Here is a 67,625-nt window from a genome sequence, read left to right on the forward strand (position 1 = left end):
GGCTCTTTGGGTGTGGGACCCATCTCCAGGCATATGGCCATTTTTGTGCCTGGCGAGGTGCCAAGTGGGAAAGGGTGGTTTTGAGGCTGAAGGCAGCAGGAAAGCCTGCAGCCCCCAGGTCTGTGGGGCTACGCAAGCGGTTCCCAAAGAGCTTTAGAACAAGGTATAGTTTTCCCTGCTGGCTCCTTGGGCGTGGGACCCATCTCCAGCCATATGGCCATTTTTGTGCCTGGCGCGGCGCCAAGTGGGAAAGGGTGGTTTTGAGGCTGAAGGCAGCAGGAAAACCTGCAGCCCCCAGGTCTGTCGGGCTACGCAAGCGGTTCCCAAAGAGCTTTAGAACAAGGCATAGTTTTCCCAACTGCCTCTTTTGGCGTGGGACCCATCTCCAGCCATATGGCCATTTTTGTGCCTGGTGCGGCGCCAAGTGGGAAAGGGTGGTTTTGAGGGTGAAGGCAGCAGGAAAGCCTGCAGCCCCCAGGTGTGTGGGGCTACGCAAGCGGTTCCCAAAGAGCTTTAGAACAAGGCATAGTTTTCCCTGCTGGCTCTTTGGGCGTGGAACCCATCACCAGACATATGGCCATTTTTGTGCCTGGCGCGGCGCCAAGTGCGAAAGGGTGGTTTTGAGTGTGAAGGCAGCAGGAAAGCCTGCAGCCCCCAGGTCTGTGGGGCTACGCAAGCAGTTCCCAAAGAGCTTTAGAACAAGGCATAATTTTTCCCTGCTGGCTCTTTGGGCGGGGCACCCGTCTCCAGCCTTATGGCCATTTTTGTTCCTGGCGCGGCACCTAATGGTAAAGGGTGGTGTCGAGGCGGAAGGCAGCAGGAAAGCCTGCAGCCCCCAGGTCTGTGGGGCTACGCAAGCGGTTCCCAAAGAGCTTTAGAGAACAAGGCATAGTTTTCCCTGCTGGCTCTTCGGGCGTGGGACCCATCTCCAGCCATATGGCCATTTTTGTGCCTGGCGCGGCGCCAAGTGGGCAAGGGTGGTGTCGAGGCTGAAGGAAGCAGGAAAGCCTGCAGCCCCCAGGTCTGTGGGGCTACGCAAGCGGTTCCCAAAGAGCTTTAGAACAAGGAACAAGGCATCATTTTCCCTGCTGGCTCCTTGGGCGGGGGACCCATCTCCAGCCGTATGGCCATTTTTGTGCCTGGCGCGGCGCCAAGTGGGAAAGGGTGGTGTCAAGGCAGAAGGCAGCAGGAAAGCCTGCAGCCCCCAGGTCTGTGGGGCTACGCAAGCGGTTCCCAAAGAGCTTTAGAACAAGGCATAGTTTTCCCTGCTGGCTCTTCTGCCGTGGGACCCATCTCCAGCCATATGGCCATTTTTGTGCCTGGCGCGGCGCCAAGTGGGAAAGGGTGGTTTTGAGGCTGAAGGCAGCGGGAAAGCCTGCAGCCCCCTGGTGTTTGGGGCTACACAAGCGGTTCCCAAAGAGCTTTAGAACAAGGCCTAGTTTTCCCTGCTTGCTCTTTGGGCGTGGGACCCATTTCCAGACGTATGGCCATTATTGTGCCTGGCGCGGCGCCAAGTGGGAAAGGGTAGTTTTGAGGCTGAAGGCAGCAGGAAAGCCTGCAGCCCCCAGGTCTGTGGGGCTATGGAAGCAGTTGCCAAAGAGTTTCAGAAGAACAAGGCATAGTTTTCCCTGCTGGCTCTTTGGGCGTGAAACCCCTCTCCAGCCATATGGCCATTTTTGTGCCTGGCGAGGTGCCAAGTGGGAAAGGGTGGTTTTGAGGCTGAAGGCAGCAGGAAAGCCTGCAGCCCCCAGGTCTGTGGGGCTACGCAAGCGGTTCCCAAAGAGCTTTAGAACAAGGCATAGTTTTCCCTGCTGGCTCCTTGGGCGTGGGACCCATCTCCAGCCATATGGCCATTTTTGTGACTGGCGCGGCGCCAAGTGGGAAAGGGTGGTGTCGAGGCTGAAGGCAGCAGGAAAGCCTGCAGCCCCCAGGTCTGTGGGGCTACGCAAGCGGTTCCCAAAGAGCTTTAGAACAAGGTAGAGTTTACCCTGCTGGCTCCTTGGTCGGGGCACCCATCTCCAGCCATATGGCCATTTTTGTGCCTGGCGCGGCGCCAAGTGCGAAAGGGTGGTTTTGAGTGTGAAGGCAGCAGGAAAGCCTGCAGCCCCCAGGTCTGTGGGGCTACGCAAGCGGTTCCCAAAGAGCTTTAGAACAAGGCATAATTTTTCCCTGCTGGCTCTTTGGGCGGGGCACCCGTCTCCAGCCTTATGGCCATTTTTGTTCCTGGCGCGGCACCTAATGGTAAAGGGTGGTGTCGAGGCGGAAGGCAGCAGGAAAGCCTGCAGCCCCCAGGTCTGTGGGGCTACGCAAGCGGTTCCCAAAGAGCTTTAGAGAACAAGGCATAGTTTTCCCTGCTGGCTCTTCGGGCGTGGGACCCATCTCCAGCCATATGGCCATTTTTGTGCCTGGCGCGGCGCCAAGTGGGAAAGGGTGATGTCGAGGCTGAAGGAAGCAGGAAAGCCTGCAGCCCCCAGGTCTGTGGGGCTACGCAAGCGGTTCCCAAAGAGCTTTAGAACAAGGCATAGTTTTCCCTGCTGGCTCTTTGGGCGGGGGACCCATCTCCAGCGATATGGGCATTTTTGTGAGTGGCGCAGCGCCAAGTGGGAAAGGGTGGTTTTGAGGCTGAAGGCAGCAGGAAAGCCTGCAGCCCCCGGGTCTGTGGGGCTATGCAAGCACTTCCCAAAGAGCTTTAGAACAAGGCATAGTTTTCCCTGCTGGCTCCTTGGGCGTGGGACCCATCTCCAGCCGTATGGCCATTTTTGTGCCTGGCGCGGCGCCAAGTGGGAAAGGGTGGTTTTGAGGCTGAAGGCAGCAGGAAAGCCTGCAGCCCCCAGGTGTGTGGGGCTACACAAGCAGTTCCCAAAGAGCTTTAGAACAAGGCATAGTTTTCCCTGCTGGCTCCTTGGGCGGGGGACCCATTTCCAGACTTATGGCCATTTTTGTGCCTGGCGCGGCGCCAAGTGGGAAAGGGTGGTTTTGAGGCTGAAGGCAGCAGGAAAGCCTGCAGCCCCCAGGTGTGTGGGGCTGCACAAGAGGTTCCCAAAGAGCTTTAGAACAAGGCATAGTTTTCCCTGCTGGCTCTTTGGCCGTGGGACCCCTGTCCAGCCGTATGGCCATTTTTGTGCCTGGCGCGGCGCCATGTGGGAAAGGGTGGTTTTGAGGCTGAAGGCAGCAGGAAAGCCTGCAGCCCCCAGGTCTGTGGGGCTACGCAAGCGGTTCCCAAAGAGCTTTAGAACAAGGAACAAGGCATCATTTTCCCTGCAGGCTCCTTGGGCGGGGGACCCATCTCCAGCCGTATGGCCATTTTTGTGCCTTGCCCGGCGCCAAGTGGGAAAGGGTGGTGTCAAGGCAGAAGGCAGCAGGAAAGCCTGCAGCCCCCAGGTCTGTGGGGCTACGCAAGCTGTTCCCAAAGAGCTTTAGAACAAGGCATAGTTTTCCCTGCTGGCTCTTCGGGCGTGGGACCCATCTCCAGCCATATGGCCATTTTTGTGCCTGGCGCGGCGCCAAGTGGGAAAGGGTGGTTTTGAGGCTGAAGGCAGCAGGAAAGCCTGCAGCCCCCAGGTCTGTGGGGCTACGCAAGCGGTTCCCAAAGAGCTTTAGAACAAGGCATAGTTTTCCCTGCTAGCTCCTTGGGCGTGAAACCCCTCTCCAGCCATATGGCCATTTTTGTGCCTGGCGCGGCACCTAATGGGAAAGGGTGGTGTCGAGGCGGAATGCAGCAGGAAAGCCTGCAGCCCCCAGGTCTGTGGGGCTATGCAAGCGGTTCCCAAAGAGCTTTAGAACAAGGTAGAGTTTACCCTGCTGGCTCCTTGGGCGGGGGACCCATCTCCAGCCATATGGCCATTTTTGTGCCTGGCGCGGCGCCAAGTGCGAAAGGGTGGTTTTGAGGCTGAAGGCAGCAGGAAAGCCTGCAGCCCCCAGGTCTGTGGGGCTACGCAAGCGGTTCCCAAAGAGCTTTAGAGAACAAGGCATAGTTTTCCCTGCTTGCTCTTTGGGCGTGGGACCCATTTCCAGACGTATGGCCATTATTGTGCCTGGCGCGGCGCCAAGTGGGAAAGGGTAGTTTTGAGGCTGAAGGCAGCAGGAAAGCCTGCAGCCCCCAGGTCTGTGGGGCTATGGAAGCAGTTGCCAAAGAGTTTCAGAAGAACAAGGCATAGTTTTCCCTGCTGGCTCTTTGGGCGTGAAACCCCTCTCCAGCCATATGGCCATTTTTGTGCCTGGCGAGGTGCCAAGTGGGAAAGGGTGGTTTTGAGGCTGAAGGCAGCAGGAAAGCCTGCAGCCCCCAGGTCTGTGGGGCTACGCAAGCGGTTCCCAAAGAGCTTTAGAACAAGGCATAGTTTTCCCTGCTGGCTCCTTGGGCGTGGGACCCATCTCCAGCCATATGGCCATTTTTGTGACTGGCGCGGCGCCAAGTGGGAAAGGGTGGTGTCGAGGCTGAAGGCAGCAGGAAAGCCTGCAGCCCCCAGGTCTGTGGGGCTACGCAAGCGGTTCCCAAAGAGCTTTAGAACAAGGCATAGTTTTCCCTGCTGGCTCTTTGGGCGGGGGACCCATCTCCAGCGATATGGGCATTTTTGTGAGTGGCGCAGCGCCAAGTGGGAAAGGGTGGTTTTGAGGCTGAAGGCAGCAGGAAAGCCTGCAGCCCCCGGGTCTGTGGGGCTATGCAAGCACTTCCCAAAGAGCTTTAGAACAAGGCATAGTTTTCCCTGCTGGCTCCTTGGGCGTGGGACCCATCTCCAGCCGTATGGCCATTTTTGTGCCTGGCGCGGCGCCAAGTGGGAAAGGGTGGTTTTGAGGCTGAAGGCAGCAGGAAAGCCTGCAGCCCCCAGGTGTGTGGGGCTACACAAGCAGTTCCCAAAGAGCTTTAGAACAAGGCATAGTTTTCCCTGCTGGCTCCTTGGGCGGGGGACCCATTTCCAGACTTATGGCCATTTTTGTGCCTGGCGCGGCGCCAAGTGGGAAAGGGTGGTTTTGAGGCTGAAGGCAGCAGGAAAGCCTGCAGCCCCCAGGTGTGTGGGGCTGCACAAGAGGTTCCCAAAGAGCTTTAGAACAAGGCATAGTTTTCCCTGCTGGCTCTTTGGCCGTGGGACCCCTGTCCAGCCGTATGGCCATTTTTGTGCCTGGCGCGGCGCCATGTGGGAAAGGGTGGTTTTGAGGCTGAAGGCAGCAGGAAAGCCTGCAGCCCCCAGGTCTGTGGGGCTACGCAAGCGGTTCCCAAAGAGCTTTAGAACAAGGAACAAGGCATCATTTTCCCTGCAGGCTCCTTGGGCGGGGGACCCATCTCCAGCCGTATGGCCATTTTTGTGCCTTGCCCGGCGCCAAGTGGGAAAGGGTGGTGTCAAGGCAGAAGGCAGCAGGAAAGCCTGCAGCCCCCAGGTCTGTGGGGCTACGCAAGCTGTTCCCAAAGAGCTTTAGAACAAGGCATAGTTTTCCCTGCTGGCTCTTCGGGCGTGGGACCCATCTCCAGCCATATGGCCATTTTTGTGCCTGGCGCGGCGCCAAGTGGGAAAGGGTGGTTTTGAGGCTGAAGGCAGCAGGAAAGCCTGCAGCCCCCAGGTCTGTGGGGCTACGCAAGCGGTTCCCAAAGAGCTTTAGAACAAGGCATAGTTTTCCCTGCTAGCTCCTTGGGCGTGAAACCCCTCTCCAGCCATATGGCCATTTTTGTGCCTGGCGCGGCACCTAATGGGAAAGGGTGGTGTCGAGGCGGAATGCAGCAGGAAAGCCTGCAGCCCCCAGGTCTGTGGGGCTATGCAAGCGGTTCCCAAAGAGCTTTAGAACAAGGTAGAGTTTACCCTGCTGGCTCCTTGGGCGGGGGACCCATCTCCAGCCATATGGCCATTTTTGTGCCTGGCGCGGCGCCAAGTGCGAAAGGGTGGTTTTGAGGCTGAAGGCAGCAGGAAAGCCTGCAGCCCCCAGGTCTGTGGGGCTACGCAAGCGGTTCCCAAAGAGCTTTAGAGAACAAGGCATAGTTTTCCCTGCTTGCTCTTTGGGCGTGGGACCCATTTCCAGACGTATGGCCATTATTGTGCCTGGCGCGGCGCCAAGTGGGAAAGGGTAGTTTTGAGGCTGAAGGCAGCAGGAAAGCCTGCAGCCCCCAGGTCTGTGGGGCTATGGAAGCAGTTGCCAAAGAGTTTCAGAAGAACAAGGCATAGTTTTCCCTGCTGGCTCTTTGGGCGTGAAACCCCTCTCCAGCCATATGGCCATTTTTGTGCCTGGCGAGGTGCCAAGTGGGAAAGGGTGGTTTTGAGGCTGAAGGCAGCAGGAAAGCCTGCAGCCCCCAGGTCTGTGGGGCTACGCAAGCGGTTCCCAAAGAGCTTTAGAACAAGGCATAGTTTTCCCTGCTGGCTCCTTGGGCGTGGGACCCATCTCCAGCCATATGGCCATTTTTGTGACTGGCGCGGCGCCAAGTGGGAAAGGGTGGTGTCGAGGCTGAAGGCAGCAGGAAAGCCTGCAGCCCCCAGGTCTGTGGGGCTACGCAAGCGGTTCCCAAAGAGCTTTAGAACAAGGCATAATTTTTCCCTGCTGGCTCTTTGGGCGGGGCACCCGTCTCCAGCCTTATGGCCATTTTTGTTCCTGGCGCGGCACCTAATGGTAAAGGGTGGTGTCGAGGCGGAAGGCAGCAGGAAAGCCTGCAGCCCCCAGGTCTGTGGGGCTACGCAAGCGGTTCCCAAAGAGCTTTAGAGAACAAGGCATAGTTTTCCCTGCTGGCTCTTCGGGCGTGGGACCCATCTCCAGCCATATGGCCATTTTTGTGCCTGGCGCGGCGCCAAGTGGGAAAGGGTGATGTCGAGGCTGAAGGAAGCAGGAAAGCCTGCAGCCCCCAGGTCTGTGGGGCTACGCAAGCGGTTCCCAAAGAGCTTTAGAACAAGGCATAGTTTTCCCTGCTGGCTCTTTGGGCGGGGGACCCATCTCCAGCGATATGGGCATTTTTGTGAGTGGCGCAGCGCCAAGTGGGAAAGGGTGGTTTTGAGGCTGAAGGCAGCAGGAAAGCCTGCAGCCCCCGGGTCTGTGGGGCTATGCAAGCACTTCCCAAAGAGCTTTAGAACAAGGCATAGTTTTCCCTGCTGGCTCCTTGGGCGTGGGACCCATCTCCAGCCGTATGGCCATTTTTGTGCCTGGCGCGGCGCCAAGTGGGAAAGGGTGGTTTTGAGGCTGAAGGCAGCAGGAAAGCCTGCAGCCCCCAGGTGTGTGGGGCTACACAAGCAGTTCCCAAAGAGCTTTAGAACAAGGCATAGTTTTCCCTGCTGGCTCCTTGGGCGGGGGACCCATTTCCAGACTTATGGCCATTTTTGTGCCTGGCGCGGCGCCAAGTGGGAAAGGGTGGTTTTGAGGCTGAAGGCAGCAGGAAAGCCTGCAGCCCCCAGGTGTGTGGGGCTGCACAAGAGGTTCCCAAAGAGCTTTAGAACAAGGCATAGTTTTCCCTGCTGGCTCTTTGGCCGTGGGACCCCTGTCCAGCCGTATGGCCATTTTTGTGCCTGGCGCGGCGCCATGTGGGAAAGGGTGGTTTTGAGGCTGAAGGCAGCAGGAAAGCCTGCAGCCCCCAGGTCTGTGGGGCTACGCAAGCGGTTCCCAAAGAGCTTTAGAACAAGGAACAAGGCATCATTTTCCCTGCTGGCTCCTTGGGCGGGGGACCCATCTCCAGCCGTATGGCCATTTTTGTGCCTTGCCCGGCGCCAAGTGGGAAAGGGTGGTGTCAAGGCAGAAGGCAGCAGGAAAGCCTGCAGCCCCCAGGTCTGTGGGGCTACGCAAGCTGTTCCCAAAGAGCTTTAGAACAAGGCATAGTTTTCCCTGCTGGCTCTTCGGGCGTGGGACCCATCTCCAGCCATATGGCCATTTTTGTGCCTGGCGCGGCGCCAAGTGGGAAAGGGTGGTTTTGAGGCTGAAGGCAGCAGGAAAGCCTGCAGCCCCCAGGTCTGTGGGGCTACGCAAGCGGTTCCCAAAGAGCTTTAGAACAAGGCATAGTTTTCCCTGCTAGCTCCTTGGGCGTGAAACCCCTCTCCAGCCATATGGCCATTTTTGTGCCTGGCGCGGCACCAAGTGGGAAAGGGTGGTGTCGAGGCGGAATGCAGCAGGAAAGCCTGCAGCCCCCAGGTCTGTGGGGCTATGCAAGCGGTTCCCAAAGAGCTTTAGAACAAGGTAGAGTTTTCCCTGCTGGCTCCTTGGGCGGGGGACCCATCTCCAGCCATATGGCCATTTTTGTGCCTGGCGCGGCGCCAAGTGCGAAAGGGTGGTTTTGAGTGTGAAGGCAGCAGGAAAGCCTGCAGCCCCCAGGTCTGTGGGGCTACGCAAGCGGTTCCCAAAGAGCTTTAGAGAACAAGGCATAGTTTTCCCTGCTGGCTCTTCGGGCGTGGGACCCATCTCCAGCCATATGGCCATTTTTGTGCCTGGCGCGGCGCCAATTGGGAAAGGGTGGTTTTGAGGCTGAAGGAAGCAGGAAAGCCTGCAGCCCCCAGGTGTGTGGGGCTACACAAGCAGTTCCCAAAGAGCTTTAGAACAAGGCATAGTTTTCCCTGCTGGCTCCTTGGGCGGGGGACCCATTTCCAGACGTATGGCCATTTTTGTGCCTGGCGCGGCGCCAAGTGGGAAATGGTGGTTTTGAGGCTGAAGGCAGCGGGAAAGCCTGCAGCCCCCAGGTGTGTGGGGCTACACAAGAGGTTCCCAAAGAGCTTTAGAACAAGGCATAGTTTTCCCTGCTGGCTCTTTGGCCGTGGGACCCCTGTCCAGCCGTATGGCCATTTTTGTGCCTGGCGCGGCGCCAAGTGGGAAAGGGTGGTTTTGAGGCTGAAGGCAGCAGGAAAGCCTGCAGCCCCCAGGTCTGTGGGGCTACGCAAGCGGTTCCCAAAGAGCTTTAGAAGAAGGCATATTTTTCCCTGCAGGCTCCTTGGGCGTGGGACCCATCTCCAGCCATATGGCCATTTTTGTGCCTGGCACGGCGCCAAGTGGGAAAGGGTGGTTTTGAGGCTGAAGCCAGCAGGAAAGCCTGCAGCCCCCAGGTGTGTGGGGCTACCCAAGCAGTTCCCAAAGAGCTTTAGAACAAGGCATAGTTTTCCCTTCTGGCTCTTTGGGCGTGGGACCCATTTCCAGACGTATGGCCATTTTTGTGCCTGGCGCGGCGCCAAGTGGGAAAGGGTGGTTTTGAGGCTGAAGGCAGCAGGAAAGCCTGCAGCCCCCAGGTCTGTGGGGCTACACAAGAGGTTCCCAAAGAGCTTTAGAACAAGGCATAGTTTTCCCTGCTGGCTCTTTGGCCGTGGGACCCATCTCCAGCTATATGGCCATTTTTGTGCCTGCCGTGGCGCCAAGTGGGAAAGGGTGGTGTCAAGGCAGAAGGCAGCAGGAAAGACTGCAGCCCCCGGGTCTGTGGGGCTATGCAAGCGGTTCCCAAAGAGCTTTAGAACAAGGCATAGTTTTCCCTGCTGGCTCTTTGGGCGTGGGACCCATCTCCAGCCATATGGCCATTTTTGTGCCTGGCGTGGCGCCAAGTGGGAAAGGGTGGTTTTGAGGCTGAAGGCAGCGGGAAAGCCTGCAGCCCCCAGGTGTTTGGGGCTACACAAGCGGTTCCCAAAGAGCTTTAGAACAAGGCCTAGTTTTCCCTGCTGGCTCTTTGGGCGTGGGACCCATTTCCAGACGTATGGCCATTATTGTGCCTGGCGCGGTGCCAAGTGGGAAAGTGTAGTTTTGAGGCTGAAGGCAGCAGGAAAGCCTGCAGCCCACAGGTCTGTGGGGCTATGGAAGCAGTTCCCAAAGAGTTTCAGCAGAACAAGGCATAGTTTTCCCTGCCAGCTCCTTGGGCGTGAAACCCCTCTCCAGCCATATGGCCATTTTTGTGCCTAGCGCGGCGCCAAGTGGGAAAGGGTGGTTTTGAGTGTGAAGGCAGCATGAAAGCCTGCAGCCCCCAGGTCTGTGGGGCTACGCAAGCGGTTCCCAAAGAGCTTTAGAAGAAGGCATAGTTTTCCCTGCTGGCTCCTTGGGCGTGGGACCCATCTCCAACCATATGGCCATTTTTGTGCCTGGCGAGGTGCCAAGTGGGAAAGGGTGGTTTTGAGGCTGAAGGCAGCATGAAAGCCTGCAGCCCCCAGGTCTGTGGGGCTACGCAAGCGGTTCCCAAAGAGCTTTAGAACAAGGCATAATTTTCCCTGCTGGCTCCTTGGGCGTGAAAACCCTATCTAGCCATATGGCCATTTTTGTGCCTGGCGCGGCGCCAAGTGGAAAAGGGTAGTTTTGAGGGTGAAGGTAGCAGGAAAGCCTGCAGCCCCCCGGTCTGTGGGGCTACGCAAGCAGTTCCAAAAGAGCTTTAGAACAAGGCAGAATTTTCCCTGCTGGCTCGTTGCCGTGGGACCTGTCTCCAGCCATATGGCCATTTTTGTGCCTGGCGCGGCGCCAAGTGGGAAAGGCTGGTTTTGACGCTGAAGGCAGAAGGGCAGCCTGCAGCCCCCAGGTGTGTGGGGCTACGCAAGCGGTTCCCAAAGAGCTTTAGAACAAGGCATAGTTTTCCCTGCTGGCTCTTTGGCCGTGGGACCCATCTCCAGCAATATGGCCATTTTTGTGCCTGGCACGGCGCCTACTGGGGAAGGGTGGTTTTGAGGCTGAAGGCAGCAGGAAAGCCTGCAGCCCCCAGGTCTGTGGGGCTATGCAAGCGGTTCCCAAAGAGCTTTAGAACAAGGCATAGTTTTCCCTGCTGGCTCTTTGGCCGTGGACCCATCTCCAGCCATATGGCCATTTTTGTGCCTGGCGCGGCGCCAAGTGGGAAAGGGTGGTTTTGAGGCTGAAGGCAGCAGGAAAGCCTGCAGCCCCCAGGTCTGTGGGGCTATGCAAGCGGTTCCCAAAGAGCTTTAGAACAAGGCATAGTTTTCCCTGCAGGCTCCTTGGGCGTGGGACCCATCTCCAGCCATATGGCCATTTTTGTGCCTGGCGCGGCGCCAAGTGGGAAAGGGTGGTTTTGAGGCTGAAGGCAGCAGGAAAGCCTGCAGCCCCCAGGTCTGTGGGGCTACGCAAGAGGTTCCCAAAGAGCTTTAGAACAAGGCATAGTTTTCCCTGCAGGCTCCTTGGGCGTGGGACCCATCTCCAGCAATATGGCCATTTTTGTGCCTGGCACGGCGCCTACTGGGGAAGGGTGGTTTTGAGGCTGAAGGCAGCAGGAAAGCCTGCAGCCCCCAGGTCTGTGGGGCTACGCAAGCGGTTCCCAAAGAGCTTCAGAACAAGGCATAATTTTCCCTGCTGGCTCTTTGGGCGTGGGACCCATCTCCAGCCATATGGCCATTTTTGTGCCTGGCGCGGCGCCAAGTGGGAAAGGGTGGTTTTGAGGCTGAAGGCAGCAGGAAAGCCTGCAGCCCCCGGGTCTGTGGGGCTATGCAAGCGGTTCCCAAAGAGCTTTAGAACAAGGCATATTTTTCCGTACTTGCTCTTTGGCCGTGGACCCATCTCCAACCATATGGCCATTTTTGTGCCTGGCGCGGCGCCAAGTGGGAAAGGGTGGTTTTGAGGCTGAAGGCAGCAGGAAAGCCTGCAGCCCCCAGGTCTGTGGGGCTACGCAAGCGGTTCCCAAAGAGCTTTAGAACAAGGCATAGTTTTCCCTGCTGGCTCTTTGGCCGTGGGACCCATCTCCAGCTATATGGCCATTTTTGTGCCTGGCGCGGCGCCAAGTTGGAAAGGGTGGTTTTGAGGCTGAAGGCAGCAGGAAAGCCTGCAGCCCCCGGGTCTGTGGGGCTATGCAAGCGGTTCCCAAAGAGCTGTAGAACAAGGCATAGTTTTCCCTGCTGGCTCTTTGGGCGTGGGACCCATCTCCAGCCATATGGCCATTTTTGTGCCTGGCGTGGCGCCAAGTGGGAAAGGGTGGTTTTGAGGCTGAAGGCAGCGGGAAAGCCTGCAGCCCCCAGGTGTTTGGGGCTACACAAGCGGTTCCCAAAGAGCTTTAGAACAAGGCCTAGTTTTCCGTGCTGGCTCTTTGGGCGTGGGACCCATTTCCAGACGTATGGCCATTATTGTGCCTGGCGCGGTGCCAAGTGGGAAAGTGTAGTTTTGAGGCTGAAGGCAGCAGGAAAGCCTGCAGCCCACAGGTCTGTGGGGCTATGGAAGCAGTTCCCAAAGAGTTTCAGCAGAACAAGGCATAGTTTTCCCTGCTAGCTCCTTGGGCGTGAAACCCCTCTCCAGCCATATGGCCATTTTTGTGCCTAGCGCGGCGCCAAGTGGGAAAGGGTGGTTTTGAGTGTGAAGGCAGCATGAAAGCCTGCAGCCCCCAGGTCTGTGGGGCTACGCAAGCGGTTCCCAAAGAGCTTTAGAACAAGGCATAGTTTTCCCTGCTGGCTCTTTGGGTGTGGGACCCATCTCCAACCATATGGCCATTTTTGTGCCTGGCGAGGTGCCAAGTGGGAAAGGGTGGTTTTGAGGCTGAAGGCAGCAGGAAAGCCTGCAGCCCCCAGGTCTGTGGGGCTACGCAAGCGGTTCCCAAAGAGCTTTAGAACAAGGCATAATTTTCCCTGCTGGCTCCTTGGGCGTGAAAACCCTATCTAGCCATATGGCCATTTTTGTGCCTGGCGCGGCGCCAAGTGGGAAAGGGTGGTGTCGAGGCTGAAGGCAGCAGGAAAGCCTGCAGCCCCCAGGTCTGTGGGGCTACGCAAGAGGTTCCCAAAGAGCTTTAGAACAAGGCATAGTTTTCCCTGCTGGCTCTTTGGCCGTGGGACCCATCTCCAGCAATATGGCCATTTTTGTGCCTGGCACGGCGCCTACTGGGGAAGGGTGGTTTTGAGGCTGAAGGCAGCAGGAAAGCCTGCAGCCCCCAGGTCTGTGGGGCTATGCAAGCGGTTCCCAAAGAGCTTTAGAACAAGGCATAATTTTCCCTGCTGGCTCTTTGGCCGTGGACCCATCTCCAACCATATGGCCATTTTTGTGCCTGGCGCGGCGCCAAGTGGGAAAGGGTGGTTTTGAGGCTGAAGGCAGCAGGAAAGCCTGCAGCCCCCAAGTGTGTGGGGCTACGCAAGCGGTTCTCAAAGAGCTTTAGAACAAGGCATAGTTTTCCCTGCTGGCTCTTTGGGCGTGGGACCCATTTCCAGACATATGGCCATGTTTGTGCCTGGCGCGGCGCCAAGTGGGAAAGGGTGGTTTTGAGGCTGAAGGCAGCAGGAAAGCCTGCAGCCCCCAGGTGTGTGGGGCTACCCAAGCAGTTCCCAAAGAGCTTTAGAACAAGGCATAGTTTTCCCTGCTGGCTCTTTGGCCGTGGGACCCCTCTCCAGCCGTATGGCCATTTTTGTGCCTGGCGCGGCGCCAAGTGGGAAAGGGTGGTTTTGAGGCTGAAGGCAGCAGGAAAGCCTGCAGCCCCCAGGTCTGTGGGGCTACGCAAGCGGTTCCCAAAGAGCTTTAGAACAAGGCATAGTTTTCCCTGCAGGCTCCTTGGGCGTGGGACCCATCTCCAGCCATATGGCCATTTTTGTGCCTGGCGTGGCGCCAAGTGGGAAAGGGTGGTGTCGAGGCTGAAGGCAGCAGGAAAGCCTGCAGCCCCCAGGTCTGTGGGGCTACGCAAGAGGTTCCCAAAGAGCTTTAAAACAAGGCATATTTTTCCCAACTGCCTCTTTGGGCGTGGGACCCATCTCCAGCCATATGGCCATTTTTGTGCCTGGCGCGGCGCCAAGTGGGAAAGGGTGGTTTTGAGGCTGAAGGCAGCAGGAAAGCCTGCAGCCCCCAGGTCTGTCGGGCTACGCAAGCGGTTCCCAAAGAGCTTTAGAACAAGGCATAGTTTTCCCTGCTGGCTCTTTGGGTGTGGGACCCATCTCCAACCATATGGCCATTTTTGTGCCTGGCGAGGTGCCAAGTGGGAAAGGGTGGTTTTGAGGCTGAAGGCAGCAGGAAAGCCTGCAGCCCCCAGGTCTGTGGGGCTACGCAAGCGGTTCCCAAAGAGCTTTAGAACAAGGCATAGTTTTCCCTGCTGGCTCTTTGGCCGTGGGACCCATCTCCAGCAATATGGCCATTTTTGTGCCTGGCACGGCGCCTACTGGGGAAGGGTGGTTTTGAGGCTGAAGGCAGCAGGAAAGCCTGCAGCCCCCAGGTCTGTGGGGCTACCCAAGCGGTTCCCAAAGAGCTTTAGAACAAGGCATAGTTTTCCCTGCTGGCTCTTTGGGCGTGGGACCCATTTCCAGACGTATGGCCATGTTTGTGCCTGGCGCGGCGCCAAGTGGGAAAGGGTAGTTTTGAGGCTGAAGGCAGCAGGAAAGCCTGCAGCCCCCAGGTCTGTGGGGCTATGCAAGCGGTTCCCAAAGAGCTTTAGAACAAGGCATAGTTTTCCCTGCTGGCTCTTTGGCCGTGGGACCCCTCTCCAGCCGTATAGCCATTTTTGTGCCTGGCGCGGCGCCAAGTGGGAAAGGGTGGTTTTGAGGCTGAAGGCAGCAGGAAAGCCTGCAGCCCCCAGGTCTGTCGGGCTACGCAAGCGGTTCCCAAAGAGCTTTAGAACAAGGCATAGTTTTCCCTGCTGGCTCCTTGGGCGTGGGACCCATCTCCAGCCATATGGCCATTTTTGTGCCTGGCGCGGCGCCAAGTGGGAAAGGGTGGTGTCGAGGCTGAAGGCAGCAGGAAAGCCTGCAGCCCCCAGGTCTGTGGGGCTACGCAAGAGGTTCCCAAAGAGCTTTAGAACAAGGCATAGTTTTCCCTGCTGGCTCTTTGGCCGTGGGACCCATCTCCAGCAATATGGCCATTTTTGTGCCTGGCGCGGCGCCAAGTGGGAAAGGGTGGTTTTGAGGCTGAAGGCAGCAGGAAAGCCTGCAGCCCCCAGGTCTGTGGGGCTACGCAAGCGGTTCCCAAAGAGCTTTAGAACAAGGCATAGTTTTCCCTGCAGGCTCCTTGGGCGTGGGACCCATTTCCAGCCGTATGGCCATTTTTGTGCCTGGCGCGGCGCCAAGTGGGAAAGGGTGGTTTTGAGGCTGAAGGCAGCAGGAAAACCTGCAGCCCCCAGGTCTGTCGGGCTACGCAAGCGGTTCCCAAAGAGCTTTAGAACAAGGCATAGTTTTCCCTGCTGGCTCTTTGGGTGTGGGACCCATCTCCAACCATATGGCCATTTTTGTGCCTGGCGAGGTGCCAAGTGGGAAAGGGTGGTTTTGAGGCTGAAGGCAGCAGGAAAGCCTGCAGCCCCCAGGTCTGTGGGGCTACGCAAGCGGTTCCCAAAGAGCTTTAGAACAAGGCATAATTTTCCCTGCTGGCTCCTTGGGCGTGAAAACCCTATCTAGCCATATGGCCATTTTTGTGCCTGGCGCGGCACCAAGTGGAAAAGGGTAGTTTTGAGGGTGAAGGTAGCAGGAAAGCCTGCAGCCCCCAGGTCTGTGGGGCTACGCAAGCAGTTCCAAAAGAGCTTTAGAACAAGGCATAATTTTCCCTGCTGGCTCGTTGGGCGTGGGACCTGTCTCCAGCCATATGGCCATTTTTGTGCCTGGCGCGGCGCCAAGTGGGAAAGGCTGGTTTTGACGCTGAAGGCAGAAGGGCAGCCTACAGCCCCCAGGTCTGTGGGGCTACGCAAGCGGTTCCCAAAGAGCTTTAGAACAAGGCATAGTTTTCCCTGCTGGCTCTTTGGCCGTGGGACCCATCTCCAGCAATATGGCCATTTTTGTGCCTGGCACGGCGCCTACTGGGGAAGGGTGGTTTTGAGGCTGAAGGCAGCGGGAAAGCCTGCAGCCCCCAGGTCTGTGGGGCTATGGAAGCGGTTCCCAAAGAGCTTTAGAACAAGGCATAGTTTTCCCTGCTGGCTCTTTGGCCGTGGACCCATCTCCAGCCATATGGCCATTTTTGTGTCTGGCGCGGCGCCAAGTGGTAAAGGGTGGTTTTGAGGCTGAAGGCAGCAGGAAAGCCTGCAGCCCCCAAGTGTGTGGGGCTACCCAAGCGGTTCCCAAAGAGCTTTAGAACAAGGCATAGTTTTCCCTGCTGGCTCTTTGGGCGTGGGACCCATTTCCAGACGTATGGCCATGTTTGTGCCTTGCGCGGCGCCAAGTGGGAAAGGGTAGTTTTGAGGCTGAAGGCAGCAGGAAAGCCTGCAGCCCCCAGGTCTGTGGGGCTATGCAAGCGGTTCCCAAAGAGCTTTAGAACAAGGCATAGTTTTCCCTGCTGGCTCCTTGGCCGTGGGACCCCTCTCCAGCCGTATGGCCATTTTTGTGCCTGGCGCGGCGCCAAGTGGGAAAGGGTGGTTTTGAGGCTGAAGGCAGCAGGAAAGCCTGCAGCCCCCAGGTCTGTGGGGCTACGCAAGCGGTTCCCAAAGAGCTTTAGAACAAGGCATAGTTTTCCCTGCAGGCTCCTTGGGCGTGGGACCCATCTCCAGCCATATGGCCATTTTTGTGCCTGGCGCGGCGCCAAGTGGGAAAGGGTGGTGTCGAGGCTGAAGGCAGCAGGAAAGCCTGCAGCCCCCAGGTCTGTGGGGCTACGCAAGAGGTTCCCAAAGAGCTTTAGAACAAGGCATAGTTTTCCCTGCTGGCTCTTTGGCCGTGGGACCCATCTCCAGCAATATGGCCATTTTTGTGCCTGGCACGGCGCCTACTGGGGAAGGGTGGTTTTGAGGCTGAAGGCAGCAGGAAAGCCTGCAGCCCCCAGGTCTGTGGGGCTATGCAAGCGGTTCCCAAAGAGCTTTAGAACAAGGCATAGTTTTCCCTGCTGGCTCTTTGGCCGTGGACCCATCTCCAACCATATGGCCATTTTTGTGCCTGGCGCGGCGCCAAGTGGGAAAGGGTGGTTTTGAGGCTGAAGGCAGCAGGAAAGCCTGCAGCCCCCAAGTGTGTGGGGCTACGCAAGCGGTTCCCAAAGAGCTTTAGAACAAGGCATAGTTTTCCCTGCTGGCTCTTTGGGCGTGGGACCCATTTCCAGACATATGGCCATTTTTGTGCCTGGCGCGGCGCCAAGTGGGAAAGGGTGGTTTTGAGGCTGAAGGCAGCAGGAAAGCCTGCAGCCCCCAGGTGTGTGGGGCTACCCAAGCAGTTCCCAAAGAGCTTTAGAACAAGGCATAGTTTTCCCTGCTGGCTCTTTGGCCGTGGGACCCCTCTCCAGCCGTATGGCCATTTTTGTGCCTGGCGCGGCGCCAAGTGGGAAAGGGTGGTTTTGAGGCTGAAGGCAGCAGGAAAGCCTGCAGCCCCCAGGTCTGTGGGGCTACGCAAGCGGTTCCCAAAGAGCTTTAGAACAAGGCATAGTTTTCCCTGCAGGCTCCTTGGGCGTGGGACCCATCTCCAGCCATATGGCCATTTTTGTGCCTGGCGTGGCGCCAAGTGGGAAAGGGTGGTTTTGAGGCTGAAGGCAGCAGGAAAGCCTGCAGCCCCCAGGTCTGTGGGGCTACGCAAGTGGTTCCCAAAGAGCTTTAGAACAAGGCATATTTTTCCCAACTGCCTCTTTGGGCGTGGGACCCATCTCCAGCCATATGGCCATTTTTGTGCCTGGCGCGGCGCCAAGTGGGAAAGGGTGGTGTCGAGGCTGAAGGCAGCAGGAAAGCCTGCAGCCCCCAGGTCTGTGGGGCTACGCAAGAGGTTCCCAAAGAGCTTTAGAACAAGGCATAATTTTCCCTGCTGGCTCTTTGGGTGTGGGACCCATTTCCAGCCGTATGGCCATTTTTGTGCCTGGCGCGGCGCCAAGTGGTAAAGGGTGGTTTTGAGGGTGAAGGCAGCAGGAAAGCCTGCAGCCCCCAGGTCTGTCGGGCTACGCAAGCGGTTCCCAAAGAGCTTTAGAACAAGGCCTAGTTTTCCCTGCTGGCTCCTTGGGCGGGGGACCCATCTCCAGCCATATGGCCATTTTTGTGCCTGGCGCGGCGCCAAGTGGGAAAGGGTGGTGTCGAGGCTGAAGGCAGCAGGAAAGCCTGCAGCCCCCAGGTCTGTGGGGCTACGCAAGAGGTTCCCAAAGAGCTTTAGAACAAGGCATAGTTTTCCCTGCTGGCTCTTTGGGCGGGGGACCCATCTCCAGCCGTATGGCCATTTTTGTGCCTGGCGCGGCGCCAAGTGGGAAAGGGTGGTGTCGAGGCTGAAGGCAGCAGGAAAGCCTGCAGCCCCCAGGTCTGTCGGGCTACGCAAGCGGTTCCCAAAGAGCTTTAGAACAAGGCATAGTTTTCCCTGCTGGCTCCTTGGTGGTGGGACCCATCTCCAGCCATATGGCCATTTTTGTGCCTGGCGCGGCGCCAAGTGGGAAAGGGTGGTTTTGAGGCTGAAGGCAGCAGGAAAGCCTGCAGCCGCCAAGTCTGTGGGGCTATGCAAGCGGTTCCCAAAGAGCTTTAGAAGAAGGAACAAGGCATCATTTTCCCTGCTGGCTCCTTGGGTGGGGGACCCATCTCCAGCCATATGGCCATTTTTGTGTCTGGCGCGGCGCCAAGTGGGAAAGGGTGGTTTTGAGGCTGAAGGCAGCAGGAAAGCCTGCAGCCCCCGGGTCTGTGGGGCTATGCAAGCACTTCCCAAAGAGCTTTAGAACAAGGCATAGTTTTCCCTGCAGGCTCCTTGGGCGTGGGACCCATCTCCAGCCATATGGCCATTTTTGTGCCTGGCGTGGCGCCAAGTGGGAAAGGGTGGTGTCGAGGCTGAAGGCAGCAGGAAAGCCTGCAGCCCCCAGGTCTGTGGGGCTACGCAAGCGGTTCCAAAGAGCTTTAGAACAAGGCATATTTTTCCCAACTGCCTCTTTGGGCGTGGGACCCATCTCCAGCCATATGGCCATTTTTGTGCCTGGCGCGGTGCCAAGTGGGAAAGGGTGGTGTCGAGGCTGAAGGCAGCAGGAAAGCCTGCAGCCCCCAGGTCTGTGGGGCTACGCAAGAGGTTCCCAAAGAGCTTTAGAACAAGGCATAATTTTCCCTGCTGGCTCTTTGGCCGTGGGACCCCTCTCCAGCCGTATGGCCATTTTTGTGCCTGGCGCGGCGCCAACTGGGAAAGGGTGGTTTTGAGGCTGAAGGCAGCAGGAAAGCCTGCAGCCCCCAGGTCTGTCGGGCTACGCAAGCGGTTCCCAAAGAGCTTTAGAACAAGGCATAGTTTTCCCTGCAGGCTCCTTGGGCGTGGGACCCATCTCCAGCCATATGGCCATTTTTGTGCCTGGCGCGGCGCCAAGTGGGAAAGGGTGGTGTCGAGGCTGAAGGCAGCAGGAAAGCCTGCAGCCCCCAGGTCTGTGGGGCTACGCAAGAGGTTCCCAAAGAGCTTTAGAACAAGGCATAGTTTTCCCTGCTGGCTCTTTGGCCGTGGGACCCATCTCCAGCTATATGGCCATTTTTGTGCCTGGCACGGCGCCTACTGGGGAAGGGTGGTTTTGAGGCTGAAGGCAGCAGGAAAGCCTGCAGCCCCCAGGTCTGTGGGGCTATGCAAGCGGTTCCCAAAGAGCTTTAGAACAAGGCATAGTTTTCCCTGCTGGCTCTTTGGCCGTGGACCCATCTCCAACCATATGGCCATTTTTGTGCCTGGCGCGGCGCCAAGTGGGAAAGGGTGGTTTTGAGGCTGAAGGCAGCAGGAAAGCCTGCAGCCCCCAAGTGTGTGGGGCTACGCAAGCGGTTCCCAAAGAGCTTTAGAACAAGGCATAGTTTTCCCTGCTGGCTCTTTGGGCGTGGGACCCATTTCCAGACATATGGCCATGTTTGTGCCTGGCGCGGCGCCAAGTGGGAAAGGGTGGTTTTGAGGCTGAAGGCAGCAGGAAAGCCTGCAGCCCCCAGGTCTGTGGGGCTACCCAAGCAGTTCCCAAAGAGCTTTAGAACAAGGCATAGTTTTCCCTGCTGGCTCTTTGGCCGTGGGACCCCTCTCCAGCCGTATGGCCATTTTTGTGCCTGGCGCGGCGCCAAGTGGGAAAGGGTGGTTTTGAGGCTGAAGGCAGCAGGAAAGCCTGCAGCCCCCAGGTCTGTGGGGCTACGCAAGCGGTTCCCAAAGAGCTTTAGAACAAGGCATAGTTTTCCCTGCAGGCTCCTTGGGCGTGGGACCCATCTCCAGCCATATGGCCATTTTTGCCCTGGCGTGGCGCCAAGTGGGAAAGGGTGGTGTCGAGGCTGAAGGCAGCAGGAAAGCCTGCAGCCCCCAGGTCTGTGGGGCTACGCAAGCGGTTCCCAAAGAGCTTTAGAACAAGGCATATTTTTCCCAACTGCCTCTTTGGGCGTGGGACCCATCTCCAGCCATATGGCCATTTTTGTGCCTGGCGCGGCGCCAAGTGGGAAAGGGTGGTGTCGAGGCTGAAGGCAGCAGGAAAGCCTGCAGCCCCCAGGTCTGTGGGGCTACGCAAGAGGTTCCCAAAGAGCTTTAGAACAAGGCATAATTTTCCCTGCTGGCTCTTTGGGTGTGGGACCCATTTCCAGCCGTATGGCCATTTTTGTGCCTGGCGCGGCGCCAAGTGGTAAAGGGTGGTTTTGAGGCTGAAGGCAGCAGGAAAACCTGCAGCCCCCAGGTCTGTCGGGCTACGCAAGCGGTTCCCAAAGAGCTTTAGAACAAGGTATAGTTTTCCCTGCTGGCTCCTTGGGCGGGGGACCCATCTCCAGCCATATGGGCATTTTTGTGCCTGGCACGGCGCCAATTGGGAAATGGTGGTTTTGAGGCTGAAGGCAGCAGGAAAGCCTGCAGCCCCCAGGTGTGTGGGGCTACACAAGAGGTTCCCAAAGAGCTTTAGAACAAGGCATAGTTTTCCCTGCTGGCTCTTTGGGCGGGGGACCCATCTCCAGCCGTATGGCCATTTTTGTGCCTGGCGCGGCGCCAAGTGGGAAAGGGTGGTGTCGAGGCTGAAGGCAGCAGGAAAGCCTGCAGCCCCCAGGTCTGTCGGGCTACGCAAGAGGTTCCCAAAGAGCTTTAGAACAAGGCATAGTTTTCCCTGCTGGCTCTTTGGCCGTGGGACCCATCTCCAGCAATATGGCCATTTTTGTGCCTGGCACGGCGCCTACTGGGGAAGGGTGGTTTTGAGGCTGAAGGCAGCAGGAAAGCCTGCAGCCCCCAGGTCTGTGGGGCTATGCAAGCGGTTCCCAAAGAGCTTTAGAACAAGGCATAATTTTTCCCTGCTGGCTCTTTGGCCGTGGACCCATCTCCAACCATATGGCCATTTTTGTGCCTGGCGCGGCGCCAAGTGGGAAAGGGTGGTTTTGAGGCTGAAGGCAGCAGGAAAGCCTGCAGCCCCCAAGTGTGTGGGGCTACGCAAGCGGTTCCCAAAGAGCTTTAGAACAAGGCATAGTTTTCCCTGCTGGCTCTTTGGGCGTGGGACCCATTTCCAGACATATGGCCATGTTTGTGCCTGGCGCGGCGCCAAGTGGGAAAGGGTGGTTTTGAGGCTGAAGGCAGCAGGAAAGCCTGCAGCCCCCAGGTGTGTGGGGCTACCCAAGCAGTTCCCAAAGAGCTTTAGAACAAGGCATAGTTTTCCCTGCTGGCTCTTTGGGCGTGGGACCCATCTCCAGCCGTATGGCCATTTTTGTGCCTGGCGCGGCGCCAAGTGGGAAAGGGTGGTTTTGAGGCTGAAGGCAGCAGGAAAGCCTGCAGCCCCCAGGTCTGTGGGGCTACGCAAGCGGTTCCCAAAGAGCTTTAGAACAAGGCATAGTTTTCCCTGGTGGCTCCTTGGGTGGGGGACCCATCTCCAGCCATATGGCCATTTTTGTGCCTGGCGTGGCGCCAAGTGGGAAAGGGTGGTGTCGAGGCTGAAGGCAGCAGGAAAGCCTGCAGCCCCCAGGTCTGTGGGGCTACGCAAGCGGTTCCCAAAGAGCTTTAGAACAAGGCATATTTTTCCCAACTGCCTCTTTGGGCGTGGGACCCATCTCCAGCCATATGGCCATTTTTGTGCCTGGCGCGGCGCCAAGTGGGAAAGGGTGGTGTCGAGGCTGAAGGCAGCAGGAAAGCCTGCAGCCCCCAGGTCTGTGGGGCTACGCAAGAGGTTCCCAAAGAGCTTTAGAACAAGGCATAATTTTCCCTGCTGGCTCTTTGGGTGTGGGACCCATTTCCAGCCGTATGGCCATTTTTGTGCCTGGCGCGGCGCCAAGTGGTAAAGGGTGGTTTTGAGGCTGAAGGCAGCAGGAAAACCTGCAGCCCCCAGGTCTGTCGGGCTACGCAAGCGGTTCCCAAAGAGCTTTAGAACAAGGTATAGTTTTCCCTGCTGGCTCCTTGGGCGGGGGACCCATCTCCAGCCATATGGGCATTTTTGTGCCTGGCACGGCGCCAATTGGGAAAGGGTGGTTTTGAGGCTGAAGGCAGCAGGAAAGCCTGCAGCCCCCAGGTGTGTGGGGCTACACAAGAGGTTCCCAAAGAGCTTTAGAACAAGGCATAGTTTTCCCTGCTGGCTCTTTGGGCGGGGGACCCATCTCCAGCCGTATGGCCATTTTTGTGCCTGGCGCGGCGCCAAGTGGGAAAGGGTGGTGTCGAGGCTGAAGGCAGCAGGAAAGCCTGCAGCCCCCAGGTCTGTCGGGCTACGCAAGCGGTTCCCAAAGAGCTTTAGAACAAGGCATAGTTTTCCCTGCTGGCTCCTTGGTGGTGGGACCCATCTCCAGCCATATGGCCATTTTTGTGCCTGGCGCGGCGCCAAGTGGGAAAGGGTGGTTTTGAGGCTGAAGGCAGCAGGAAAGCCTGCAGCCGCCAAGTCTGTGGGGCTATGCAAGCGGTTCCCAAAGAGCTTTAGAAGAAGGAACAAGGCATCATTTTCCCTGCTGGCTCCTTGGGTGGGGGACCCATCTCCAGCCATATGGCCATTTTTGTGCCTGGCGCGGCGCCAAGTGGGAAAGGGTGGTTTTGAGGCTGAAGGCAGCAGGAAAGCCTGCAGCCCCCGGGTCTGTGGGGCTATGCAAGCACTTCCCAAAGAGCTTTAGAACAAGGCATAGTTTTCCCTGCAGGCTCCTTGGGCGTGGGACCCATCTCCAGCCATATGGCCATTTTTGTGCCTGGCGTGGCGCCAAGTGGGAAAGGGTGGTGTCGAGGCTGAAGGCAGCAGGAAAGCCTGCAGCCCCCAGGTCTGTGGGGCTACGCAAGCGGTTCCAAAGAGCTTTAGAACAAGGCATATTTTTCCCAACTGCCTCTTTGGGCGTGGGACCCATCTCCAGCCATATGGCCATTTTTGTGCCTGGCGCGGTGCCAAGTGGGAAAGGGTGGTGTCGAGGCTGAAGGCAGCAGGAAAGCCTGCAGCCCCCAGGTCTGTGGGGCTACGCAAGAGGTTCCCAAAGAGCTTTAGAACAAGGCATAATTTTCCCTGCTGGCTCTTTGGCCGTGGGACCCCTCTCCAGCCGTATGGCCATTTTTGTGCCTGGCGCGGCGCCAAGTGGGAAAGGGTGGTTTTGAGGCTGAAGGCAGCAGGAAAGCCTGCAGCCCCCAGGTCTGTGGGGCTACGCAAGCGGTTCCCAAAGAGCTTTAGAACAAGGCATAGTTTTCCCTGCAGGCTCCTTGGGCGTGGGACCCATCTCCAGCCATATGGCCATTTTTGTGCCTGGCGCGGCGCCAAGTGGGAAAGGGTGGTTTTGAGGCTGAAGGCAGCAGGAAAGCCTGCAGCCCCCAAGTGTGTGGGGCTACGCAAGCGGTTCCCAAAGAGCTTTAGAACAAGGCATAGTTTTCCCTGCTGGCTCTTTGGCCGTGGGACCCATTTCCAGACATATGGCCATGTTTGTGCCTGGCGCGGCGCCAAGTGGGAAAGGGTGGTTTTGAGGCTGAAGGCAGCAGGAAAGCCTGCAGCCCCCAGGTGTGTGGGGCTACCCAAGCAGTTCCCAAAGAGCTTTAGAACAAGGCATAGTTTTCCCTGCTGGCTCTTTGGCCGTGGGACCCCTCTCCAGCCGTATGGCCATTTTTGTGCCTGGCGCGGCGCCAAGTGGGAAAGGGTGGTTTTGAGGGTGAAGGCAGCAGGAAAGCCTGCAGCCCCCAGGTCTGTGGGGCTACGCAAGCGGTTCCCAAAGAGCTTTAGAACAAGGCATAGTTTTCCCTGCAGGCTCCTTGGGCGTGGGACCCATCTCCAGCCATATGGCCATTTTTGTGCCTGGCGTGGCGCCAAGTGGGAAAGGGTGGTGTCGAGGCTGAAGGCAGCAGGAAAGCCTGCAGCCCCCAGGTCTGTGGGGCTACGCAAGCGGTTCCCAAAGAGCTTTAGAACAAGGCATATTTTTCCCAACTGCCTCTTTGGGCGTGGGACCCATCTCCAGCCATATGGCCATTTTTGTGCCTGGCGCGGCGCCAAGTGGGAAAGGGTGGTGTCGAGGCTGAAGGCAGCAGGAAAGCCTGCAGCCCCCAGGTCTGTGGGGCTACGCAAGCGGTTCCAAAGAGCTTTAGAACAAGGCATAATTTTCCCTGCTGGCTCTTTGGGTGTGGGACCCATTTCCAGCCGTATGGCCATTTTTGTGCCTGGCGCGGCGCCAAGTGGTAAAGGGTGGTTTTGAGGCTGAAGGCAGCAGGAAAACCTGCAGCCCCCAGGTCTGTCGGGCTACGCAAGCGGTTCCCAAAGAGCTTTAGAACAAGGTATAGTTTTCCCTGCTGGCTCCTTGGGCGGGGGACCCATCTCCAGCCATATGGGCATTTTTGTGCCTGGCACGGCGCCAATTGGGAAATGGTGGTTTTGAGGCTGAAGGCAGCAGGAAAGCCTGCAGCCCCCGGGTCTGTGGGGCTACACAAGAGGTTCCCAAAGAGCTTTAGAACAAGGCATAGTTTTCCCTGCTGGCTCTTTGGGCGGGGGACCCATCTCCAGCCGTATGGCCATTTTTGTGCCTGGCGCGGCGCCAAGTGGGAAAGGGTGGTGTCGAGGCTGAAGGCAGCAGGAAAGCCTGCAGCCCCCAGGTCTGTCGGGCTACGCAAGCGGTTCCCAAAGAGCTTTAGAACAAGGCATAGTTTTCCCTGCTGGCTCCTTGGTGGTGGGACCCATCTCCAGCCATATGGCCATTTTTGTGCCTGGCGCGGCGCCAAGTGGGAAAGGGTGGTTTTGAGGCTGAAGGCAGCAGGAAAGCCTGCAGCCGCCAAGTCTGTGGGGCTATGCAAGCGGTTCCCAAAGAGCTTTAGAAGAAGGAACAAGGCATCATTTTCCCTGCTGGCTCCTTGGGTGGGGGACCCATCTCCAGCCATATGGCCATTTTTGTGCCTGGCGCGGCGCCAAGTGGGAAAGGGTGGTTTTGAGGCTGAAGGCAGCAGGAAAGCCTGCAGCCCCCAGGTGTGTGGGGCTACGCAAGCGGTTCCAAAGAGCTTTAGAACAAGGCATATTTTTCCCAACTGCCTCTTTGGGCGTGGGACCCATCTCCAGCCATATGGCCATTTTTGTGCCTGGCGCGGTGCCAAGTGGGAAAGGGTGGTGTCGAGGCTGAAGGCAGCAGGAAAGCCTGCAGCCCCCAGGTCTGTGGGGCTACGCAAGAGGTTCCCAAAGAGCTTTAGAACAAGGCATAATTTTCCCTGCTGGCTCTTTGGGTGTGGGACCCATTTCCAGCCGTATGTCCATTTTTGTGCCTGGCGCGGCGCCAAGTGGGAAAGGGTGGTTTTGAGGGTGAAGGCAGCAGGAAAGCCTGCAGCCCCCTGGTCTGTGGGGCTACGCAAGCGGTTCCCAAAGAGCTTTAGAACAAGGTATAGTTTTCCCTGCTGGCTCTTTGGGCGGGGGACCCATCTCCAGCCATATGGGCATTTTTGTGCCTGGCACGGCGCCAATTGGGAAAGGGTGGTTTTGAGGCTGAAGGCAGCAGGAAAGCCTGCAGCCCCCGGGTCTGTGGGGCTATGCAAGCACTTCCCAAAGAGTTTAGAACAAGGCATAGTTTTCCCTGCTGGCTCTTCGGCCGTGGGACCCATCTCCAGCCATATGGGCATTTTTGTGCCTGGCACAGCGCCAAGTGGGAAAGGGTGGTTTTGAGGCTGAAGGCAGCAGGAAAGCCTGCAGCCCCCGGGTCTGTGGGGCTATGCAAGAACTTCCCAAAGAGCTTTAGAAGAAGGCATAGTTTTCCCTGCTGGCTCCTTGGGTGGGGAACCCATCTACAGCCGTATGGCCATTTTTGTGCCTGGCGCAGCGCCAAGTGGGAAAGGGTGGTTTTGAGGCTGAAGGCAGCAGGAAAGCCTGCAGCCCCCAGGTCTGTGGGGCTATGCAAGTGGTTCCCAAAGAGCTTTAGAACAAGGCATAATTTGCTCTGCTGGCTCTTTGAGGGTTGAACCCATCTCCAGCCATATGGCCATTTTTGTGCCTGGCGCGGCGCCAAGTGGGAAAGGGTGGTTTTGAGGCTGAAGGCAGCAGGAAAGCCTGCAGCCCCCGGGTCTTTGGGGTTATGCAAGTAGTTCTCAAAGAGCTTTAGAACAAGGCATAATTTGCCCTGCTGGCTCTTTGAGCGTGGAACCCATCTCCAGCCATATGGCCATTTTTGTGCCTGGCGCGGCGCCAAGTGGGAAAGGGTGGTTTTGAGGCTGAAGGCAGCAGGAAAGCCTGCAGCCCCCAGGTCTGTGGGGCTACGCAAGCGGTTCCCAAAGAGCTTTAGAACAAGGCATAGTTTTCCCTGCTGGCTCTTTGGGCGTGGGACCCATTTCCAGACGTATGGCCATGTTTGTGCCTGGCGCGGCGCCAAGTGGGAAAGGGTGGTTTTGAGGGTGAAGGCAGCAGGAAAGCCTGCAGCCCCCAGATGTGTGGGGCTACCCAAGCAGTTCCCAAAGAGCTTTAGAACAAGGCATATTTTTCCCTGCTGGCTCTTTGGCCGTGGGACCCCTCTCCAGCCGTATGGCCATTTTTGTGCCTGGCGCGGCGCCAAGTGGGAAAGGGTGGTTTTGAGGCTGAAGGCAGCAGGAAAGCCTGCAGCCCCCAGGTCTGTCGGGCTACGCAAGCGGTTCCCAAAGAGCTTTAGAACAAGGCATAGTTTTCCCTGCAGGCTCCTTGGGCTTGGGAACCATCTCCAGCCATATGGCCATTTTTGTGCCTGGCGTGGCGCCAAGTAGGAAAGGGTGGTGTCGAGGCTGAAGGCAGCAGGAAAGCCTGCAGCCCCCAGGTCTGTGGGGCTACGCAAGAGGTTCCCAAAGAGCTTTAGAACAAGGCATATTTTTCCCAACTGCCTCTTTGGGCGTGGGACCCATCTCCAGCCATATGGCCATTTTTGTGCCTGGCGCGGCGCCAAGTGGGAAAGGGTGGTGTCGAGGCTGAAGGCAGCAGGAAAGCCTGCAGCCCCCAGGTCTGTGGGGCTACGCAAGAGGTTCCCAAAGAGCTTTAGAACAAGGCATAATTTTCCCTGCTGGCTCTTTGGGTGTGGGACCCATTTCCAGCCGTATGGCCATTTTTGTGCCTGGTGCGGCGCCAAGTGGGAAAGGGTGGTTTTGAGTGTGAAGGCAGCAGGAAAGCCTGCAGCCCCCAGGTCTGTCGGGCTACGCAAGCGGTTCCCAAAGAGCTTTAGAACAAGGTATAGTTTTCCCTGCTGGCTCCTTGGGCGGGGGACCCATCTCCAGCCATATGGGCATTTTTGTGCCTGGCACGGCGCCAATTGGGAAAGGGTGGTTTTGAGGTTGAAGGCAGCAGGAAAGCCTGCAGCCCCCAGGTCTGTGGGGCTACGCAAGAGGTTCCCAAAGAGCTTTAGAACAAGGCATAGTTTTCCCTGCTGGCTCTTTGGCCGTGGGACCCATATCCAGCCATATGGCCATTTTTGTGCCTGGTGCGGCGCCAAGTGGGAAAGGGTGGTTTTGAGGCTGAAGGCAGCAGGAAAGCCTGCAGCCCCCAGGTCTGTGGGGCTACGCAAGCGGTTCCCAAAGAGCTTTAGAACAAGGCATAGTTTTCCCTGCTGGCTCCTTGGTGGTGGGACCCATCTCCAGCCATATGGCCATTTTTCTGCCTGGCGCGGCGCCAAGTGGGAAAGGGTGGTTTTGAGGCTGAAGGCAGCAGGAAAGCCTGCAGCCCCCAAGTGTGTGGGGCTACCCAAGCGGTTCCCAAAGAGCTTTAGAACAAGGAACAAGGCATCATTTTCCCTGCTGGCTCCTTGGGTGGGGGACCCATCTCCAGCCATATGTCCATTTTTGTGCCTGGCGCGGCGCCAAGTGGGAAAGGGTGGTTTTGAGGCTGAAGGCAGCAGGAAAGCCTGCAGCCCCCAGGTCTGTGGGGCTACGCAAGCGGTTCCCAAAGAGCTTTAGAACAAGGCATAATTTTCCCTGCTGGCTCTTTGGGTGTGGGACCCATCTCCAGCCATATGGGCATTTTTGTGCCTGGCACGGCGCCAAGTGGGAAAGGGTGGTTTTGAGGCTGAAGGCAGCAGGAAAGCCTGCAGCCCCCGGGTCTGTGGGGCTATGCAAGCACTTCCCAAAGAGCTTTAGAACAAGGCATAGTTTTCCCTGCTGGCTCTTCGGCCGTGGGACCCATCTCCAGCCATATGGGCATTTTTGTGCCTGGCACAGCGCCAATTGGGAAAGGGTGGTTTTGAGGCTGAAGGCAGCAGGAAAGCCTGCAGCCCCCAGGTCTGTGGGGCTATGCAAGCGGTTCCCAAAGAGCTTTAGAACAAGGCATAATTTGCTCTGCTGGCTCTTTGAGGGTTGAACCCATCTCCAGCCATATGGCCATTTTTGTGCCTGGCGCGGCGCCAAGTGGGAAAGGGTGGTTTTGAGGCTGAAGGCAGCAGGAAAGCCTGCAGCCCCCGGGTCTTTGGGGTTATGCAAGTAGTTCTCAAAGAGCTTTAGAACAAGGCATAATTTGCCCTGCTGGCTCTTTGAGCGTGGAACCCATCTCCAGCCATATGGCCATTTTTGTGCCTGGCGCGGCGCCAAGTGGGAAAGGGTGGTTTTGAGGCTGAAGGCAGCAGGAAAGCCTGCAGCCCCCGGGTCTTTGGGGTTATGCAAGTAGTTCTCAAAGAGCTTTAGAACAAGGCATAATTTGCCCTGCTGGCTCTTTGAGTGTGGAACCCATCTCCAGCGATATGGCCATTTTTGTGCCTGGCGCGTCGCCAAGTGGGAAAGGGTGGTTTTGAGGCTGAAGGCAGCAGGAAAGCCTGCAGCCCCCAGGTCTGTGGGGCTACGCAAGCGGTTCCCAAAGAGCTTTAGAACAAGGCATAGTTTTCCCTGCTGGCTCTTTGGGCGTGGGACCCATTTCCAGACGTATGGCCATGTTTGTGCCTGGCGCGGCGCCAAGTGGGAAAGGGTGGTTTTGAGGCTGAAGGCAGCAGGAAAGCCTGCAGCCCCCAGGTGTGTGGGGCTACCCAAGCAGTTCCCAAAGAGCTTTAGAACAAGGCATAGTTTTCCCTGCTGGCTCTTTGGCCGTGGTACCCCTCTCCAGCCGTATGGCCATTTTTGTGCCTGGCGCGGCGCCAAGTGGGAAAGGGTGGTTTTGAGGCTGAAGGCAGCAGGAAAGCCTGCAGCCCCCAGGTCTGTCGGGCTACGCAAGCGGTTCCCAAAGAGCTTTAGAACAAGGCATAGTTTTCCCTGCTGGCTCCTTGGTGGTGGGACCCATCTCCAGCCATATGGCCATTTTTGTGCCTGGCGCGGCGCGAAGTGGGACAGGGTGGTTTTGAGGCTGAAGGCAGCAGGAAAGCCTGCAGCCGCCAAGTCTGTGGGGCTATGCAAGCGGTTCCCAAAGAGCTTTAGAAGAAGGAACAAGGCATCATTTTCCCTGCTGGCTCCTTGGGTGGGGGACCCATCTCCAGCCATATGGCCATTTTTGTGCCTGGCGCGGCGCCAAGTGGGAAAGGGTGGTTTTGAGGCTGAAGGCAGCAGGAAAGCCTGCAGCCCCCGGGTCTGTGGGGCTATGCAAGCACTTCCCAAAGAGCTTTAGAACAAGGCATAATTTTCCCTGCAGGCTCCTTGGGCGTGGGACCCATCTCCAGCCATATGGCCATTTTTGTGCCTGGCGTGGCGCCAAGTGGGAAAGGGTGGTGTCGAGGCTGAAGGCAGCAGGAAAGCCTGCAGCCCCCAGGTCTGTGGGGCTACGCAAGCGGTTCCAAAGAGCTTTAGAACAAGGCATATTTTTCCCAACTGCCTCTTTGGGCGTGGGACCCATCTCCAGCCATATGGCCATTTTTGTGCCTGGCGCGGTGCCAAGTGGGAAAGGGTGGTGTCGAGGCTGAAGGCAGCAGGAAAGCCTGCAGCCCCCAGGTCTGTGGGGCTACGCAAGCGGTTCCCAAAGAGCTTTAGAACAAGGTATAGTTTTCCCTGCTGGCTCTTTGGGCGGGGGACCCATCTCCAGCCATATGGCCATTTTTGTGCCTGGCACGGCGCCAAGTGGGAAAGGGTGGTTTTGAGGCTGAAGGCAGCAGGAAAGCCTGCAGCCCCCGGGTCTGTGGGGCTATGCAAGCACTTCCCAAAGAGCTTTAGAAGAAGGCATAGTTTTCCCTGCTGGCTCTTCGGCCGTGGGACCCATCTCCAGCCATATGGGCATTTTTGTGCCTGGCACAGCGCCAAGTGGGAAAGGGTGGTTTTGAGGCTGAAGGCAGCAGGAAAGCCTGCAGCCCCCAGGTCTGTGGGGCTATGCAAGAACTTCCCAAAGAGCTTTAGAAGAAGGCATAGTTTTCCCTGCTGGCTCCTTGGGTGGGGAACCCATCTACAGCCGTATGGCCATTTTTGTGCCTGGCGCAGCGCCAAGTGGGAAAGGGTGGTTTTGAGGCTGAAGGCAGCATGAAAGCCTGCAGCCCCCAGGTCTGTGGGGCTATGCAAGTGGTTCCCAAAGAGCTTTAGAACAAGGCATAATTTGCCCTGCTGGCTCTTTGAGCGTGGAACCCATCTCCAGCCATATGGCCATGTTTGTGCCTTGCGCGGCGCCAAGTGGGAAAGGGTGGTTTTGAGGCTGAAGGCAGCAGGAAAGCCTGCAGCCCCCAGATGTGTGGGGCTACCCAAGCAGTTCCCAAAGAGCTTTAGAACAAGGCATATTTTTCCCTGCTGGCTCTTTGGCCGTGGGACCCCTCTCCAGCCGTATGGCCATTTTTGTGCCTGGCGCGGCGCCAAGTGGGAAAGGGTGGTTTTGAGGCTGAAGGCAGCAGGAAAGCCTGCAGCCCCCAGGTCTGTCGGGCTACGCAAGCGGTTCCCAAAGAGCTTTAGAACAAGGCATAGTTTTCCCTGCAGGCTCCTTGGGCTTGGGAACCATCTCCAGCCATATGGCCATTTTTGTGCCTGGCGTGGCGCCAAGTGGGAAAGGGTGGTGTCGAGGCTGAAGGCAGCAGGAAAGCCTGCAGCCCCCAGGTCTGTGGGGCTACGCAAGCGGTTCCCAAAGAGCTTTAGAACAAGGCATATTTTTCCCAACTGCCTCTTTGGGCGTGGGACCCATCTCCAGCCATATGGCCATTTTTGTGCCTGGCGCGGCGCCAAGTGGGAAAGGGTGGTGTCGAGGCTGAAGGCAGCAGGAAAGCCTGCAGCCCCCAGGTCTGTGGGGCTACGCAAGAGGTTCCCAAAGAGCTTTAGAACAAGGCATAATTTTCCCTGCTGGCTCTTTGGGTGTGGGACCCATTTCCAGCCGTATGGCCATTTTTGTGCCTGGCGCGGCGCCAAGTGGGAAAGGGTGGTTTTGAGTGTGAAGGCAGCAGGAAAGCCTGCAGCCCCCAGGTCTGTCGGGCTACGCAAGCGGTTCCCAAAGAGCTTTAGAACAAGGTATAGTTTTCCCTGCTGGCTCCTTGGGCGGGGGACCCATCTCCAGCCATATGGCCATTTTTGTGCCTGGCACGGCGCAAATTGGGAAAGGGTGGTTTTGAGGCTGAAGGCAGCAGGAAAGCCTGCAGCCCCCAGGTCTGTGGGGCTACGCAAGAGGTTCCCAAAGAGCTTTAGAACAAGGCAGAGTTTTCCCTGCTGGCTCCTTGGGCGTGGAACCCATCTCCAGCCATATGGCCATGTTTGTGCCTGGCGCGGCGCCAAGTGGGAAAGGGTGGTTTTGAGGCTGAAGGCAGCAGGAAAGCCTGCAGCCCCCAGGTGTGTGGGGCTACCCAAGCAGTTCCCAAAGAGCTTTAGAACAAGGCATATTTTTCCCTGCTGGCTCTTTGGCCGTGGGACCCCTCTCCAGCCGTATGGCCATTTTTGTGCCTGGCGCGGCGCCAAGTGGGAAAGGGTGGTTTTGAGGCTGAAGGCAGCAGGAAAGCCTGCAGCCCCCAGGTGTGTGGGGCTACGCAAGCGGTTCCCAAAGAGCTTTAGAACAAGGCATAGTTTTCCCTGCAGGCTCCTTGGGCTTGGGAACCATCTCCAGCCATATGGCCATTTTTGTGCCTGGCGTGGCGCCAAGTGGGAAAGGGTGGTGTCGAGGCTGAAGGCAGCAGGAAAGCCTGCAGCCCCCAGGTCTGTGGGGCTACGCAAGAGGTTCCCAAAGAGCTTTAGAACAAGGCATAATTTTCCCTGCTGGCTCTTTGGGTGTGGGACCCATTTCCAGCCGTATGGCCATTTTTGTGCCTGGCGCGGCGCCAAGTGGGAAAGGGTGGTTTTGAGTGTGAAGGCAGCAGGAAAGCCTGCAGCCCCCAGGTCTGTGGGGCTACGCAAGCAGTTCCCAAAGAGCTTTAGAACAAGGTATAGTTTTCCCTGCTGGCTCCTTGGGCGGGGGACCCATCTCCAGCCATATGGCCATTTTTGTGCCTGGCACGGCGCAAATTGGGAAAGGGTGGTTTTGAGGCTGAAGGCAGCAGGAAAGCCTGCAGCCCCCAGGTGTGTGGGGCTACGCAAGAGGTTCCCAAAGAGCTTTAGAACAAGGCATAGTTTTCCCTGGTGGCTCTTTGGGCGTGGGACCCATCTCCAGCCATATGGCCATTTTTGTGCCTGGCGCGGCGCCAAGTGGGAAAGGGTGGTTTTGAGGCTGAAGGCAGCAGGAAAGCCTGCAGCCCCCAGGTCTGTGGGGCTACGCAAGAGGTTCCCAAAGAGCTTTAGAACAAGGCATAATTTTCCCTGCTGGCTCTTTGGGTGTGGGACCCATTTCCAGCCGTATGGATATTTTTGTGCCTGGCGCGGCGCCAAGTGGGAAAGGGTGGTTTTGAGGGTGAAGGCAGCAGGAAAGCCTGCAGCCCCCTGGTCTGTGGGGCTACGCAAGCGGTTCCCAAAGAGCTTTAGAACAAGGTATAGTTTTCCCTGCTGGCTCTTTGGGCGGGGGACCCATCTCCAGCCATATGGGCATTTTTGTGCCTGGCACGGCGCCAATTGGGAAAGGGTGGTTTTGAGGCTGAAGGCAGCAGGAAAGCCTGCAGCCCCCGGGTCTGTGGGGCTATGCAAGCACTTCCCAAAGAGCTTTAGAACAAGGCATAGTTTTCCCTGCTGGCTCTTCGGCCGTGGGACCCATCTCCAGCCATATGGGCATTTTTGTGCCTGGCACAGCGCCAATTGGGAAAGGGTGGTTTTGAGGCTGAAGGCAGCAGGAAAGCCTGCAGCCCCCAGGTCTGTGGGGCTATGCAAGCGGTTCCCAAAGAGCTTTAGAACAAGGCATAATTTGCCCTCCTGGCTCTTTGAGGGTTGAACCCATCTCCAGCCATATGGCCATTTTTGTGCCTGGCGCGGCGCCAAGTGGGAAAGGGTGGTTTTGAGGCTGAAGGCAGCAGGAAAGCCTGCAGCCCCCGGGTCTTTGGGGTTATGCAAGTAGTTCTCAAAGAGCTTTAGAACAAGGCATAATTTGCCCTGCTGGCTCTTTGAGCGTGGAACCCATCTCCAGCCATATGGCCATTTTTGTGCCTGGCGCGGCGCCAAGTGGGAAAGGGTGGTTTTGAGTGTGAAGACAGCAGGAAAGCCTGCAGCCCCCGGGTCTTTGGGGTTATGCAAGTAGTTCTCAAAGAGCTTTAGAACAAGGCATAATTTGCCCTGCTGGCTCTTTGAGTGTGGAACCCATCTCCATCCATATGGCCATTTTTGTGCCTGGCGCGGCGCCAAGTGGGAAAGGGTGGTTTTGAGGCTGAAGGCAGCAGGAAAGCCTGCAGCCCCCAGGTCTGTGGGGCTACGCAAGCGGTTCCCAAAGAGCTTTAGAACAAGGCATAGTTTTCCCTGCTGGCTCTTTGGGCGTGGGACCCATTTCCAGACGTATGGCCATGTTTGTGCCTGGCGCGGCGCCAAGTGGGAAAGGGTGGTTTTGAGGCTGAAGGCAGCAGGAAAGCCTGCAGCCCCCAGGTGTGTGGGGCTACCCAAGCAGTTCCCAAAGAGCTTTAGAACAAGGCATAGTTTTTCCTGCTGGCTCTTTGGCCGTGGGACCCCTCTCCAGCCGTATGGCCATTTTTGTGCCTGGCGCGGCGCCAAGTGGGAAAGGGTGGTTTTGAGGCTGAAGGCAGCAGGAAAGCCTGCAGCCCCCAGGTCTGTCGGGCTACGCAAGCGGTTCCCAAAGAGCTTTAGAACAAGGCATAGTTTTCCCTGCAGGCTCCTTGGGCGTGGAACCCATCTCCAGCCATATGGCCATTTTTGTGCCTGGCGTGGCGCCAAGTGGGAAAGGGTGGTGTCGAGGCTGAAGGCAGCAGGAAAGCCTGCAGCCCCCAGGTCTGTGGGGCTACGCAAGCGGTTCCCAAAGAGCTTTAGAACAAGGCATATTTTTCCCAACTGCCTGTTTGGGCGTGGGACCCATCTCCAGCCATATGGCCATTTTTGTGCCTGGCGCGGCGCCAAGTGGGAAAGGGTGGTGTCGAGGCTGAAGGCAGCAGGAAAGCCTGCAGCCCCCAGGTCTGTGGGGCTACGCAAGCGGTTCCCAAAGAGCTTTAGAACAAGGCATAACTTTCCCTGCTGGCTCTTTGGGTGTGGGACCCATTTCCAGCCGTATGGCCATTTTTGTGCCTGGCGCGGCGCCAAGTGGGAAAGGGTGGTTTTGAGGCTGAAGGCAGCAGGAAAGCCTGCAGCCGCCAAGTCTGTGGGGCTATGCAAGCGGTTCCCAAAGAGCTTTAGAACAAGGAACAAGGCATCATTTTCCCTGCTGGCTCCTTGGGTGGGGGACCCATCTCCAGACATATGGCCATTTTTGTGCCTGGCGCGGCGCCAAGTGGGAAAGGGTGGTTTTGAGGGTGAAGGCAGCAGGAAAGCCTGCAGCCCCCGGGTCTGTGGGGCTATGCAAGCACTTCCCAAAGAGCTTTAGAACAAGGCATATTTTTCCCAACTGCCTCTTTGGGCGTGGGACCCATCTCCAGCCATATGGCCATTTTTGTGCCTGGCGCGGTGCCAAGTGGGAAAGGGTGGTTTTGAGGGTGAAGGCAGCAGGAAAGCCTGCAGCCCCCAGGTCTGTGGGGCTACGCAAGAGGTTCCCAAAGAGCTTTAGAACAAGGCATAATTTTCCCTGCTGGCTCTTTGGGTGTGGGACCCATTTCCAGCCTTATGGCCATTTTTGTGCCTGGCACGGCGCCAAGTGGGAAAGGGTGGTTTTGAGGCTGAAGGCAGCAGGAAAGCCTGCAGCCCCCTGGTCTGTGGGGCTACGCAAGCGGTTCCCAAAGAGCTTTAGAACAAGGTATAGTTTTCCCTGCTGGCTCTTTGGGCGGGGGACCCATCTCCAGCCATATGGCCATTTTTGTGCCTGGCACGGCGCCAATTGGGAAAGGGTGGTTTTGAGGCTGAAGGCAGCAGGAAAGCCTGCAGCCCCCGGGTCTGTGGGGCTATGCAAGCACTTCCCAAAGAGCTTTAGAACAAGGCATAGTTTTCCCTGCTGGCTCTTCGGCCGTGGGACCCATCTCCAGCCATATGGGCATTTTTGTGCCTGGCACAGCGCCAATTGGGAAAGGGTGGTTTTGAGGCTGAAGGCAGCAGGAAAGCCTGCAGCCCCCGGGTCTGTGGGGCTATGCAAGCACTTCCCAAAGAGCTTTAGAACAAGGCATAGTTTTCCCTGCTGGCTCCTTGGGTGGGGAACCCATCTACAGCCGTATGGCCATTTTTGTGCCTGGCGCAGCGCCAAGTGGGAAAGGGTGGTGTCGAGGCTGAAGGCAGCAGGAAAGCCTGCAGCCCCCAGGTCTGTGGGGCTATGCAAGCGGTTCCCAAAGAGCTTTAGAACAAGGCATAATTTGCTCTGCTGGCTCTTTGAGGGTTGAACCCATCTCCAGCCATATGGCCATTTTTGTGCCTGGCGCGGCGCCAAGTGGGAAAGGGTGGTTTTGAGGCTGAAGGCAGCAGGAAAGCCTGCAGCCCCCGGGTCTTTGGGGTTATGCAAGTAGTTCTCAAAGAGCTTTAGAACAAGGCATAATTCGCCCTGCTGGCTCTTTGAGCGTGGAACCCATCTCCAGCCATATGGCCATTTTTGTGCCTGGCGCGGCGCCAAGTGGGAAAGGGTGGTTTTGAGGCTGAAGGCAGCAGGAAAGCCTGCAGCCCCCGGGTCTTTGGGGTTATGCAAGTAGTTCTCAAAGAGCTTTAGAACAAGGCATAGTTTTCCGTGCTGGCTCCTTGGGCGTGGGACCCATCTCCAGCCATATGGCCATTTTTGTGCCTGGCGCGGCGCCAAGTGGGAAAGGGTGGTTTTGAGGCTGAAGGCAGCAGGAAAGCCTGCAGCCCCCAGGTGTGTGGGGCTACGCAAGCGGTTCCCAAAGAGCTTTAGAACAAGGCATAGTTTTCCCTGCTGGCTCCTTGGGCGGGGGACCCATATCCAGCCGTATGGCCATCTTTGTGCCTTGCACGGCGCCAAGTGGGAAAGGGTGGTGTCAAGGCAGAAGCCAGCAGGAAATCCCGCAGCCCCCAGGTCTGTGGGGCTACGCAAGCGGTTCCCAAAGAGCTTTAGAACAAGGCATAGTTTTCCCTGCTGGCTCTTTGGGCGTGGGACCCATCTCCAGCCATATGGCCATTTTAGTGCCTGGCGCGGCGCCAAGTGGGAAAGGGTGGTTTTGAGGCTGAAGGCAGCAGGAAAGCCTGCAGCCCCCAGGTCTGTGGGGCTATGCAAGCACTTCCCAAAGAGCTTTAGAACAAGGCATAATTTTTCCCTCTTGGCTCCTTGGGCGGGGCACCCGTCTCTAGCCTTATGGCCATTTTTGTGCCTGGCGCGGCACCTAATGGGAAGGGTGGTGTCGAGGCGGAAGGCAGCAGGAAAGCCTGCAGCCCCCAGGTCTGTGGGGCTACGCAAGCAGTTCCCAAAGAGCTTTAGAACAAGGCATAGTTTTCCCTGCAGGCTCCTTGGGCGTGGGACCCATCTCCAGCCATAGGGCCATTTTTGTGCCTGGCGCGGTGCCAAGTGGGAAAGGGTGGTTTTGAGGCTGAAGGCAGCAGGGAAGCCTGCAGCCCCCAGGTCTGTGGGGCTACGCAAGCGGTTCCCAAAGAGCTTTAGAAAAAGGCATAGTTTTCCCTGCTAGCTCCTTGGGCGTGAAACCCCTCTCCAGCCATATGGCCATTTTTGTGCCTGGCGCGGCGCCAAGTGGGAAAGGGTGGTTTTGAGGCTGAAGGCAGCAGGAAAGCCTGCAGCCCCCAGGTCTGTGGGGCTACGCAAGCGGTTCCCAAAGAGCTTTAGAACAAGACATATTTTTCCCTACTGGCTCCTTGGGCGTGGGACCCATCTCCAGCCGTATGGCCATTTTTGTGCCTGGCGCGGCGCCAAGTGGGAAAGGGTGGTGTCAAGGCAGAAGGCAGCAGGAAAGCCTGCAGCCCCCAGGTCTGTGGGGCTACGCAAGCGGTTCCCAAAGAGCTTTAGAACAAGGCATAGTTTTCCCTGCTGGCTCTTTGGGCGTGGGACCCATCTCCAGCCATATGGCCATTTTTGTGCCTGGCGCGGCGCCAAGTGGGAAAGGGTGGTGTCGAGGGTGAAGGCAGCAGGAAAGCCTGCAGCCCCCAGATCTGTCGGGCTACACAAGCGGTTCCCAAAGAGCTTTAGAACAATGCATAGTTTTCCGTGCTGGCTCCTTGGTGGTGGGACCCATCTCCAGCCATATGGCCATTTTTGTGCCTGGCGCGGCGCCAAGTGGGAAAGGGTGGTTTTGAGGCTGAAGGCAGCAGGAAAGCCTGCAGCCGCCAAGTCTGTGGGGCTATGCAAGCGGTTCCCAAAGAGCTTTAGAACAAGGAACAAGGCCTAGTTTTCCCTGCTGGCTCCTTGGGCGGGGGACCCATCTCCAGCCATATGGCCATTTTTCTGCCTGGCGCGGCGCAAGTGGGAAAGGGTGGTTTCGAGGCTGAAGGCAGCAGGAAAGCTCGCAGCCCCCAGGTGTGTGGGGCTACACAAGTGGTTCCAAAGAGCTTTAGAAGAAAGCATAGTTTTCCCTGCTGGCTCCTTGGGCGGGGAACCCATCTACAGCCGTATGGCCATTTTTCTGCCTGGCGCGGCACCAAGTGGGAAAGGGTGGTTTTGAGGCTGAAAGCAGCAGGAAAGCCTGCAGCCCCCAGGTCTGTGGGGCTACGCAAGCGGTTCCCAAAGAGCTTTAGAACAAGGCATAGTTTTCCCTGCTGGCTCTTTGGGCGTGGGACCCATCTCCAGCCGTATGGCCATCTTTGTGCCTTGCGCGGCGCCAAGTGGGAAAGGGTGGTATCAAGGCAGAAGGCAGCAGGAAATCCCGCAGCCCCCAGGTCTGTGGGGCTACGCAAGCGGTTCCCAAAGAGCTTTAGAACAAGGCCTAGTTTTCCCTGCTGGCTCTTTGGGCGTGGGACCCATCTCCAGCCATATGGCCATTTTTGTGCCTGGCGCGGCGCCAAGTGGGAAAGGGTGGTTTTGAGGCTGAAGGCAGCAGGAAAGCCTGCAGCCCCCAGGTCTGTGGGGCTACGCAAGCGGATCCCAAAGAGCTTTAGAACAAGGCATAATTTTCCCTGCTGGCTCTTTGGGCGTGGGACCCATCTCCAGCCATAGGGCATATTTGTGCCTGGCGCGGCGCCAAGTGGGAAAGGGTGCTTTTGAGGCTGAAGGCAGCAGGAAAGCCTGCAGCCCCCAGGTGTGTGGGGCTACGCAAGCGGTTCCCAAAGAGCTTTAGAACAAGGCATAATTTTTCCCTGCTGGCTCCTTGGGCGTGGGACCCGTCTCCAGCCTTATGGCCATTTTTGTGCCTGGCGCGGCACCTAATGGGAAGGGTGGTTTTGAGGCGGAAGGCAGCAGGAAAGCCTGCAGCCCCCAGGTGTGTGGGGCTATGCAAGCGGTTCCCAAAGAGCTTTAGAACAAGGCCTAGTTTTCCCTGCTGGCTCTTTGGGCGTGGGACCCATCTCCAGCCATATGGCCATTTTTGTGCCTGGCGCGGTGCCAAGTGGGAAAGGGTGGTTTTGAGGCTGAAGGCAGCAGGAAAGCCTGCAGCCCCCAGGTCTGTGGGGCTATGCAAGCGGTTCCCAAAGAGCTTTAGAACAAGGAACAAGGCCTAGTTTTCCCTGCTGGCTCCTTGGGCGTGGGACCCATCTCCAGCCATATGGCCATTTTTGTGCCTGGCGCGGCTCCAAGTGGGAAAGGGTGGTTTCGAGGCTGAAGGCAGCAGAAAAGCTCGCAGCCCCCAGGTGTGTGGGGCTACACAAGTGGTTCCAAAGAGCTTTAGAAGAAAGCATAGTTTTCCCTGCTGGCTCCTTGGGCGGGGAACCCATCTACAGCCGTATGGCCATTTTTCTGCCTGGCGCGGCACCAAGTGGGAAAGGGTGGTTTTGAGGCTGAAAGCAGCAGGAAAGCCTGCAGCCCCCAGGTCTGTGGGGCTACGCAAGCGGTTCCCAAAGAGCTTTAGAACAAGGCATAGTTTTCCCTGCTGGCTCTTTGGGCGTGGGACCCATCTCCAGCCGTATGGCCATCTTTGTGCCTTGCGCGGCGCCAAGTGGGAAAGGGTGGTATCAAGGCAGAAGGCAGCAGGAAAGCCTGCAGCCCCCAGGTCTGTGGGGCTACGCAAGCGGTTCCCAAAGAGCTTTAGAACAAGGCATAGTTTTCTCTGCTGGCTCTTTGGCCATGCGACCCATCTCCAGCCATATGGCCATTTTTGTGCCTGGCGCGGCGCCAAGTGGGAAAGGGTGGTTTTGAGGGTGAAGGCAGCAGGAAAGCCTGCAGCCCCCAGGTGTGTGGGGCTACGCAAGCGGTTCCCAAAGAGCTTTAAAACAAGGCATAGTTTTCCCTGCTGGCTCTTTGGGCGTGGGACCCATCTCCAGCCATATGGCCATTTTTGTGCCTGGCGCGGTGCCAAGTGGGAAAGGGTGGTTTTGAGACTGAAGGCAGCAGGAAAGCCTGCAGCTCCCAGGTCTGTGGGGCTACGCAAGCGGTTCCCAAAGAGCTTTAGAAAAAGGCATAATTTTCCCTGCTAGCTCCTTGGGCGTGAAACCCCTCTCCAGCCATATGGCCATTTTTGTGCCTGGCACGGCGCCTACTGGGGAAGGGTGGTTTTGAGGCGGAAGGCAGCAGGAAAGCCTGCAGCCCCCAGGTCTGTGGGGCTACGCAAGCGGTTCCCAAAGAGCTTTAGAACAAGACATAGTTTTCCCTACTGGCTCCTTGGGCGTGGGAACCATCTCCAGCCGTATGGCCATTTTTGTGCCTGGCGCGGCGCCAAGTGGGAAAGGGTGGTGTCAAGACAGAAGGCAGCAGGAAAGCCCGCAGCCCCCAGGTCTGTGGGGCTACGCAAGCGGTTTCCAAAGAGCTTTAGAACAAGGCATAGTTTTCCCTGCTGGCTCTTTGGGCGGGGGACCCATCTCCAGCCATATGGCCATTTTTGTGCCTGGCGCGGCGCCAAGTGGGAAAGGGTGGTTTTGAGGCTGAAGGCAGCAGGAAAGCCTGCAGCCCCCAGGTCTGTGGGGCTGCGCAAGCGGTTCCCAAAGAGCTTTAGAACAAGGCATAATTTTCCCTGAAGGCTCTTTGGGCGTGGGACCCATCTCCAGCCATAGGGTATATTTGTGCCTGGCGCGGCGCCAAGTGGGAAAGGGTGGTTTTGAGGTTGAAGGCATCAGGAAAGCCTGCAGCCCCCAGGTCTGTGGGGCTACGCAAGCGGTTCCCAAAGAGCTTTAGAACAAGGCCTAGTTTTCCCTGCTGGCTCTTTGGGCGTGGGACCCATCTCCAGCCATATGGCCATTTTTGTGCCTGGCACGGCGCCAAGTGGGAAAGGGTGGTGTCGAGGCTGAAGGCAGGAGGAAAGCCTGCAGCCCCCAGGTGTGTGGGGCTACGCAAGCGGTTCCCAAAGAGCTTTACAACAAGGCATAATTTTTCCCTCCTGGCTCCTTGGGCGGGGCACCCGTCTGCAGCCTTATGGCCATTTTTGTGCCTGGCGCGGCACCTAATGGGAAGGGTGGTGTCGAGGCGGAAGGCAGCAGGAAAGCATGCAGCCCCCAGGTCTGTGGGGCTACGCAAGCGGTTCCCAAAGAGCTTTAGAACAAGGCATAATTTTCCCTGAAGGCTCCTTGGGCGTGGGACCCATCTCCAGCCATATGGCCATTTTTGTGCCTGGCTCGGTGCCAAGTGGGAAAGGGTGGTTTTGAGGCTGAAGGCAGCAGGGAAGCCTGCAGCCCCCAGGTCTGTGGGGCTACGCAAGCACTTCCCAAAGAGCTTTAGAACAAGGCATAATTTTCCCTGCTAGCTCCTTGGGCGTGAAACCCCTCTCCAGCCATATGGCCATTTTTGTGCCTGGCGCGGCGCCAAGTGGGAAAGGGTGGTTTTGAGTGTGAAGGCAGCATGAAAGCCTGCAGCCCCCAGGTCTGTGGGGCTACGCAAGCGGTTCCCAAAGAGCTTTAGAACAAGACATAGTTTTCCCTACTGGCTCCTTGGGCGTGGGACCCATCTCCAGCCGTATGGCCATTTTTGTGCCTGGCGCGGCGCCAAGTGGGAAAGGGTGGTGTCAAGTCAGAAGGCAGCAGGAAAGCCCGCAGCCCCCAGGTCTGTGGGGCTACGCAAGCGGTTCCCAAAGAGCTTTAGAACAAGGCATAGTTTTCCCTGCTGGCTCTTTGGCCATGCGACCCATCTCCAGCCATATGGCCATTTTTGTGCCTGGCGCGGCTCCAAGTGGGAAAGGGTGGTTTTGAGGCTGAAGGCAGCAGGAAAGCCTGCAGCCCCCAGGTCTGTGGGGCTACGCAAGCGGTTCCCAAAGAGCTTTAGAACAAGGCATAATTTTCCCTGAAGGCTCTTTGGGCGTGGGACCCATCTCCAGCCATAGGGTATATTTGTGCCTGGCGCGGCGCCAAGTGGGAAAGGGTGGTTTTGAGTGTGAAGGCAGCAGGAAAGCCTGCAGCCCCCAGGTGTGTGGGGCTACGCAAGCGGTTCCCAAAGAGCTTTAGAACAAGGTAGAGTTTACCCTGCTGGCTCCTTGGGCGGGGGACCCATCTCCAGCCATATGGCCATTTTTGTGCCTGGCGCGGCGCCAAGTGCGAAAGGGTGGTGTCGAGGCTGAAGGCAGCAGGAAAGCCTGCAGCCCCCAGGTCTGTGGGGCTACGCAAGCGGTTCCCAAAGAGCTTTATAACAAGGCATAATTTTTCCCTGCTGGCTCTTTGGGCGGGGGACCCATCTCCAGCGATATGGGCATTTTTGTGAGTGGCGCAGCGCCAAGTGGGAAAGGGTGGTTTTGAGGCTGAAGGCAGCAGGAAATCCTGCAGCCCCCGGGTCTGTGGGTCTATGCAAGCACTTCCCAAAGAGCTTTAGAACAAGGCATAGTTTTCCCTGCTGGCTCCTTGGGCGTGGGACCCATCTCCAGCCATATGGCCATTTTTGTGCCTGGCGCGGCGCCAAGTGGGAAAGGGTGGTTTTGAGGCTGAAGGCAGCGGGAAAGCCTGCAGCCCCCAGGTGTGTGGGGCTACACAAGAGGTTCCCAAAGAGCTTTAGAACAAGGCATAGTTTTCCCTGCTGGCTCTTTGGCCGTGGGACCCCTCTCCAGCCGTATGGCCATTTTTGTGCCTGGCGCGGCGCCAAGTGGGAAAGGGTGGTTTTGAGGCTGAAGGCAGCAGGAAAGCCTGCAGCCCCCAGGGCTGTGGGGCTACGCAAGCGGTTCCCAAAGAGCTTTAGAACAAGGAACAAGGCATCATTTTCCCTGCTGGCTCCTTGGGCGGGGGACCCATCTCCAGCCGTATGGCCATTTTTGCGCCTTGCGCGGCGCCAAGTGGGAAAGGGTGGTGTCAAGGCAGAAGGCAGCAGGAAAGCCTGCAGCCCCCAGGTCTGTGGGGCTACGCAAGCAGTTCCCAAAGAGCTTTAGAACAAGGCATAATTTTTCCCTGCTGGCTCTTTGGGCGGGGCACCCGTCTCCAGCCTTATGGCCATTTTTGTTCCTGGCGCGGCACCTAATGGTAAAGGGTGGTTTTGAGGCTGAAGGCAGCAGGAAAGCCTGCAGCCCCCAGGTCTGTGGGGCTACGCAAGCAGTTCCCAAAGAGCTTTAGAGAACAAGGCATAGTTTTCCCTGCTGGCTCTTCGGGCGTGGGACCCATCTCCAGCCATATGGCCATTTTTGTGCCTGGCGCGGCGCCAAGTGGGAAAGGGTGGTGTCGAGGCTGAAGGAAGCAGGAAAGCCTGCAGCCCCCAGGTCTGTGGGGCTACGCAAGCGGTTCCCAAAGAGCTTTAGAACAAGGCATAATTTTCCCTGCTGGCTCCTTGGGCGGGGGACCCATCTCCAGCGATATGGGCATTTTTCTGAGTGGCGCAGAGCCAAGTGGGAAAGGGTGGTTTTGAGGCTGAAGGCAGCAGGAAAGCCTGCAGCCCCCGGGTCTGTGGGGCTATGCAAGCACTTCCCAAAGAGCTTTAGAACAAGGCATAGTTTTCCCTGCTGGCTCCTTGGGCGTGGGACCCATCTCCAGCCGTATGGCCATTTTTGTGCCTGGCGCGGCGCCAAGTGGGAAAGGGTGGTGTCGAGGCTGAAGGCAGCAGGAAAGCCTGCAGCCCCCAGGTGTGTGGGGCTACACAAGAGGTTCCCAAAGAGCTTTAGAACAAGGCATAGTTTTCCCTGCTGGCTCTTTGGCCGTGGGACCCCTGTCCAGCCGTATGGCCATTTTTGTGCCGGGCGCGGCGCCAAGTGGGAAAGGGTGGTTTTGAGGCTGAAGGCAGCAGGAAAGCCTGCAGCCCCCAGGTCTGTGGGGCTACGCAAGCGGTTCCCAAAGAGCTTTAGAACAAGGAACAAGGCATCATTTTCCCTGCTGGCTCCTTGGGCGTGGGACCCATCTCCAGCCGTATGGCCATTTTTGTGCCTTGCGCGGCGCCAAGTGGGAAAGGGTGGTGTCAAGGCAGAAGGCAGCAGGAAAGCCTGCAGCCCCCAGGTCTGTGGGGCTACGCAAGCGGTTCCCAAAGAGCTTTAGAACAAGGCATAGTTTTCCCTGCTAGCTCCTTGGGCGTGAAAGCCCTCTCCAGCCATATGGCCATTTTTGTGCCTGGCGCGGCGCCAAGTGGGAAAGGGTGGTTTTGAGTGTGAAGGCAGCAGGAAAGCCTGCAGCCCCCAGGTGTGTGGGGCTACCCAAGCAGTTCCAAAAGAGCTTTAGAACAAGGCATAGTTTTCCCTGCTGGCTCTTTGGGCGTGGGACCCATTTCCAGACGTATGGCCATTTTTGTGCCTGGCGCGGCGCCAAGTGGGAAAGGGTGGTTTTGAGGCTGAAGGCAGCAGGAAAGCCTGCAGCCCCCAGGTGTGTGGGGCTACACAAGAGGTTCCCAAAGAGCTTTAGAACAAGGCATAGTTTTCCCTGCTGGCTCTTTGGGCGTGGGACCCATCTCCAGCCATATGGCCATTTTGGTGCCTGGCGCGGCGCCAAGTTGGAAAGGGTGGTTTTGAGGCTGAAGGCAGCAGGAAAGCCTGCAGCCCCCGGGTCTGTGGGGCTATGCAAGCGGTTCCCAAAGAGCTTTAGAACAAGGCCTAGTTTTCCCTGCTGGCTCTTTGGGCGTGGGACCCATCTCCAGCCATATGGCCATTTTTGTGCCTGGCGCGGTGCCAAGTGGGAAAGGGTGGTTTTGAGACTGAAGGCAGCAGGAAAGCCTGCAGCCCCCAGGTCTGTGGGGCTACGCAAGCGGTTCCCAAAGAGCTTTAGAAAAAGGCATAATTTTCCCTGCTAGCTCCTTGGGCGTGAAACCCCTCTCCAGCCATATGGCCATTTTTGTGCCTGGCACGGCGCCTACTGGGGAAGGGTGGTTTTGAGGCTGAAGGCAGCAGGAAAGCTTGCAGCCCCCAGGTCTGTGGGGCTACGCAAGCGGTTCCCAAAGAGCTTTAGAAAAGGGCATAATTTTCCCTGCTAGCTCCTTGGGCGTGAAACCCCTCTCCAGCCATATGGCCATTTTTGTGCCTGGCACGGCGCCTACTGGGGAAGGGTGGTTTTGAGGCTGAAGGCAGCAGGAAAGCCTGCAGCCCCCAGGTCTGTGGGGCTATGCAAGCGGTTCCCAAAGAGCTTTAGAACAGGGAACAAGGCCTAGTTTTCCCTGCTGGCTCCTTGGGCGTGGGACCCATCTCCAGCCATATGGCCATTTTTCTGCCTGGCGCGGCTCCAAGTGGGAAAGGGTGGTTTCGAGGCTGAAGGCAGCAGGAAAGCTCGCAGCCCCCAGGTGTGTGGGGCTACACAAGTGGTTCCAAAGAGCTTTAGAAGAAAGCATAGTTTTCCCTGCTGGCTCCTTGGGCGGGGAACCCATCTACAGCCGTATGGCCATTTTTCTGCCTGGCGCGGCACCAAGTGGGAAAGGGTGGTTTTGAGGCTGAAAGCAGCAGGAAAGCCTGCAGCCCCCAGGTGTGTGGGGCTACACAAGAGGTTCCCAAAGAGCTTTAGAACAAGGCATAGTTTTCCCTGCTGGCTCTTTGGGCGTGGGACCCATCTCCAGCCGTATGGCCATCTTTGTGCCTTGCGCGGCGCCAAGTGGGAAAGGGTGGTATCAAGGCAGAAGGCAGCAGGAAAGCCTGCAGCCCCCAGGTCTGTGGGGCTACGCAAGCGGTTCCCAAAGAGCTTTAGAACAAGGCATAGTTTTCTCTGCTGGCTCTTTGGCCATGCGACCCATCTCCAGCCATATGGCCATTTTTGTGCCTGGCGCGGCGCCAAGTGGGAAAGGGTGGTTTTGAGGGTGAAGGCAGCAGGAAAGCCTGCAGCCCCCAGGTGTGTGGGGCTACGCAAGCGGTTCCCAAAGAGCTTTAGAACAAGGCATAGTTTTCCCTGCTGGCTCTTTGGGCGTGGGACCCATCTCCAGCCATATGGCCATTTTTGTGCCTGGCGCGGTGCCAAGTGGGAAAGGGTGGTTTTGAGACTGAAGGCAGCAGGAAAGCCTGCAGCTCCCAGGTCTGTGGGGCTACGCAAGCGGTTCCCAAAGAGCTTTAGAAAAAGGCATAATTTTCCCTGCTAGCTCCTTGGGCGTGAAACCCCTCTCCAGCCATATGGCCATTTTTGTGCCTGGCACGGCGCCTACTGGGGAAGGGTGGTTTTGAGGCGGAAGGCAGCAGGAAAGCCTGCAGCCCCCAGGTCTGTGGGGCTACGCAAGCGGTTCCCAAAGAGCTTTAGAACAAGACATAGTTTTCCCTGCTGGCTCCTTGGGCGTGGGACCCATCTCCAGCCGTATGGCCATTTTTGTGCCTGGCGCGGCGCCAAGTGGGAAAGGGTGGTGTCAAGACAGAAGGCAGCAGGAAAGCCCGCAGCCCCCAGGTCTGTGGGGCTACGCAAGCGGTTCCCAAAGAGCTTTAGAACAAGGCATAGTTTTCCCTGCTGGCTCTTTGGGCGGGGGACCCATCTCCAGCCATATGGCCATTTTTGTGCCTGGCGCGGCGCCAAGTGGGAAAGGGTGGTTTTGAGTGTGAAGGCAGCAGGAAAGCCTGCAGCCCCCAGGTGTGTGGGGCTACGCAAGCGGTTCCCAAAGAGCTTTAGAACAAGGTAGAGTTTACCCTGCTGGCTCCTTGGGCGGGGGACCCATCTCCAGCCATATGGCCATTTTTGTGCCTGGCGCGGCGCCAAGTGCGAAAGGGTGGTTTTGAGTGTGAAGGCAGCAGGAAAGCCTGCAGCCCCCAGGTCTGTGGGGCTACGCAAGCGGTTCCCAAAGAGCTTTATAACAAGGCATAATTTTTCCCTGCTGGCTCTTTGGGCGGGGGACCCATCTCCAGCGATATGGGCATTTTTGTGAGTGGCGCAGCGCCAAGTGGGAAAGGGTGGTTTTGAGGCTGAAGGCAGCAGGAAATCCTGCAGCCCCCGGGTCTGTGGGTCTATGCAAGCACTTCCCAAAGAGCTTTAGAACAAGGCATAATTTGCCCTGCTGGCTCCTTGGGCGTGGGACCCATCTCCAGCCATATGGCCATTTTTGTGCCTGGCGCGGCGCCAAGTGGGAAAGGGTGGTTTTGAGGCTGAAGGCAGCGGGAAAGCCTGCAGCCCCCAGGTGTGTGGGGCTACACAAGAGTTTCCCAAAGAGCTTTAGAACAAGGCATAGTTTTCCCTGCTGGCTCTTTGGCCGTGGGACCCCTCTCCAGCCGTATGGCCATTTTTGTGCCTTGCGCGGCGCCAAGTGGGAAAGGGTGGTTTTGAGGCTGAAGGCAGCAGGAAAGCCTGCAGCCCCCAGGGCTGTGGGGCTACGCAAGCGGTTCCCAAAGAGCTTTAGAACAAGGAACAAGGCATCATTTTCCCTGCTGGCTCCTTGGGCGGGGGACCCATCTCCAGCCGTATGGCCATTTTTGTGCCTTGCGCGGCGCCAAGTGGGAAAGGGTGGTGTCAAGGCAGAAGGCAGCAGGAAAGCCTGCAGCCCCCAGGTCTGTGGGGCTACGCAAGCGGTTCCCAAAGAGCTTTAGAACAAGGCATAGTTTTCCCTGCTGGCTCCTTGGGCGTGGGACCCATCTCCAGCCATATGGCCATTTTTGTGCCTGGCGCGGCGCCAAGTGGGAAAGGGTGGTTTTGAGGCTGAAGGCAGCAGGAAAGCCTGCAGCCCCCTGGTGTTTGGGGCTACACAAGAGGTTCCCAAAGAGCTTTAGAACAAGGCATAGTTTTCCCTGCTGGCTCTTTGGGCGTGTGACCCATTTCCAGACGTATGGCCATTATTGTGCTTGGCGCGGCGCCAAGTGGGAAAGGGTAGTTTTGAGGCTGAAGGCAGCAGGAAAGCCTGCAGCCCCCAGGTCTGTGGGGCTATGTAAGCAGTTCCGAAAGAATTTCAGAAGAACAAGGCATAGTTTTCCCTGCTAGCTCCTTGGGCGTGAAACCCCTCTCCAACCATATGGCCATTTTTGTGCCTGGCGCGGCGCCAAGTGGGAAAGGGTGGTTTTGAGTGTGAAGGCAGCATGAAAGCCTGCAGCCCCCAGGTCTGTGGGGCTACGCAAGCGGTTCCCAAAGAACTTTAGAACAAGGCCGAGTTTTCCCTACTGGCTCTTTGGGTGTGGGACCCACCTCCAGACATATGGCCATTTTTGTGCCTGGCGAGGTGCCAAGTGGGAAAGGGTGGTTTTGAGGCTGAAGGCAGCAGGAAAGCCTGCAGCCCCCAGGTCTGTGGGGCTACACAAGAGGTTCCCAAAGAGCTTTAGAACAAGGCATAGTTTTCCCTGCTGGCTCTTTGGGCGTGGGACCCATCTCCAGCCATATGGCCATTTTGGTGCCTGGCGCGGCGCCAAGTTGGAAAGGGTGGTTTTGAGGCTGAAGGCAGCAGGAAAGCCTGCAGCCCCCGGGTCTGTGGGGCTATGCAAGCGGTTCCCAAAGAGCTTTAGAACAAGGCCTAGTTTTCCCTGCTGGCTCTTTGGGCGTGGGACCCATCTCCAGCCATATGGCCATTTTTGTGCCTGGCGCGGTGCCAAGTGGGAAAGGGTGGTTTTGAGACTGAAGGCAGCAGGAAAGCCTGCAGCCCCCAGGTCTGTGGGGCTACGCAAGCGGTTCCCAAAGAGCTTTAGAAAAAGGCATAATTTTCCCTGCTAGCTCCTTGGGCGTGAAACCCCTCTCCAGCCATATGGCCATTTTTGTGCCTGGCACGGCGCCTACTGGGGAAGGGTGGTTTTGAGGCTGAAGGCAGCAGGAAAGCTTGCAGCCCCCAGGTCTGTGGGGCTACGCAAGCGGTTCCCAAAGAGCTTTAGAAAAGGGCATAATTTTCCCTGCTAGCTCCTTGGGCGTGAAACCCCTCTCCAGCCATATGGCCATTTTTGTGCCTGGCACGGCGCCTACTGGGGAAGGGTGGTTTTGAGGCTGAAGGCAGCAGGAAAGCCTGCAGCCCCCAGGTCTGTGGGGCTATGCAAGCGGTTCCCAAAGAGCTTTAGAACAAGGAACAAGGCCTAGTTTTCCCTGCTGGCTCCTTGGGCGTGGGACCCATCTCCAGCCATATGGCCATTTTTCTGCCTGGCGCGGCTCCAAGTGGGAAAGGGTGGTTTCGAGGCTGAAGGCAGCAGGAAAGCTCGCAGCCCCCAGGTGTGTGGGGCTACACAAGTGGTTCCAAAGAGCTTTAGAAGAAAGCATAGTTTTCCCTGCTGGCTCCTTGGGCGGGGAACCCATCTACAGCCGTATGGCCATTTTTCTGCCTGGCGCGGCACCAAGTGGGAAAGGGTGGTTTTGAGGCTGAAAGCAGCAGGAAAGCCTGCAGCCCCCAGGTGTGTGGGGCTACACAAGAGGTTCCCAAAGAGCTTTAGAACAAGGCATAGTTTTCCCTGCTGGCTCTTTGGGCGTGGGACCCATCTCCAGCCGTATGGCCATCTTTGTGCCTTGCGCGGCGCCAAGTGGGAAAGGGTGGTATCAAGGCAGAAGGCAGCAGGAAAGCCTGCAGCCCCCAGGTCTGTGGGGCTACGCAAGCGGTTCCCAAAGAGCTTTAGAACAAGGCATAGTTTTCTCTGCTGGCTCTTTGGCCATGCGACCCATCTCCAGCCATATGGCCATTTTTGTGCCTGGCGCGGCGCCAAGTGGGAAAGGGTGGTTTTGAGGGTGAAGGCAGCAGGAAAGCCTGCAGCCCCCAGGTGTGTGGGGCTACGCAAGCGGTTCCCAAAGAGCTTTAGAACAAGGCATAGTTTTCCCTGCTGGCTCTTTGGGCGTGGGACCCATCTCCAGCCATATGGCCATTTTTGTGCCTGGCGCGGTGCCAAGTGGGAAAGGGTGGTTTTGAGACTGAAGGCAGCAGGAAAGCCTGCAGCTCCCAGGTCTGTGGGGCTACGCAAGCGGTTCCCAAAGAGCTTTAGAAAAAGGCATAATTTTCCCTGCTAGCTCCTTGGGCGTGAAACCCCTCTCCAGCCATATGGCCATTTTTGTGCCTGGCACGGCGCCTACTGGGGAAGGGTGGTTTTGAGGCGGAAGGCAGCAGGAAAGCCTGCAGCCCCCAGGTCTGTGGGGCTACGCAAGCGGTTCCCAAAGAGCTTTAGAACAAGACATAGTTTTCCCTGCTGGCTCCTTGGGCGTGGGACCCATCTCCAGCCGTATGGCCATTTTTGTGCCTGGCGCGGCGCCAAGTGGGAAAGGGTGGTGTCAAGACAGAAGGCAGCAGGAAAGCCCGCAGCCCCCAGGTCTGTGGGGCTACGCAAGCGGTTCCCAAAGAGCTTTAGAACAAGGCATAGTTTTCCCTGCTGGCTCTTTGGGCGGGGGACCCATCTCCAGCCATATGGCCATTTTTGTGCCTGGCGCGGCGCCAAGTGGGAAAGGGTGGTTTTGAGGCTGAAGGCAGCAGGAAAGCCTGCAGCCCCCAGGTCTGTGGGGCTGCGCAAGCGGTTCCCAAAGAGCTTTAGAACAAGGCATAAATTTCCCTGAAGGCTCTTTGGGCGTGGGACCCATCTCCAGCCATAGGGTATATTTGTGCCTGGCGCGGCGCCAAGTGGGAAAGGGTGGTTTTGAGTGTGAAGGCAGCAGGAAAGCCTGCAGCCCCCAGGTGTGTGGGGCTACGCAAGCGGTTCCCAAAGAGCTTTAGAACAAGGTAGAGTTTACCCTGCTGGCTCCTTGGGCGGGGGACCCATCTCCAGCCATATGGCCATTTTTGTGCCTGGCGCGGCGCCAAGTGCGAAAGGGTGGTTTTGAGTGTGAAGGCAGCAGGAAAGCCTGCAGCCCCCAGGTCTGTGGGGCTACGCAAGCGGTTCCCAAAGAGCTTTATAACAAGGCATAATTTTTCCCTGCTGGCTCTTTGGGCGGGGGACCCATCTCCAGCGATATGGGCATTTTTGTGAGTGGCGCAGCGCCAAGTGGGAAAGGGTGGTTTTGAGGCTGAAGGCAGCAGGAAATCCTGCAGCCCCCGGGTCTGTGGGTCTATGCAAGCACTTCCCAAAGAGCTTTAGAACAAGGCATAATTTGCCCTGCTGGCTCCTTGGGCGTGGGACCCATCTCCAGCCATATGGCCATTTTTGTGCCTGGCGCGGCGCCAAGTGGGAAAGGGTGGTTTTGAGGCTGAAGGCAGCGGGAAAGCCTGCAGCCCCCAGGTGTGTGGGGCTACACAAGAGTTTCCCAAAGAGCTTTAGAACAAGGCATAGTTTTCCCTGCTGGCTCTTTGGCCGTGGGACCCCTCTCCAGCCGTATGGCCATTTTTGTGCCTTGCGCGGCGCCAAGTGGGAAAGGGTGGTTTTGAGGCTGAAGGCAGCAGGAAAGCCTGCAGCCCCCAGGGCTGTGGGGCTACGCAAGCGGTTCCCAAAGAGCTTTAGAACAAGGAACAAGGCATCATTTTCCCTGCTGGCTCCTTGGGCGGGGGACCCATCTCCAGCCGTATGGCCATTTTTGTGCCTTGCGCGGCGCCAAGTGGGAAAGGGTGGTGTCAAGGCAGAAGGCAGCAGGAAAGCCTGCAGCCCCCAGGTCTGTGGGGCTACGCAAGCGGTTCCCAAAGAGCTTTAGAACAAGGCATAGTTTTCCCTGCTGGCTCCTTGGGCGTGGGACCCATCTCCAGCCATATGGCCATTTTTGTGCCTGGCGCGGCGCCAAGTGGGAAAGGGTGGTTTTGAGGCTGAAGGCAGCAGGAAAGCCTGCAGCCCCCTGGTGTTTGGGGCTACACAAGAGGTTCCCAAAGAGCTTTAGAACAAGGCATAGTTTTCCCTGCTGGCTCTTTGGGCGTGTGACCCATTTCCAGACGTATGGCCATTATTGTGCTTGGCGCGGCGCCAAGTGGGAAAGGGTAGTTTTGAGGCTGAAGGCAGCAGGAAAGCCTGCAGCCCCCAGGTCTGTGGGGCTATGTAAGCAGTTCCGAAAGAATTTCAGAAGAACAAGGCATAGTTTTCCCTGCTAGCTCCTTGGGCGTGAAACCCCTCTCCAACCATATGGCCATTTTTGTGCCTGGCGCGGCGCCAAGTGGGAAAGGGTGGTTTTGAGTGTGAAGGCAGCATGAAAGCCTGCAGCCCCCAGGTCTGTGGGGCTACGCAAGCGGTTCCCAAAGAACTTTAGAACAAGGCCGAGTTTTCCCTACTGGCTCTTTGGGTGTGGGACCCACCTCCAGACATATGGCCATTTTTGTGCCTGGCGAGGTGCCAAGTGGGAAAGGGTGGTTTTGAGGCTGAAGGCAGCAGGAAAGCCTGCAGCCCCCAGGTCTGTGGGGCTACGCAAGCGGTTCCCAAAGAGCTTTAGAATAACGCATAGTTTTCCCTGCTGGCTCCTTGGGCGTGGGACCCATCTCCAGCCATATGGCCATTTTTGTGCCTGGCGCGGCGCCAAGTGGGAAAGGGTGGTGTCGAGGCTGAAGGCAGCAGGAAAGCCTGCAGCCCCCAGGTCTGTGGGGCTACGCAAGCGGTTCCCAAAGAGCTTTAGAACAAGACATATTTTTCCCAACTGCCTCTTTTGGCGTGGGACCCATCTCCAGCCATATGGCCATTTTTGTGCCTGGCGCGGCGCCAAATGGGAAAGGGTGGTTTTGAGTGTGAAGGCAGCAGGAAAGCCTGCAGCCCCCAGGTGTGTGGGGCTACACAAGAGGTTCCCAAAGAGCTTTAGAACAAGGCATAGTTTTCCCTGCTGGCTCTTTGGCCGTGGGACCCCTGTCCAGCCGTATGGCCATTTTTGTGCCTTGCGCGGCGCCAAGTGGGAAAGGGTGGTTTTGAGGCTGAAGGCAGCAGGAAAGCCTGCAGCCCCCAGGTCTGTGGGGCTACGCAAGCAGTTCCCAAAGAGCTTTAGAACAAGGCATAATTTTTCCCTGCTGGCTCTTTGGGCGGGGCACCCGTCTCCAGCCTTATGGCCATTTTTGTTCCTGGCGCGGCACCTAATGGTAAAGGGTGGTGTCGAGGCGGAAGGCAGCAGGAAAGCCTGCAGCCCCCAGGTCTGTGGGGCTACGCAAGCAGTTCCCAAAGAGCTTTAGAGAACAAGGCATAGTTTTCCCTGCTGGCTCTTCGGGCGTGGGACCCATCTCCAGCCATATGGCCATTTTTGTGCCTGGCGCGGCGCCAAGTGGGAAAGGGTGGTGTCGAGGCTGAAGGAAGCAGGAAAGCCTGCAGCCCCCAGGTCTGTGGGGCTACGCAAGCGGTTCCCAAAGAGCTTTAGAACAAGGCATAGTTTTCCCTGCTGGCTCCTTGGGCGTGGGACCCATCTCCAGCCGTATGGCCATTTTTGTGCCTGGCGCGGCGCCAAGTGGGAAAGGGTGGTGTCGAGGCTGAAGGCAGCAGGAAAGCCTGCAGCCCCCAGGTGTGTGGGGCTACACAAGAGGTTCCCAAAGAGCTTTAGAACAAGGCATAATTTTCCCTGCTGGCTCTTTGGCCGTGGGACCCCTGTCCAGCCGTATGGCCATTTTTGTGCCTGGCGCGGCGCCAAGTGGGAAAGGGTGGTTTTGAGGCTGAAGGCAGCAGGAAAGCCTGCAGCCCCCAGGTCTGTGGGGCTACGCAAGCGGTTCCCAAAGAGCTTTAGAACAAGGAACAAGGCATAGTTTTCCCTGCTGGCTCCTTGGGCGTGGGACCCATCTCCAGCCGTATGGCCATTTTTGTGCCTTGCGCGGCGCCAAGTGGGAAAGGGTGTTGTCAAGTCAGAAGGCAGCAGGAAAGCCTGCAGCCCCCAGGTCTGTGGGGCTACGCAAGCGGTTCCCAAAGAGCTTTAGAACAAGGCATAGTTTTCCCTGCTAGCTCCTTGGGCGTGAAAGCCCTCTCCAGCCATATGGCCATTTTTGTGCCTGGCGCGGCGCCAAGTGGGAAAGGGTGGTTTTGAGGCTGAAGGCAGCAGGAAAGCCTGCAGCCCCGAGGTCTGTGGGGCTACCCAAGCAGTTCCAAAAGAGCTTTAGAACAAGGCATAGTTTTCCCTGCTGGCTCTTTGGGCGTGGGACCCATCTCCAGCCATATGGCCATTTTTGTGCCTGGCGCGGCGCCAAGTGGGAAAGGGTGGTTTTGAGGCTGAAGGCAGCAGGAAAGCCTGCAGCCCCCAGGTGTGTGGGGCTACACAAGAGGTTCCCAAAGAGCTTTAGAACAAGGCATAGTTTTCCCTGCTGGCTCTTTGGGCGTGGGACCCATCTCCAGCCATATGGCCATTTTTGTGCCTGGCGCGGCGCCAAGTTGGAAAGGGTGGTTTTGAGGCTGAAGGCAGCAGGAAAGCCTGCAGCCCCCGGGTCTGTGGGGCTATGCAAGCGGTTCCCAAAGAGCTTTAGAATAAGGCATAGTTTTCCCTGCTGGCTCTTTGGCCGTGGGACCCCTCTCCAGCCATATGGCCATTTTTGTGCCTGGCGTGGCGCCAAGTGGGAAAGGGTGGTTTTGAGGATGAAGGCAGCGGGAAAGCCTGCAGCCCCCAGGTGTTTGGGGCTACACAAGCGGTTCCCAAAGAGCTTTAGAACAAGGCCTAGTTTTCCCTGCTGGCTCTTTGGGCGTGGGACCCATTTCCAGACGTATGGTCATTATTGTGCCTGGCGCGGTGCCAAGTGGGAAAGTGTAGTTTTGAGGCTGAAGGCAGCAGGAAAGCCTGCAGCCCCCAGGTCTGTGGGGCTATGAAAGCAGTTCCCAAAGAGATTCAGAAGAACAAGGCATAGTTTTCCTGCTAGCTCCTTGGGCGTGAAACACCTGTCCAGCCATATGGCCATTTTTGTGCCTAGCGCGGCGCCAAGTGGGAAAGGGTGGTTTTGAGTGTGAAGGCAGCATGAAAGCCTGCAGCCCCCAGGTGTGTGGGGCTACGCAAGCGGTTCCCAAAGAGCTTTAGAACAAGGCATAGTTTTCCCTGCGGGCTCTTTGGGCGTGGGACCCATCTCCAGCCGTATGGCCATTTTTGTGCCAGGCGCGGCGCCAAGTGGGAAAGGGTGGTGTCGAGGCTGAAGGCAGCAGGAAAGCCTGCAGCCCCCAGGTCTGTGGGGCTACGCAAGCGGTTCCCAAAGAGCTTTAGAACAAGGCATAATTTTCCCTGAAGGCTCTTTGGGCGTGGGACCCATCTCCAGCCATAGGGTATATTTGTGCCTGGCGCGGCGCCAAGTGGGAAAGGGTGGTTTTGAGGCTGAAGGCAGCAGGAAAGCCTGCAGCCCCCAGGTGTGTGGGGCTACGCAAGCGGTTCCCAAAGAGCTTTAGAACAAGGTAGAGTTTACCCTGCTGGCTCCTTGGGCGGGGGACCCATCTCCAGCCATATGGCCATTTTTGTGCCTGGCGCGGCGCCAAGTGCGAAAGGGTGGTTTTGAGTGTGAAGGCAGCAGGAAAGCCTGCAGCCCCCAGGTCTGTGGGGCTACGCAAGCGGTTCCCAAAGAGCTTTATAACAAGGCATAATTTTTCCCTGCTGGCTCTTTGGGCGGGGGACCCATCTCCAGCGATATGGGCATTTTTGTGAGTGGCGCAGCGCCAAGTGGGAAAGGGTGGTTTTGAGGCTGAAGGCAGCAGGAAATCCTGCAGCCCCCGGGTCTGTGGGGCTATGCAAGCACTTCCCAAAGAGCTTTAGAACAAGGCATAGTTTTCCCTGCTGGCTCCTTGGGCGTGGGACCCATCTCCAGCCATATGGCCATTTTTGTGCCTGGCGCTGCGCCAAGTGGGAAAGGGTGGTTTTGAGGCTGAAGGCAGCGGGAAAGCCTGCAGCCCCCAGGTGTGTGGGGCTACACAAGAGTTTCCCAAAGAGCTTTAGAACAAGGCATAGTTTTCCCTGCTGGCTCTTTGGCCGTGGGACCCCTCTCCAGCCGTATGGCCATTTTTGTGCCTGGCGCGGCGCCAAGTGGGAAAGGGTGGTTTTGAGGCTGAAGGCAGCAGGAAAGCCTGCAGCCCCCAGGTCTGTGGGGCTACGCAAGCGGTTCCCAAAGAGCTTTAGAACAAGGAACAAGGCATCATTTTCCCTGCTGGCTCCTTGGGCGGGGGACCCATCTCCAGCCGTATGGCCATTTTTGTGCCTTGCGCGGCGCCAAGTGGGAAAGGGTGGTGTCAAGGCAGAAGGCAGCAGGAAAGCCTGCAGCCCCCAGGTCTGTGGGGCTACGCAAGCGGTTCCCAAAGAGCTTTAGAACAAGGCATAGTTTTCCCTGCTGGCTCCTGGGGCGTGGGACCCATCTCCAGCCATATGGCCATTTTTGTGCCTGGCGCGGCGCCAAGTGGGAAAGGGTGGTTTTGAGGCTGAAGGCAGCGGGAAAGCCTGCAGCCCCCTGGTGTTTGGGGCTACACAAGCGGTTCCCAAAGAGCTTTAGAACAAGGCCTAGTTTTCCCTGCTGGCTCTTTGGGCGTGGGACCCATTTCCAGACGTATGGCTATTATTGTGCTTGGCGCGGCGCCAAGTGGGAAAGGGTAGTTTTGAGGCTGAAGGCAGCAGGAAAGCCTGCAGCCCCCAGGTCTGTGGGGCTATGGAAGCAGTTCCGAAAGAATTTCAGAAGAACAAGGCATAGTTTTCCCTGCTAGCTCCTTGGGCGTGAAACCCCTCTCCAACCATATGGCCATTTTTGTGCCTGGCGCGGCGCCAAGTGGGAAAGGGTGGTTTTGAGTGTGAAGGCAGCATGAAAGCCTGCAGCCCCCAGGTCTGTGGGGCTACGCAAGCGGTTCCCAAAGAGCTTTAGAGAACAAGGCATAGTTTTCCCTGCTGGCTCCTTGGGCGTGGGACCCATCTCCAGACATATGGCCATTTTTGTGCCTGGCGAGGTGCCAAGTGGGAAAGGGTGGTTTTGAGGCTGAAGGCAGCAGGAAAGCCTGCAGCCCCCAGGTCTGTGGGGCTACGCAAGCGGTTCCCAAAGAGCTTTAGAATAAGGCATAGTTTTCCCTGCTGGCTCCTTGGGCGTGGGACCCATCTCCAGCCATATGGCCATTTTTGTGCCTGGCGCGGCGCCAAGTGGGAAAGGGTGGTGTCGAGGCTGAAGGCAGCAGGAAAGCCTGCAGCCCCCAGGTCTGTGGGGCTACGCAAGCGGTTCCCAAAGAGCTTTAGAACAAGGCATATTTTTCCCAACTGCCTCTTTTGGCGTGGGACCCATCTCCAGCCATATGGCCATTTTTGTGCCTGGCGCGGCGCCAAATGGGAAAGGGTGGTTTTGAGGCTGAAGGCAGCAGGAAAGCCTGCAGCCCCCAGGTGTGTGGGGCTACACAAGAGGTTCCCAAAGAGCTTTAGAACAAGGCATAGTTTTCCCTGCTGGCTCTTTGGCCGTGGGACCCCTGTCCAGCCGTATGGCCATTTTTGTGCCTTGCGCGGCGCCAAGTGGGAAAGGGTGGTTTTGAGGCTGAAGGCAGCAGGAAAGCCTGCAGCCCCCAGGTCTGTGGGGCTACGCAAGCGGTTCCCAAAGAGCTTTAGAACAAGGCATAATTTTTCCCTGCTGGCTCTTTGGGCGGGGCACCCGTCTCCAGCCTTATGGCCATTTTTGTTCCTGGCGCGGCACCTAATGGTAAAGGGTGGTGTCGAGGCGGAAGGCAGCAGGAAAGCCTGCAGCCCCCAGGTCTGTGGGGCTACGCAAGCGGTTCCCAAAGAGCTTTAGAGAACAAGGCATAGTTTTCCCTGCTGGCTCTTCGGGCGTGGGACCCATCTCCAGCCATATGGCCATTTTTGTGCCTGGCGCGGCGCCAAGTGGGAAAGGGTGGTGTCGAGGCTGAAGGCAGCAGGAAAGCCTGCAGCCCCCAGGTCTGTGGGGCTACGCAAGCGGTTCCCAAAGAGATTTAGAACAAGGCATAATTTTCCCTGCTGGCTCTTTGGGCGGGGGACCCATCTCCAGCGATATGGGCATTTTTCTGAGTGGCGCAGAGCCAAGTGGGAAAGGGTGGTTTTGAGGCTGAAGGCAGCAGGAAAGCCTGCAGCCCCCGGGTCTGTGGGGCTATGCAAGCACTTCCCAAAGAGCTTTAGAACAAGGCATAGTTTTCCCTGCTGGCTCCTTGGGCGTGGGACCCATCTCCAGCCGTATGGCCATTTTTGTGCCTGGCGCGGCGCCAAGTGGGAAAGGGTGGTTTTGAGGCTGAAGGCAGCAGGAAAGCCTGCAGCCCCCAGGTCTGTGGGGCTACGCAAGCGGTTCCCAAAGAGCTTTAGAACAAGGAACAAGGCATCATTTTCCCTGCTGGCTCCTTGGGCGTGGGACCCATCTCCAGCCATATGGCCATTTTTGTGCCTTGCGCGGCGCCAAGTGGGAAAGGGTGGTGTCAAGGCAGAAGGCAGCAGGAAAGCCCGCAGCCCCCAGGTCTCTGGGGCTACGCAAGTGGTTCCCAAAGAGCTTTAGGACAAGGCATAATTTTCCCTGTTGGCTCTTTGGGCGTGGGACCCCTCTCCAGCCATATGGCCATTTTTGTGCCTGGCGCGGCGCCAAGTGGGAAAGGGTGGTTTTGAGGCTGAAGGCAGCGGGAAAGCCTGCAGCCCCCAGGTGTGTGGGGCTACCCAAGCAGTTCCAAAAGAGCTTTAGAACAAGGCATAGTTTTCCCTGCTGGCTCTTTGGGCGTGGGACCCATTTCCAGACGTATGGCCATTTTTGTGCCTGGCGCGGCGCCAAGTGGGAAAGGGTGGTTTTGAGGCTGAAGGCAGCAGGAAAGCCTGCAGCCCCCAGGTGTGTGGGGCTACACAAGAGGTTCCCAAAGAGCTTTAGAACAAGGCATAGTTTTCCCTGCTGGCTCTTTGGGCGTGGGACCCATCTCCAGCCATATGGCCATTTTTGTGCCTGGCGCGGCGCCAAGTTGGAAAGGGTGGTTTTGAGGCTGAAGGCAGCAGGAAATCCTGCAGCCCCCGGGTCTGTGGGGCTATGCAAGCACTTCCCAAAGAGCTTTAGAACAAGGCATAGTTTTCCCTGCTGGCTCCTTGGGCGTGGGACCCATCTCCAGCCATATGGCCATTTTTGTGCCTGGCGCGGCGCCAAGTGGGAAAGGGTGGTTTTGAGGCTGAAGGCAGCGGGAAAGCCTGCAGCCCCCAGGTCTGTGGGGCTACGCAAGCGGTTCCCAAAGAGCTTTAGAATAAGGCATAGTTTTCCCTGCTGGCTCCTTGGGCGTGGGACCCATCTCCAGCCATATGGCCATTTTTGTGCCTGGCGCGGCGCCAAGTGGGAAAGGGTGGTGTCGAGGCTGAAGGCAGCAGGAAAGCCTGCAGCCCCCAGGTCTGTGGGGCTACGCAAGAGGTTCCCAAAGAGCTTTAGAACAAGGCATATTTTTCCCAACTGCCTCTTTTGGCGTGGGACCCATCTCCAGCCATATGGCCATTTTTGTGCCTGGCGTGGCGCCAAATGGGAAAGGGTGGTTTTGAGGGTGAAGGCAGCAGGAAAGCCTGCAGCCCCCAGGTGTGTGGGGCTACACAAGAGGTTCCCAAAGAGCTTTAGAACAAGGCATAATTTTCCCTGCTGGCTCTTTGGGCGGGGGACCCATCTCCAGCGATATGGGCATTATTCTGAGTGGTGCAGAGCCAAGTGGGAAAGGGTGGTTTTGAGGCTGAAGGCAGCAGGAAAGCCTGCAGCCCCCGGGTCTGTGGGGCTATGCAAGCACTTCCCAAAGAGCTTTAGAACAAGGCATAGTTTTCCCTGCTGGCTCCTTGGGCGTGGGACCCATCTCCAGCCGTATGGCCATTTTTGTGCCTGGCGCGGCGCCAAGTGGGAAAGGGTGGTGTCGAGGCTGAAGGCAGCAGGAAAGCCTGCAGCCCCCAGGTGTGTGGGGCTACACAAGAGGTTCCCAAAGAGCTTTAGAACAAGGCATAGTTTTCCCTGCTGGCTCTTTGGCCGTGGGACCCCTGTCCAGCCGTATGGCCATTTTTGTGCCTGGCGCGGCGCCAAGTGGGAAAGGGTGGTTTTGAGGCTGAAGGCAGCAGGAAAGCCTGCAGCCCCCAGGTCTGTGGGGCTACGCAAGCGGTTCCCAAAGAGCTTTAGAACAAGGAACAAGGCATCATTTTCCCTGCTGGATCCTTGGGCGTGGGACCCATCTCCAGCCGTATGGCCATTTTTGTGCCTTGCGCGGCGCCAAGTGGGAAAGGGTGGTGTCAAGGCAGAAGGCAGCAGGAAAGCCTGCAGCCCCCAGGTCTGTGGGGCTACGCAAGCGGTTCCCAAAGAGCTTTAGAACAAGGCATAGTTTTCCCTGCTAGCTCCTTGGGCGTGAAAGCCCTCTCCAGCCATATGGCCATTTTTGTGCCTGGCGCGGCGCCAAGTGGGAAAGGGTGGTTTTGAGGCTGAAGGCAGCAGGAAAGCCTGCAGCCCCCAGGTGTGTGGGGCTACCCAAGCAGTTCCAAAAGAGCTTTAGAACAAGGCATAGTTTTCCCTGCTGGCTCTTTGGGCGTGGGACCCATTTCCAGACGTATGGCCATTTTTGTGCCTGGCGCGGCGCCAAGTGGGAAAGGGTGGTTTTGAGGCTGAAGGCAGCAGGAAAGCCTGCAGCCCCCAGGTCTGTGGGGCTATGGAAGCAGTTCCGAAAGAATTTCAGAAGAACAAGGCATAGTTTTCCCTGCTAGCTCCTTGGGCGTGAAACCCCTCTCCAACCATATGGCCATTTTTGTGCCTGGCGCGGCGCCAAGTGCGAAAGGGTGGTTTTGAGTGTGAAGGCAGCATGAAAGCCTGCAGCCCCCAGGTGTGTGGGGCTACGCAAGCGGTTCCCAAAGAACTTTAGAACAAGGCAGAGTTTTCCCTGCTGGCTCTTTGGGTGTGGGACCCATCTCCAGACATATGGCCATTTTTGTGCCTGGCGAGGTGCCAAGTGGGAAAGGGTGGTTTTGAGGCTGAAGGCAGCAGGAAAGCCTGCAGCCCCCAGGTCTGTGGGGCTACGCAAGCGGTTCCCAAAGAGCTTTAGAATAAGGCATAGTTTTCCCTGCTGGCTCCTTGGGCGTGGGACCCATCTCCAGCCATATGGCCATTTTTGTGCCTGGCGCGGCGCCAAGTGGGAAAGGGTGGTGTCGAGGCTGAAGGCAGCAGGAAAGCCTGCAGCCCCCAGGTCTGTGGGGCTACGCAAGAGGTTCCCAAAGAGCTTTAGAACAAGGCATATTTTTCCCAACTGCCTCTTTTGGCGTGGGACCCATCTCCAGCCATATGGCCATTTTTGTGCCTGGCGCGGCGCCAAATGGGAAAGGGTGGTTTTGAGGGTGAAGGCAGCAGGAAAGCCTGCAGCCCCCAGGTGTGTGGGGCTACACAAGAGGTTCCCAAAGAGCTTTAGAACAAGGCATAGTTTTCCCTGCTGGCTCTTTGGCCGTGGGACCCCTGTCCAGCCGTATGGCCATTTTTGTGCCTTGCGCGGCGCCAAGTGGGAAAGGGTGGTTTTGAGGCTGAAGGCAGCAGGAAAGCCTGCAGCCACCAGGTCTGTGGGGCTACGCAAGCGGTTCCCAAAGAGCTTTAGAACAAGGCATAATTTTTCCCTGCTGGCTCTTTGGGCGGGGCACCCGTCTCCAGCCTTATGGCCATTTTTGTTCCTGGCGCGGCACCTAATGGTAAAGGGTGGTGTCGAGGCGGAAGGCAGCAGGAAAGCCTGCAGCCCCCAGGTCTGTGGGGCTACGCAAGCGGTTCCCAAAGAGCTTTAGAGAACAAGGCATAGTTTTCCCTGCTGGCTCTTTGGGCGTGGGACCCATCTCCAGCCATATGGCCATTTTTGTGCCTGGCGCGGCGCCAAGTGGGAAAGGGTGGTTTTGAGGCTGAAGGCAGCAGGAAAGCCTGCAGCCCCCAGGTGTGTGGGGCTACCCAAGCAGTTCCAAAAGAGCTTTAGAACAAGGCATAGTTTTCCCTGCTGGCTCTTTGGGCGTGGGACCCATTTCCAGACGTATGGCCATTTTTGTGCCTGGCGCGGCGCCAAGTGGGAAAGGGTGGTTTTGAGGCTGAAGGCAGCAGGAAAGCCTGCAGCCCCCAGGTGTGTGGGGCTACACAAGAGGTTCCCAAAGAGCTTTAGAACAAGGCATAGTTTTCCCTGCTGGCTCTTTGGGCGTGGGACCCATCTCCAGCCATATGGCCATTTTTGTGCCTGGCGCGGCGCCAAGTTGGAAAGGGTGGTTTTGAGGCTGAAGGCAGCAGGAAATCCTGCAGCCCCCGGGTCTGTGGGGCTATGCAAGCACTTCCCAAAGAGCTTTAGAACAAGGCATAGTTTTCCCTGCTGGCTCCTTGGGCGTGGGACCCATCTCCAGCCATATGGCCATTTTTGTGCCTGGCGCGGCGCCAAGTGGGAAAGGGTGGTTTTGAGGCTGAAGGCAGCGGGAAAGCCTGCAGCCCCCAGGTCTGTGGGGCTACGCAAGCGGTTCCCAAAGAGCTTTAGAATAAGGCATAGTTTTCCCTGCTGGCTCCTTGGGCGTGGGACCCATCTCCAGCCATATGGCCATTTTTGTGCCTGGCGCGGCGCCAAGTGGGAAAGGGTGGTGTCGAGGCTGAAGGCAGCAGGAAAGCCTGCAGCCCCCAGGTCTGTGGGGCTACGCAAGAGGTTCCCAAAGAGCTTTAGAACAAGGCATATTTTTCCCAACTGCCTCTTTTGGCGTGGGACCCATCTCCAGCCATATGGCCATTTTTGTGCCTGGCGTGGCGCCAAATGGGAAAGGGTGGTTTTGAGGGTGAAGGCAGCAGGAAAGCCTGCAGCCCCCAGGTGTGTGGGGCTACACAAGAGGTTCCCAAAGAGCTTTAGAACAAGGCATAATTTTCCCTGCTGGCTCTTTGGGCGGGGGACCCATCTCCAGCGATATGGGCAATATTCTGAGTGGTGCAGAGCCAAGTGGGAAAGGGTGGTTTTGAGGCTGAAGGCAGCAGGAAAGCCTGCAGCCCCCGGGTCTGTGGGGCTATGCAAGCACTTCCCAAAGAGCTTTAGAACAAGGCATAGTTTTCCCTGCTGGCTCCTTGGGCGTGGGACCCATCTCCAGCCGTATGGCCATTTTTGTGCCTGGCGCGGCGCCAAGTGGGAAAGGGTGGTGTCGAGGCTGAAGGCAGCAGGAAAGCCTGCAGCCCCCAGGTGTGTGGGGCTACACAAGAGGTTCCCAAAGAGCTTTAGAACAAGGCATAGTTTTCCCTGCTGGCTCTTTGGCCGTGGGACCCCTGTCCAGCCGTATGGCCATTTTTGTGCCTGGCGCGGCGCCAAGTGGGAAAGGGTGGTTTTGAGGCTGAAGGCAGCAGGAAAGCCTGCAGCCCCCAGGTCTGTGGGGCTACGCAAGCGGTTCCCAAAGAGCTTTAGAACAAGGAACAAGGCATCATTTTCCCTGCTGGATCCTTGGGCGTGGGACCCATCTCCAGCCGTATGGCCATTTTTGTGCCTTGCGCGGCGCCAAGTGGGAAAGGGTGGTGTCAAGGCAGAAGGCAGCAGGAAAGCCTGCAGCCCCCAGGTCTGTGGGGCTACGCAAGCGGTTCCCAAAGAGCTTTAGAACAAGGCATAGTTTTCCCTGCTAGCTCCTTGGGCGTGAAAGCCCTCTCCAGCCATATGGCCATTTTTGTGCCTGGCGCGGCGCCAAGTGGGAAAGGGTGGTTTTGAGGCTGAAGGCAGCAGGAAAGCCTGCAGCCCCCAGGTGTGTGGGGCTACCCAAGCAGTTCCAAAAGAGCTTTAGAACAAGGCATAGTTTTCCCTGCTGGCTCTTTGGGCGTGGGACCCATTTCCAGACGTATGGCCATTTTTGTGCCTGGCGCGGCGCCAAGTGGGAAAGGGTGGTTTTGAGGCTGAAGGCAGCAGGAAAGCCTGCAGCCCCCAGGTCTGTGGGGCTATGGAAGCAGTTCCGAAAGAATTTCAGAAGAACAAGGCATAGTTTTCCCTGCTAGCTCCTTGGGCGTGAAACCCCTCTCCAACCATATGGCCATTTTTGTGCCTGGCGCGGCGCCAAGTGCGAAAGGGTGGTTTTGAGTGTGAAGGCAGCATGAAAGCCTGCAGCCCCCAGGTGTGTGGGGCTACGCAAGCGGTTCCCAAAGAACTTTAGAACAAGGCAGAGTTTTCCCTGCTGGCTCTTTGGGTGTGGGACCCATCTCCAGACATATGGCCATTTTTGTGCCTGGCGAGGTGCCAAGTGGGAAAGGGTGGTTTTGAGGCTGAAGGCAGCAGGAAAGCCTGCAGCCCCCAGGTCTGTGGGGCTACGCAAGCGGTTCCCAAAGAGCTTTAGAATAAGGCATAGTTTTCCCTGCTGGCTCCTTGGGCGTGGGACCCATCTCCAGCCATATGGCCATTTTTGTGCCTGGCGCGGCGCCAAGTGGGAAAGGGTGGTGTCGAGGCTGAAGGCAGCAGGAAAGCCTGCAGCCCCCAGGTCTGTGGGGCTACGCAAGAGGTTCCCAAAGAGCTTTAGAACAAGGCATAGTTTTCCCAACTGCCTCTTTTGGCGTGGGACCCATCTCCAGCCATATGGCCATTTTTGTGCCTGGCGCGGCGCCAAATGGGAAAGGGTGGTTTTGAGGGTGAAGGCAGCAGGAAAGCCTGCAGCCCCCAGGTGTGTGGGGCTACACAAGAGGTTCCCAAAGAGCTTTAGAACAAGGCATAGTTTTCCCTGCTGGCTCTTTGGCCGTGGGACCCCTGTCCAGCCGTATGGCCATTTTTGTGCCTTGCGCGGCGCCAAGTGGGAAAGGGTGGTTTTGAGGCTGAAGGCAGCAGGAAAGCCTGCAGCCACCAGGTCTGTGGGGCTACGCAAGCGGTTCCCAAAGAGCTTTAGAACAAGGCATAATTTTTCCCTGCTGGCTCTTTGGGCGGGGCACCCGTCTCCAGCCTTATGGCCATTTTTGTTCCTGGCGCGGCACCTAATGGTAAAGGGTGGTGTCGAGGCGGAAGGCAGCAGGAAAGCCTGCAGCCCCCAGGTCTGTGGGGCTACGCAAGCGGTTCCCAAAGAGCTTTAGAGAACAAGGCATAGTTTTCCCTGCTGGCTCTTTGGGCGTGGGACCCATCTCCAGCCATATGGCCATTTTTGTGCCTGGCGCGGCGCCAAGTGGGAAAGGGTGGTGTCGAGGCTGAAGGAAGCAGGAAAGCCTGCAGCCCCCAGGTCTGTGGGGCTACGCAAGCGGTTCCCAAAGAGCTTTAGAACAAGGCATAATTTTCCCTGCTGGCTCTTTGGGCGGGGGACCCATCTCCAGCGATATGGGCATTATTCTGAGTGGTGCAGAGCCAAGTGGGAAAGGGTGGTTTTGAGGCTGAAGGCAGCAGGAAAGCCTGCAGCCCCCAGGTCTGTGGGGCTACGCAAGAGGTTCCCAAAGAGCTTTAGAACAAGGCATAGTTTTCCCTGCTGGCTCTTTGGGCGTGGGACCCATCTCCAGCCATATGGCCATTTTTGTGCCTGGCGCGGCGCCAAGTTGGAAAGGGTGGTTTTGAGGCTGAAGGCAGCAGGAAAGCCTGCAGCCCCCGGGTCTTTGGGGTTATGCAAGTAGTTCTCAAAGAGCTTTAGAACAAGGCATAGTTTTCCCTGCTGGCTCTTTGGCCGTGGGACCCCTCTCCAGCCATATGGCCATTTTTGTGCCTGGCGTGGCGCCAAGTGGGAAAGGGTGGTTTTGAGGATGAAGGCAGCGGGAAAGCCTGCAGCCCCCAGGTGTTTGGGGCTACACAAGCGGTTCCCAAAGAGCTTTAGAACAAGGCCTAGTTTTCCCTGCTGGCTCTTTGGGCGTGGGACCCATTTCCAGACGTATGGTCATTATTGTGCCTGGCGCGGCGCCAAGTGGGAAAGTGTAGTTTTGAGGCTGAAGGCAGCAGGAAAGCCTGCAGCCCCCAGGTCTGTGAGGCTATGAAAGCAGTTCCCAAAGAGATTCAGAAGAACAAGGCATAGTTTTCCCTGCTAGCTCCTTGGGCGTGAAACACCTGTCCAGCCATATGGCCATTTTTGTGCCTAGCGCGGCGCCAAGTGGGAAAGGGTGGTTTTGAGTGTGAAGGCAGCATGAAAGCCTGCAGCCCCCAGGTGTGTGGGGCTACGCAAGCGGTTCCCAAAGAGCTTTAGAACAAGGCATAGTTTTCCCTGCTGGCTCTTTGGGCGTGGGACCCATCTCCAGCCGTATGGCCATTTTTGTGCCAGGCGCGACGCCAAGTGGGAAAGGGTGGTGTCGAGGCTGAAGGCAGCAGGAAAGCCTGCAGCCCCCAGGTCTGTGGGGCTACGCAAGCGGTTCCCAAAGAGCTTTAGAGCAAGGCATAATTTTCCCTGCTGGCTCCTTGGGCGTGAAAACCCTATCTAGACATATGGCCATTTTTGTGCCTGGCGCGGCGCCAATTGGAAAAGGGTAGTTTTGAGGGTGAAGGTAGCAGGAAAGCCTGCAGCCCCCAGGTCTGTGGGGCTACGCAAGCAGTTCCAAAAGAGCTTTAGAACAAGGCAGAATTTTCCCTGCTGGCTCCTTGGGCGTGGGACCTGTCTCCAGCTATATGGCCATTTTTGTGTCTGGCGCGGCGCCAAGTGGGAAAGGCTGGTTTTGACGCTGAAGGCAGAAGGGCAGCCTGCAGCCCCCAGGTCTGTGGGGCTACGCAAGCGGTTCCCAAAGAGCTTTAGAACAAGGCATAGTTTTCCCTGCTGGCTCCTTGGGCGTGGGACCCATCTCCAGCCGTATGGCCATTTTTGTGCCAGGCGCGACGCCAAGTGGTAAAGGGTGGTGTCGAGGCTGAAGGCAGCAGGAAAGCCTGCAGCCCCCAGGTCTGTGGGGCTACGCAAGCGGTTCCCAAAGAGCTTTAGAGCAAGGCATAATTTTCCCTGCTGGCTCCTTGGGCGTGAAAACCCTATCTAGCCATATGGCCATTTTTGTGCCTGGCACGGCGCCTACTGGGGAAGGGTGGTTTTGAGGCTGAAGGCAGCAGGAAAGCCTGCAGCCCCCAGGTCTGTGGGGCTACGCAAGCAGTTCCCAAAGAGCTTTAGAACAAGGCATAGTTTTCCGTGCTTGCTCTTTGGCCGTGGACCCATCTCCAACCATATGGCCATTTTTGTGCCTGGCGCGGCGCCAAGTGGGAAAGGGTGGTTTTGAGGCTGAAGGCAGCAGGAAAGCCTGCAGCCCCCAAGTCTGTGGGGCTACACAAGCAGTTCCCAAAGAGCTTTAGAACAAGGCATAGTTTTCCCTGCTGGCTCTTTGGCCGTGGGACCCCTCTCCAGCCGTATGGCCATTTTTGTGCCTGGCGCGGCGCCAAGTGGGAAAGGGTGGTGTCGAGGCTGAAGGCAGCAGGAAAGCCTGCAGCCCCCGGGGCTTTGGGGTTATGCAAGTAGTTCTCAAAGAGCTTTAGAACAAGGCATAGTTTTCCCTGCTGGCTCTTTGGCCATGGGACCCCTGTCCAGCCGTATGGCCATTTTTGTGCCTGGCGCGGCGCCAAGTGGGAAAGGGTGGATTTGAGGCTGAAGGCAGCAGGAAAGCCTGCAGCCCCCAGGTCTGTGGGGCTACGCAAGCGATTCCCAAAGAGCGTTAGAACAATGCATTGTTTTCCCTGCTGGCTCCTTGGCGGTGGGACCCATCTCCAGCCATATGGCCATTTTTGTGCCTGGCGCGGCGCCAAGTGGGAAAGGGTGGTTTTGAGGCTGAAGGCAGCAGGAAAGCCTGCAGCCGCCAAGTCTGTGGGGCTATGCAAGCGGTTCCCAAAGAGCTTTAGAACAAGGAATAAGGCATCATTTTCCCTGCTGGCTCCTTGGGTGGGGAACCCATCTACAGCCGTATGGCCATTTTTGTGCCTGGCGCAGCGCCAAGTGGGAAAGGGTGGTGTCGAGGCTGAAGGCAGCAGGAAAGCCTGCAGCCCCCAGGTCTGTGGGGCTATGCAAGCGGTTCCCAAAGAGCTTTAGAACAAGGCATAATTTGCCCTGCTGGCTCTTTGAGGGTTGAACCCATCCCCAGCCATAAGGGCATTTTTGTGCCTGGCGCGGCGCCAAGTGGGAAAGGGTGGTTTTGAGGCTGAAGGCAGCAGGAAAGCCTGCAGCCCCCGGGTCTTTGGGGTTATGCAAGTAGTTCTCAAAGAGCTTTAGAACAAGGCATAATTTGCCCTGCTGGCTCTTTGAGCGTGGAACCCATCTCCAGCCATATGGCCATTTTTGTGCCTGGCGCGGCGCCAAGTGGGAAAGGGCGGTTTTGAGGCTGAA

This window comes from Larus michahellis, unplaced genomic scaffold (assembly GCF_964199755.1).
Source record: "Larus michahellis unplaced genomic scaffold, bLarMic1.1 SCAFFOLD_52, whole genome shotgun sequence".
Classification (NCBI taxonomy): Eukaryota; Metazoa; Chordata; class Aves; order Charadriiformes; family Laridae; genus Larus; species Larus michahellis.